A 72,089-nucleotide genomic window follows, 5' to 3' on the forward strand; every position below is an offset into this window, starting at 1 on the left:
CCAATTGGGCTGAGTTAAGTACTGCTGAGGCGGTCTTGCCAGTGAAAGGCAACAATGTATCTGACCGAAAACGGGCTAGTCTATAGGTAGGGGAGTTGATCGTGGATACGATGGGTCGAAGTGGGGTGCCTTCTTTATGAATCTTGGGAAGACCATAGAATCTAGGGGGTCTTGCAGCAGAAGGTTTTAGGGAGGGACGTTTAGTTGGGTCGATTAGGGAGGTCGAACTTGTGATGCCCTTGTTGGTTTTTATCGCTAGGCTATTAGTAGGGTCATTTTTTATTTTTGAGTAACTTCCATCGTTGAGCAGATTCTGGATTTTGTTGTTGTATGAATCTTTATCCATAATAACAGTAGCGTCTTTATCGGCTGAGAGGATGACTATATCACTTCTGTTTTTTAAATTCGCGAGTTAAGAGCGTTCATTTTTGCTGATGTTACTAATGGGTTTCTTAGCATTCTTAAGAATAGTGGCTATTTCAGCTCTCGCAATGTCTGCTTGGATGTGTCCTACGCCTTTGAGGGCTACATCGACGTGAGAGATGATATCATCTATTGGTATGTGTTTTGGGGTGACATCAAAATTTAGTCCCCTAGCCAGTACTGTTTTCAGATTGTCCGAAATCGGGGTGCTACTCTGATTAATGACGATTTTGTTAACATCTAGTTTTGTTATATGTGGAACTGGGTTCTTCTTTGATAGGTGGTTGAATTTAGAAATCAGGTTAGCTTTACATTTGACTGACAGTGACTCAGCAGAAGAAGCAGTCATGTTGTCTACGTGATTCCAATCAGAAGGTGACATTTTTTGTGTTAACATTAAATGAGCTTGTAGGAGAGTCCTGTCTAAAGTATCGAGTTCAAATCGGAGTAGCCTTATCCTCTCTGAGATTAAAGATAGGCTAGCCTTAAGCAGAATCTGTTTAGAATTCGGAGAAGATACAGCAGCAGAAGTGAGTGTGAAAGCGATGGGTATTACCTTGTGATCGCGGCATCTTTTGAGGAAGGTCAGCGTCTCGATGAGCTGTGACTTCTTGTCCCGTTGTCTGTTAAAAGCTCTAACAGATAGGTGAAAGCCCTCCCCATAGAGGTTATCAATTCTAGATTTAAAGCTTTCGTGACTGCTAGGATCCATACTCTTTGGTTCTATTGGGTAAAGTCACGTAGGTGAAAATTTTCATTTATGCATTTCTGCATAACACAAATAGTATTGTTTTCAACACTCTTTGCTATGTCAGCTGAATTTAGCTTTCATAAATATTCCTTTTGTAGCCAGACAGCTGAAATTGTGTACTCGGAGTTTTGGATTAACATTCATTTTGAAGATACGAGGGCTTCCAGGCATGTTTATAACCATATGCCCTCTCATTGTGTGCCATAACAGCCCTGTGATGAATTTGGGAAACGTTTTTACTACATCATAAATATATTAATATAGACGTGTAAGTCACATGTGACTATATATGCATTCCTCTGTGCCTCGATACTGACGTGTAGATGGTGTGGATATTATTTTTTTCTGTCTGCAGCTGACGCTTCCTCTGACGCTTCCTCCGCAGAATTGATCTGATGGAGCAAATGCACTCAGCGCAGCTCGGTACTACAAGTCAACAATGCGACCAGCGTGCATACAGCACGGATCGGACTGGAAATTTGACACAGCACCAGAGAACTCACACAGGAGAGAAACCCTTCAAGTGCACTGTGTGTGGGAAGGCATTTTCACAGTCATCAAATCTGCAAAGACACTGGAGAACACACACGGGAGAGAAACCCTTCAAGTGCAGTGTGTGTGGGAAGGCATTTTCACAGTCATCTGTTGTTAAAAAGCACCAGAGAACACACACGGGAGAGAAACCCTTCAAGTGCAGTGTGTGTGGGATGGCGTTTGCACAGTCCCCACATCTTAAAGAGCACCAGAGAACACACACGGGAGAGAAACCCTTCAAGTGCAGTGTGTGTGGGAAGGCGTTTGCACATTCATTAAGTCTGCAAAGACACCAGAGAACACACACGGGAGAGAAACCCTTCAGGTGCACTGTGTGTGGGAAGGCGTTTGCACATTCATTAAGTCTGCAAAGACACCAGAGTACACACACGGGAGAGAAACCCTTCAGGTGCACTGTGTGTGGGAAGGCATTTTCACAGTCAACTGTTCTTAAAAAACATCAGAGAACACACACAGGAGAGAAACCATTCAAGTGCACTGTGTGTGGGAAGGCATTTTCACTGTCATCTGTTCTTAAAAAACACAAGAGAACACACACAGGAGAGAAACCCTTCAGGTGCTTTTTGTGCGGGATGATGTTTGCACAGTCATCACATCTTCAAGCACACGAGAGAACACACACGGGAGAGAAACCCTTCAAGTGCACTCTGTGCGGGAAGGCGTTTTCACAGTCACCACATCTTAAAGTCCACCAGAGAACACACACGGGAGAGAAACCCTTCAAGTGCAGTGTGTGTGGGAAGGCGTTTGCACAGTCATCTCCTCTTGTAACACACCAGAGAATACATACAGGAGAGAAACCCTTGAGGTCCACTCTGCAGGAAGGCGTTTGCACATTCATAAAATCTTCAAGTACACCAGAGAACACAGAAGCATCAGAAGATCTGCAAGGAGTGGAGTCTGAAATCAGCTTGTGAAAGTCAAAGTGCCGCAATAAGCCCATACCTCATGAAACACGAACCGGAAGAAAATCCCAGCTTGGACACTTTTAAAGGTATCAAGGTGAAATATGAAGAGGTGATGGTGAAATATGAAGAGGTGATGGTGAAGAGGGAAGAGGTGATGGTGAAATGTGAAGATGAAGATTCAACTCCAAAATCGGACCTTCACATTGATGGAGGCAATGTGAAGCCAGAGGTGAATTCTGACTGAGGCAGAGCGAGGCAACTCCCAGCAATTCATGGAAGTGAAGGTGTGAGTGGACTTGCTCCTAGACAATACAAAGTCAAATGGAGACCCGGTGGATGTGTAAGCTTGAGACGGTCACAGGCCTTTAATGAAAAGAATGTGAAGTTGAACACTCAATTCCTAGGTTCAACCTGCAGAGTAAGAGCGAGCGGCCAGTCTTTGTGGACCCGTGGATTGTGGAGATCTCTGACCAGGAGTGAGAGCCAAGAAGCCCCCAAGCATTCACTATGTTATAATAATTGCATTTACACGGTGCTTGCTTAATCGCCTCGGCAACTTGGAGTTTTGTATCTCGTCTGAAACACTCGAAGAGCATCCCCAAGTAGCAGCTGCCCCTGTGTGGCACAAGGTGGTGGCCCTGCACCGGCCTGCATTTATTTTTTCCGCCTGAGGACGACCGCTTGTGTTACGATCGAAACGTCGTGATCTATTATTATTTTTTTCTACCTACGTGACTTTACTGAAAGAACCAAAGAGTATGTGAACAAGAGGCTGTCAGTAGAGGGCGATGATTGATGTTTCATCTCAGTTTTGTAATTTGTCGCTAATGTTTAGAATTCGCCAGCATACAAGGGCCTACTCGTTTTGAATGACACAATAGTATGTTTTACATCCACTGTTAAGCAGACGGTGCATATTTTTTAAAATAGCTTTTTAATCAGATGTTATCTGATGCAGTAGATTTCACTGCAGTAATTAAATTTTGTTAAAATTCCAGTCAATAATTTAGAATGAACATCTTCTTTGGTTCTTTCGGTAAAGTCACGTAGAATGAGAATAAAATAATAAATTAATAAAATAACACGATTAAATTCTCACGACGTTTCGGCCACAACACAAGTGGCCTTCAGGTGAAAGGAACAAATCCGTCGGGACGACAGAGCTTCAATGAACGCTGTTAAGATTCGTAGCGTCTTTTAAGCTGGTTTAGAGAGGTGAGGCACCTTGACAAAGGGGTTTACATATAAAACAGGAGAATTTAGCATTGAAATAGCTGAGTGATTAGCTTGTGACTGGTCATAGAAATAGACTGGTCATAGAAATAGCTTTATTGTGTTATTTTATTATTATTTTATTTTGTTCTCATTCTACATGACTTAAGATGAATCTTTGCAGTCACGAAAGCTTTAAATCGAAATTTAGAATGAACACTTGTCTGATTTTGTGTGTACATGCATCACTTTTTTTTTATAAGGGTCAAACATTGAATAAGTGATGTTAGGACAAAGTGCGTGTGTTTTTGGAAGTAACCTGTACAGATAACTCAGGTGAGCCCCGTTGTTCTTGTGATACAGGTCAAAGGGTACTTTTGTGTTTCAGGAAGCATCTGGAGCAACTCATTGGCTTTGAAATAGGAAGCACACTCGGATCATTCATCAGTTACAAGACATACCACCTTAAAGTTACACGCAGAGGAGATACATTCTCTGCAACACGAATTATAATTTTGTCTTACGTGTTGACATAGATTTTGTCGAACTTGGACTAGAAATGCTCCTTGCTGATTCACGTCTGGATGTTCACAACCATGGGTTGAACCAAGCCCCACTGCTGTTGAGACATTGTCCACCAAAACCGGTCCAGAGTTGGCTTGCACACACAGTGTACACACACTGTATACACACACAGTGTACACACACACATAGTGTACACACACAAATTGTGTATACACACACACATAGTGTACACACACAGTGTCCACCAAAACCGGTCCACAGTTGGCTTGCACTGAATCAATGCTGCAGTAATTATGGACTCGCACGAAGGCCGTGGGATTTATATTTCGTGTTCAACATTCCTTTGTTTAGTGGAGAGACCGATTAAATTAAAGACGTCTTGTCTGCTGATCTTGTTCATATCTGTGTACATCGATATCCCACATTGCTTGCACGTACACTCTGCAATTAAATAAATAAAAAATAAGAACGACTTCCGGGGATTGCGAAGATCGAGGAATCTCTTTCAATGGAGCGAGTTCAGTGTGTTCGATTCAACATCTCTCTGTCTCTGTCCGTCTGTGTCATCTGTTTGCCTCTGTGTTTCTCTCTGCCTGTCTCTCTGTCGTCTCTGTGTTCCTCTTGTCTGTGTCTGTCCGCCTGTCTTGTCTGTGTGTGTCTCTCTATCAGCGTCTATCCAACCGTATTCAACGACTGTCAGTAGCAACACGCGCCCGGTCAACTTGCACGGCCCGTGACTCAAACTTGCTCAAAGGAGTGTTTATTTGTAATTTATTTCGCACCGTACGTAGCCAACCGTGATAATCTATGGGTCTCTGTGTGAGTCTCTGTGTGTGTATCTGGAACTTATTTCGCACCTTACGTAACCGAACCTGCCCAGGAGGAGCGGCTGGTATCTGTGGAGCTGTGGGCTGGGTAAATCTGTGAGCAGGAGCGAGAGACAAGATCCCAAGCATTCACTACGTTATAAACAACATATTTGCACTTATAAGTCGCTTGCCTAATTGCCTCAGCAACTCGGTGTTTCGTATCGAACCTCATCTCAAACAATCGAAGGGCGCCCCCTAGTGGCAGCTGCCCCTGTGTGGCACAAGGTGGCCCTGCACCGGCCTGCACGTGGACATGAGTCTGTCGGTAGGGGGCGATCATTGACGCGTCATCTCCTTTGTGGAGTTTCTGGATAGTGTTACTGGAATTGCCACAATTTTGACCGTGACACCAACATGCAATGTGCGTTGTGAGTGACACAGTGTTTTGTTTGACACCCGCTGTTAAGCAGACAGCGCATATTGTGGTGAATGTTACTGGGGTAGCCAGATATGCCTGTCGGATTTGAACCTTGAACCTCAGCAATAAATAGAGAATGCGCTACCATATTCCTGGTTCTTTCGGTAAAGTCACGTAGATATAAAACAAAAAATAAACAATAAAAGATTTAAAAATGAAAAAGTTAATACAAATAACAAATAAAAATAATAAATTTCGATTTAAATCTTTCGTGACTGCAAGGATTCATCTTCTTTGGTTCTTTCGGTAAAGTCACCACGTAGAATGAGAATAAAATAATAAATTGATAAAATAAAATAACACAATAAAATTCTCACGACGTTTTGGCCATAACACAAAGCCGCTTGTGTTGTGTACGTACACACACACAGTGTATACACAATAATGTCCACGTTGTTGTTGCTGAGTTCATGCACCCAAGGGAGGGGGCAATGGAAAATGAATCTAAATCAACTTAAACTCCATCCCCGCTCTGTGACGTCACCACTCAGCATGACCTCAACGGCATGAAGTGCCAGCGGGAGGTGTAACTCGCTAGTGACGTCATGTCACCAAGGTATTCACGCTCCCCCAACCCCGTCCACAGCGCTCTTGAGCGTGACGTCACCTCCGCTTGGGTCACTGCCGATATCAATCCAGTGGCAATCCTTATTTGGGCAAAGCTACGCCCAGTGACTGCGGTTCATTAACATAATGTATCCGTTGAAGCCGTCGGGTTCAGCAGCCACGCCCCATCCCTCGACATATGGCCAGTTAACATTAAACATAATTTATTCAGTTACAGAGCCGCTCTTTACGGGAGGGGCGTGTCTCTTACCCCGGAAGTGACGTCATGTTACCTGCTTACCCGCGTGACGTCACGAGGTAACAGGAGGCTGCCAATCCACGCTTGCACTGAAATCCGAGGTGAGAAATTCTCATGGTAGTCGTGGTGGTTGTTGTTGTGGTGGTGGTGGTTGTGGTGGTTGTTGTTGTTGTTTACCAAGGTAGAGCCTCTCTCTCGTAGGGATGTCAGTTGAGTAGCAGCGAGCATGGGAATCGATGTCCAGGTTGGAACTTTACAACGCGGGGCCTTGCCTCCTGCCCTCGCCTGATTGCATTCACTTTAATTATCTCGCTTAAGTTTGATTTGTCTTCACCCGGCTCGCCACTTTGTAACTTTGTTTTAGTGTCAATATTCACGCAGTTTTTATTTTTTTCACCAGGCCAAGCCCGCTTGAGCTGCTATACCGCTCTTGTTATCAGAAGCGACCTGCCCACAACAACACAAGGTGAGGCTTTGTCAACGTGTGTGAATGTTTTGACTTAAAACTTTGGTGACTGCAGGAATTAATATTCTTGGTTCTTTCGGTAAAGTCACATAGATAGAAAATTAAATGAAAATAACAATACAAATAAGCAAATAATTGTAAATAAAGCAAAAAAACTCACGTCGTTTTGATCGCAACACAAGTAGTCTTTATTTAATGTAATTGTATTATCTGTTATTGTTATTTTCTATCTACGTAACTTTACCGAAATCAACAAGAATACGTGTGTCAATGTCTATCGGTCAAAGACGCTATACGGAGAGACGCGCAAACTCCAAATATACAGCAGGCGTCAGGGTCGGGATCGAACCCACGACTTCCTGTATACCAGGTGAGGTAGTTAACATCTCACCACGGAGAGAGACACGCAAACTCCAGTTAGCCTCGGCTATGTTCGTTGATCCTCAATTAATTACTTGGTGGAGTGAGAAAGCAATCATGCCGAGCAGATGAAGGTGGCCAGGCGTGATTCTAGACACGCCACCGCCTGTTTTCCCAGTGACAGTGTACAGTTTGTGTTTGCAGTAAAGTCTATTAACTCTGTTGAACACGGAGGTTATATCAAAACAATAGTTTATTTTTGTTTTCCTCTGGAACTCTTTATGAGAATGGAAACAGGAAGTTAACACAGCACGCACGTGCAGCTGAAGTCGGAACTGTTCATCCCAGCATTCAAGGACATCTGAGCCTGGATTCATTAATTTATGAATTTCTGCATAACACAAATAGTATTATTTTCAACACCCTTTGCTAGGTCAGCTGAATTTAGCTCTCATAAATATTCCTTTTGTAGCCAGACCGCCGAAATTGTGTGCTTGGAGTTTTGGGTGAACATTCATTTTGAAGATAAGAGGACTTCCCGGCATATTTATAACCATTTGCCCTCTCATTGTGTGCCATAACAGCCCTGTGATGAATTTGGGAAACGTTTTTACTACATCCTGAATATATGAATAAGTATAGACTTGTAAGTCACATGTGACTATATATGCATTCCTCTGTGCCTCGATACTGACGTGTAGATGGTGTGGATATTATTTTTTTCTGTCTGCAGCTGACGCTTCCTCTGACGCTTCCTCTGCAGAATTGGTCTGATGGAGCAAATGCACTCAGCGCAGCTCGGTAGGACAAGGCTCCAATGCGACCGGTGTGCATACAGCACGGATCGGACTGGAGATTTCACACGGCACGAGAGAACTCACACAGGAGAGAAACCCTTCAAGTGCAGTGTGTGTGAGAAGGCGTTTGCACGTCCATCTGCTCTTGTAGAACACCAGAGAACACACACGGGAGAGAAACCCTTCAAGTGCAGTGTGTGTGGGAAGGCATTTGCACATTCATCTACTCTTGTAATACACCAGAGAACACACACGGGAGATAAACCCTTCAAGTGCAGAGTGTGTGGGAAGGCGTTTGCACATTCATCTGCTCTTGTAATACACCAGAGAACACACACGGGAGAGAAACCCTTCAAGTGCAGTGTGTGTGGGAAGGCGTTTGCACAGTCATCTAATCTTGTAGAACACAAGAGAACACACACGGGAGAGAAACCCTTCAGGTGCAGTGTGTGTGGAAAGGTGTTTGCATATTCATCTGCTCTTGTAATACACCAGAGAACACACACGGGAGAGAAACCCTTCAAGTGCAGTGTGTGCGTGAAGGGGTTTACACGTTCAGCTCTTCTTGTAGAACACCAGAGAACTCATACAGGAGAGAAACCCTTCAAGTGCAGTGTGTGTGGGAAGGCGTTTGCAGATTCATCAAATCTTCAAGTACACCAGAGAACACACAGGAGAGAAACCCTTCAGGTGCACTCCGTGCAGGATAACGTTTGTACAGCAACCACATCTTCAAGTACACCAGAAAACACAAAAGCATCAGAAGATCCACAAGGAGCGGAGTCTGAAATCAGCTTGTGAAAGTCAAAGTGCCACCATGAGCCCATCCCTCATGAAACACGAACCGGAAGAAAATCCCAGCTTGGACACTTTTAAAGGTATCGAGGTGAAATATGAAGAGGTGAAGGTGAAATGTGAAGAAGTGATGGTGAAGAGCGAAGAAGTGAAGGTGAACTGTGAAGATGAAGATTCAACTCCAAAATGGGACCTTCACATCGTTGGAGGCAACGTGAAGCAGGAGGAGAATTCTGACTGTGAGGCAGAGCGAGGCAACTCCCAGCAGTTTGTGGAAGTGGAGGTGTGGGTGGACTTCCTCCTAGACAATACAAAGTCAAGTGGTGACCCGGTAGATGTGTAAGCCAGAGACGATGTTGCTCCAATAGATGCACCTTTGTCACAGGCCTTTAATGACAAGAACGTGAAGTTGGACACTCAGTTCCTAGGTGCAACCTGCAGAGTAAGGGCGGCCAATCTTTGTGAACCTGTGGGTTGGGTAGATCTCTAGCCAGGAGCGAGAGACAATAAGCTCCCAAGCATTCACTATGTTATAATATTTGCATTTACACGGTGCTTGCTTTATCGCCTCGGCAACTCGGAGTTTTGTGTCGTACCTCGTCTGAAGCACTCGAAGAGCATCCCCAAGTAGCAGCTGCCCCTGTGTGGCACAAGGTGGTGGCCCTGCACCGGCCTGCATGTGGACAAGAGCCTGTCAGTAGGGGGCGATGATTGATGCGTCATCTCAGTTGTGTAGTTTGTAGGTAATCTTGATTCGAAGCTTTCGTGACTGCTGGAATCCACACTCTTGAGTTCTTTCGGTAAAGTCACCACGTGGGTAGAAACATAACAGATCACGGCGTTTAAATCACAACACAAGCAATCGTCATTAGGTGGGACAACCACAGCAAGAGAAACTGCTGAAGTAGTAGGCGCCTACTCCAGCAGTTTCTTCTTCTTGCTGCTGTGCTTGTCCCACCTGATGACGATTGCTTGTGTTGCCATCGAAACTCCGTGATTTATTATTTGTAGCGTAATGGTTTGAATTTGCTACATTTTGACCCAGACGCCAGCATGCAACGGCCTACTCGTTTTGAATGACGCAACAATAGTACGTTGTACATACACTGTTAAGCAGACGGTGCGTATTTGTAAATAACTTCTTGTTAATACGATGTAACGTGATGCAGTCAATTTCGCTGCAGTAATTCAATGTTGCTAATATGCCCGTCAATGATTTAGAATGAATACTTGTCTGATTGTGCACGTACATGTAATATTTTGTCTGAGGGTCACACATTGAATAAGTGATGTTAGGACAGTGGTTCTTAACCTTGTTGGAGGTACCGAACCCCACCAGTTTCATATGCGCATTCACCGAACCCCTCTTTAGTGAAAAATAAAATGTGATTTTTTTCAAATTCAAGACATAGATATGTTTTTTACTGGTACACAAAATGAGCCGTGCATGAACATTACCTTGTTCAAAGAATAAAACCAACACAATGCATAAACTCACAACAAATTACATACCTGGAAATCAATGTGACTTCTGCTGTTGCCTTTGAGAGATCAGTTCAGATATGCGTGGCTTCATCTTGGCAAGTGCCACTCTCATGTCATTTTCACAGCAAAGTCTGTTCCTTTTCTTCGTTTTTATGTCCAGCATCCTCGAAAAGGATTGCTCACAAAGATATGTTGTAACAAATGGTATAAAAAAATCCAGGGCTTTCTTAGCAATAACTGGATACTTGTTCATTTGTCTACACCAAAACGTTGAGAGCGTTGTTCTGAAGAGTTGCTGTTGAACCTGGCTCTGCTGAATTTCAATGATTTCGTCGAGGAATTCATCATTGACATCTGCTGTTTCAACAGCAAACGTGAATGGCTGTCTCACCCATGCTGGATATGACTCTCTTGTAGGGAAATATCCGTCGAGAGACTTTGCAAGCTCATCTAAGTGCGTGGCAATTGTTTGCTTCAGTTCCGTGGATACAGAAATATCTCCGATTCCAGACACATCTTCGATCTTACTTGCACAGTCGTCCAGAAGCGGGAAGTTTGCGAAGTTATTGTTCTCTGTTCGTCGTTTCCATAACGGTAGCTTTTTTTAAAAAGCCTTCAGGTGTTCTTCCGCTTCCATGATATTGACTCCACCACCCTGCATCTGCTGATTGAGATGATTGAGAGCTGCGAATATATCAGCCATGTACGCTAAAATGAGAATGAACTCAGGATTTTTGAAGCAATCTGCATGGCAGTGTTGGTGCTCTTGCAAAAACAGGGCTAATTCCACACGCATGGCAAAAACACGATTCAGCACCTGTCCCCGGGATAACCACCGAATATTAGAATGGAGCAGAAGTACCTCACATTCAGAGCCCATTTCTTTACACAGCTCACTGAAGATGCGGTGCCTCAGAGCACTTTTTCGCACATAGTTCACACATTCCACCACAGTTTTTAATACTTCTGCCATTTTTGGAGGTAAGTTTTTTGTTGCCAACGCATGCCTGTGCAGAATACAATGCGTCACAATGATGTGTGGTGCATCGGCCTTTACTAGCGCACCAAAACCAGACTTTCTTCCCAGCATGACTGGAGCTCCGTCCGTACAAACTGCAGAAACCATATCCCATGAAAGATTGTTGTCTCTGAAGAAGTCATCCACAAGCTTCTTCACATCGGCTGCCTTCGTTGTTGTTGTAAGAGGCTTACAAAATAAAAACTCTTCTTTTATCATGTCGTCTTTCACATAGCGTACAAAAACAGCAAGCTGGCTTAGATCAGAAACGTCTGTGGTTTCGTCGAGTTGAAGGCTGAATTTTGCCGGGCTTGAAATCAGATCCGCGACTACTTGAGCCAAGATGTCTTTACTCATGTCTTCTATTCTGTCACTGACGGTGTCATTTGAAAGGGGAATTTGGGATAATTTACCTTCGGCCGCTGTTCCGAGTATCAGATTCGCCATCTTTAATGCAGCTGGTTTCACAAGTGTTTCACCAATGGTGTGTGGCTTGCCCTGCTTTGCGATCAGGTAAGCAACTTCGTACGATGCTGTCAGGATCGGTTTGTTAACAGGTACAAATCCAAGAGCAGGCAGAGTGGCCCTTTCATCGAATCTGGCTCTCTTCACCCTGAATTCAGCAAGTGTTGTGTTCTTGTATTCCCCGTCTCCATGCAGCTTCAAGAAGTGTTCCTTTAGTTTTGCCGGTGCAAGACTAGAGTTGCTCAACTTGGCGTTGCAAATCATGCAGATAGGACGCTCACTCCCATCACGTTCCGTGATACATGAGAATCCATGTTGTACATATTCGTCCGACCACTTTCTTCTTTTGCCCGACATAGTTAGTATGGATAAAATATTAAAGAAATCACACGACGTATGACAACAACAGTCACACGTTGACTACTGAGTACGCACTAAATTCCCCGCAGCGCTGATTGGCCAAGCAGTGTAGCATGATCATCTGCAGCCAGTGATGGCCAAGCGGGCCGTGTGTGTCATCACAAATTTACACAATAATTCAAGTGTGTCCGGACCTCCGTGGCGGGGGCTCTGCCGAACCCCTGAGATCGACTCACCGAACCCCTGGGGTTCGATCGAACCCAGGTTAAGAACCACTGCTCTAGACGCTTGGTGGTGTTCACTCTAGACACTTGGTGGTGTTCACTCTAGACGTTTGGTGGTGTTCACTCTAGACGCGTGGCGGTGTTCACTCTAGACGCGTGGCGGTGTTCACTCTAGACGCTTGGCGGTGTTCATTCTCTACATGTAGAGGGGAAACCGGGGGATCGGGAAGGAAATCCACACGACCACGGGGAGAGAGACACGCAGCCTCGGCTGTGTTGATTGATCCTCAATTAACTACTTGGTGGAGTGAGGAAGCATTACTACTGAGCAGGTGAAGGTGGCCAGGCGTGGGTCTGGACACACCACCACCTGTGAACCATGCCAGTGTGTGACAGTGGTGGAGCCAGTGGGGGGTGGGGTGGCACGTGCTTCCCCAACGATCCGATAGAAATCCCTCATTTTGATAGGATCATTGAGGTTTATTAGTAACGAGCTTCACTACCCAGCTTCGCCCGGGACTTAGATTCTTGTCTTGGATTAACTTCACATTCCCTTCTATTTCACTGAAAAACCCTGGAAAAAATTGATGCTTGCAAGAAAGAAAAAAGCCGAAACAAATAAATTTACCTAAATCGGATGTTTTCACTCAAGGAAATTCAACCTTAACGCACTTCTACGTAAGGTCGATTTTGGCCACTCGGGGAAGGGAATAATGACGTGGCGAGCTGAAAATAGTCACGTTCACTTAGAAATTACAGACAGCGTCAGCCGTGCAAATTTTCACGACGCCAGAGCTCAGCGTTGGAGAGGTTTTTGCTGCTTCGCACAAACAAACAGATGGAATGTTCTGCTTCATATTTTAGATAGCAGTTCTACCCGTTCTTCGCACGGAGGATGTGTGTTGAACTCCGAGAAGCCAATGGCTTCATCGGCCAGGAGCGAAGCGCCAACTAAAATCTCCCGGCACGCTGTTAACAGCTCTAAGCATTGCAGAGCGCTTGACTCAGAGGTGTTGCGGGTTGACGCCAGACACTTCATGGTCATTTCCCCCCCCCCCCCCCCCCAAAAAAAAATACAAAATACTTTTTACATTTTTTACATTGTGTACAGTATGGAACATACCCACATGCCAAATTTCAAGTGTGTGGCACGTTGGGAAGTATGCTAAACATTTCGAACAGACACATGTATCCACACATTTCCCTTTCATATATATAGATAAATCAGCATTTTGCGACCCCCACTGCCACCGTGTGGCATATTATTACGTGCCAGGGACTCTATGAGAGTACAACAGTCCGAGTCCATAATTGGCAATAAGTAACGGCAAAGCAGTTATAAGTGGCTCACAGAATTTTGTGCAGTTGCGTATACAGTGCACGACTTCCCTGAAGGCAAACACCTTCAGCGAGCGCAATGCCGATCACACGCGTCGAATAAAAAGTAAGGGACAAGTCATTACTTACTAACAACTCCTTACTAACAACTCCTTACTTACTAACAACTCCTTACTAACTCCTTACTTACTAACAACTCCTTACTAACAACTCCTCACTAACAACTCCTTACTAACAACTCCTTACTTACTAACAACTCCTTACCAACAACTCCTTACTTACTAACAACTCCTATCATTTTTCATTGCTGGAGGGGTTTCCCCCCTTACCTGAAAATCCTGGCTCCGCCTCTGAGTGTGTGACAGTGTCAAGTTTGTGTTTGCAGTAAAGTCTATTAACTCTATTGAGCACGGAGGTTATATCAAAACAATAGTTTCTTTTTGTTTTCCTCTGCAACTCTTTATAAGAATGGAGTCAGGAAGTTAACACAGCACACACGTGCAGCTGAAGTCGGATCTGTTCATCCCAGCATTCAAGGACATCTGTGCCTGGCTTCACACCTCTAAGTTGCGATTGAACATTAATTTATGCATTTCTTCATAACACAAACAGTATTATTTAAACACCCTTTGCTATGTCAGCTGAATTTAGCTTTCATAAATATTCCTTTTGTTGCCAGACAGCTGAAATTGTGTGCTCGGAGTTTTTGGTGAACATTCATTTTGAAGATACGAGGGCTTCCAGGCATGTTTATAACCATTTGCCCTCTCATTGTGTGCCATAACAGCCCGTGTGATGAATTTGGGACACTTTTCCACTATATCATGATTATATGAATAAGTATAGACGTGTAAGTCACGTGTTACTGTGTATATATGCTTTCCTCTGTGCCTCGATACTGACGTGTAGATGGTGTGGATATTTTTTTTCTGTCTGCAGCTGACGCTTCTTCTGACGCTTCCTCTGCAGAATTGGTCTGATGGAGCAAATGTACTCAGCGCAGCTCGGTAGGACAAGGCAACAATGCGACCGGTGTGCATACAGCACGGATCGTACTGGAAATTTCACACGGCACAAGAGAACTCACACAGGAGAGAAACCCTTCAAGTGCAGTGTGTGTGGGATGGCGTTTGCACATTCATCTACTCTAGTAGAACACCAGAGAACACACACGGGAGAGAAACCCTTCAGGTGCAGTCTGTGTGGGAAGGCGTTTCCACGTTCATCTGCTCTTGTAATACACCAGAGAACACACACGGGAGAGAAACCCTTCAAGTGCAGTGTGTGTGGGAAGGCGTTTGCACAGTCATCTAATCTTGTAGAACACCAGAGAACACACACGGGAGAGAAACCCTTCAAGTGCAGTGTGTGTGGGTATCCGTTTGCACATTCATCTACTCTTGTAATACACCAGAGAACACACACGGGAGAGAAACCCTTCAAGTGCAGTGTGTGTGGGAAGGCGTTTGCACATTCATCTGCTCTTGTAATACACCAGAGAACACACACGGGAGACAAACCCTTCAAGTGCACTGTGTGTGGGAAGGCGTTTGCACAGTCTAATCTTGTAGAACACCAGAGAACTCACACAGGAGAGAAACCCTTCAAGTGCAGTGTGTGTGGGAAGGCATTTGCAGATTCATCAAATCTTCAAGTACACCAGAGAACACACGGGAGAGAAACCCTTCAGGTGCACTCCGTGCGGGATAACGTTTGCACAGCAACCACATCTTCAAGTACACCAGAGAACACAGAAGCATCAGAAGATCCACAAGGAGTGGAGTCTGAAATCGGCTTGTGAAAGTCAAAGTGCCACCATGAGCCCATCCCTCATGAAACATGAACCGGAAGAAAATCCCAGCTTGGACACTTTTAAAGTTATCGAGGTGAAATATGAAGAGGTAATGGTGAAGAGGGAAGAAGTGATGGTGAAGAGGGAAGAAGTGATGGTGAAATGTGAAGATGAAGATTCAACTCCAAAATGGGACCTTCACATTGATGGAGGTAACGTGAAGCAAGAGGAGAATTCTGACTGTGAGGCAGAGCGAGGCAACTCCCAGCAGTTTGTGGAAGTGGAGGTGTGGGTGGACTTCCTCCGAGACAATACAAAGTCAAGTGGAGACCCGGTAGATGTGTAAGCCAGAGACGATGTCGCTACAATAGATGCACCTTTGTCACAGGCCTTTAATGACAAGAATATGAAGTTGAACACTCATTTCCTAGGTTCAACCTGCAGAGTAAGAGCGGCCAATCTTTGTGGACCTGTGAGTTGGGTCAATCTCTCACCAGGAGCGAGAGCCAATAAGCTCCCAAGTATTCACGATGTTCTCATGATAATTGCTTTTACGCTTTGCTCGCTTAATCGCCTCGGCAACTCGGAGTTTTGTGTCGTACCTCGTCTGAAACGCTCGAAGAGCATCCCCAAGTAGCAGCTGCCCCTGTGTGGCACAAGGTGGTGGCCCTGCACCGGCCTGCATGTGGACAAGAGCTTGTCAGCAGGGGACGATGATTGATGTGTCATCTCAGTTGTGTAGTTTGTAGGTAATCTTGATTCGAAGCTTTCGTGACTGCAGGAATCCACACTCTTGAGTTCTTTCGGTAAAGTCACCACGTGGGTAGAAACATAACAGACCACGGCGTTTAGATCGCAACACGAACAATCGTCATCAGGTGGGACAACCACAGCAAGAGAAACTGCTGAAGTAGTAGACGCCTACTCCAGCAGTTTCCTCTTATTGCTGCTGTGCTTGTCCCACCTGATGACGATTGCTTGTGTTGCCATCGAAGTGACGTGATCTATTATTTGTAGCGTAATGTTTTAAATTTGCTACATTTTGATCCAGACGCCAGCATGCAACGCCTACTCGTTTTGAATGACGCAACAATAGTACGTTGTACATATACTGTTAAGCAGACGGTGCGTATTTGTAAAATAACTTCTTGTTAATACGATGTAACGTGATGCAGTCAATTTCGCTGCAGTAATTCAATGTTCATATTCTTAGTTTTTTCGGTAAAGTCACGTTGAAGGGAAACAACAAAATAATAAAATATATATAAAACAATAAAAAATCTCACGACGTTTCGACCATAACTCAAACGGTCGTCCTCAGGACGACCGTTTGAGTTATGTTTGAGTTATGGTCGAAACGTCGTGAGAATTTTTTATTGTTTTATATATATTTTATTATTTTGTTGTTTCCCTTCAACGTGACTTTACCGAAAAAACTAAGATTATGAATTACTGCAGTCACGAAAGCTTTAAATCAAAATTTAATTCAATGTTGTTAATATGCCCGTCAATGATTTAGAATGAATACTTGTCTGATTGTGCGCGTGCATGTAACATTTTGTCTGAGGGTCAAACATTGAATAAGTGATGTTAGGACAAAGTGTGTGTGTGTGTGTTTTGGAAGTAACCTGTACAGAGAACTCAGGTGAGACCCGTTGTTCTTGTGATGCAGGTCAAAGGGTACTTTTGTGTTTCACGAAGCGTCTGCCTCTGGAGCAACTCATTGTCTTTGAAATAGGTAGCACAAGGCATACCACTTGAAAGTTACACGTATAGGAGGAGGTACATTCTCTACAACACGAATTGTAGTTTTGTCTTACGTGTTGACGTAGATTTTGTCTAACTGGGACTAGAAATGCACCTTGCTGATTCACGTCTGGATGTTCGTTACCTATCGGTTGAAGCAAACCCCACTGCTGTTGTTGAGACGCTGTGCACCAATGAGGGTCCAACACATTGACGGCCTTCAGGCCAGGAAAGTCACAACATTTGCACACGAAGGACGAATTCACGCAAGTACCCCATGCTCCGTTTTGAAGTTTTAAAATGAAACATCTTTGAATTGTGTTGTGTTTTGAATTAGATTATTTTATTTCTTCATTAAAAGCTTGTATCAATTTACATCTGGAAGACTTCATTGAAAAGGACATTTCGTGTGAATTTTCTCACGTCATTAAGTAGATGACCTTTCCGGGGGTTTGGTTCTATGCGGACACACCATAGTGTACACACACATAGTGTACATACACAGTGTACACACACACGGTGTACACACACATAGTGTACACACACAGTGTATACACAGTGTACACACACACAGTGTACACACTGTGTACACACAAAGTGTACACACACAGTGTACACACACAGTGTACACACACTGTATACACACAGTGTACACACACTGTATACACACAGTGTACACACACAGTGTACACACACAGTGTACACACAGTTTATACACTGTACACACAATGTACACACAGTGTACACAGACAGTGTACACACACAATGTACACAGAGTGTACACACAGAGTACACACTGTATACACATAGTGTACACACACAGTGTACACACCCAGTGTATACACAGTGTACAAACATAGTGTACACAAACACAGTGTACACACACACACAGTGTACACACATACAGTGTACATACAGTGCACACACAGTGTACACATAGGGTGTGTATACACACAGTGTACACACACACACAGTGTATACACAATAATGTCCACGTTGTTGCTGAGCTCACACACCCAAGGGAGGGAGCAATGGAAAATGAATCTAAATAAACTTCAACTCTGTGACGTCACCACTTTGCATTACCTCATCGGCGTGAAACGCCAGGGGGAGGTCTACCTCGCTAGTGACGTCATGTCACCCAGGTATTCACCCCTCCCCCGTCCACCGCGCTCTTGAGCGTGACGTCACCTCCGCTTGGGTCAGTGCCGATATCGTTCCAGTGGCAATCCTTATTTGGGCAAAGCTACGCCCAGTGACTGGTGGTTCATTAACATAATGTGTCCGTTAAAGTCGTCGCGAGTTTATTGCGACGGGTTCAGCGCCCACGCCCCCATCCCTCCACATATGGGCCGGCCTCATTAACATAATTTATTCAGTTACAGAGCCGCTCGGGGGAGGGAAGTGACGTTATACTACTTCCTGCTGTCGCTAGGTAACAGGAAGCTGCCGTGTGCGCGCTTGCACTGAAATCCGAGGTGAGAAATTCTCATCGTTGTGGTGGTTGTTGTTGTTTACCAAGGTAGAGCCTCGCTCTCTCTCGTAGGGATGTCAGTTGAGTAGCAGCGAGCATGGGAATCGATGTCCAGGTTGGAACTTTACAGCGCGGGGCCTAGCCACGCGGGGCCTTGCCTCCTGCCCTCGCCTGATTGCGTTTACTTTAATTATCTCTCTTAAGTTTAATTTGTCTTCACCCGGCTCGCCACTTTGTAACTTTGTTTTATTGTCAATATTCACGCAGTTTTTATTTTCTTTTGTTAGCAGGCCAAGCCCGCTTGAGCTGCTATACCGCTCTTGTTATCAGAAGCGACCAAGCCCGCTTGAGCTGCTATACCGCTCTTGTTATCAGAAGCGACCTGCCCACAACAACACAAGGTGAGGCTTTGTCAACGTGTGTGAATGTTTTGACTTAAAACTTTGGTGACTGTAGGTATTAATATTCTTGGTTCTTTCGGTAAAGTCACGTAGATAGAAAATTAAATGAAAATAACAATAAAAATGAATGTAAATAAAGCAAAAAAAGTCACGTCGTTTTGATCGCAACACAAGTGCTCTTTATTTAATGTAATTGTATTATCTGTTATTGTTATCTTCTATCTACGTAACTTTACCGAAAGAAACAAGAATACGTGTGTCAATGTCTATCGGTCAAAGACGCTATACGGAGAGACGCGCAAACTCCAAATATACAGCAGGCGTCAGGGTCGGAATCGAACCCACGACTTCCTGTATACCAGGTGAGGTAGTTAACATCTCACCACGGAGAGAGACACGCAAACTCCAGTTAGCCTCAGCTATGTTCATTGATCCTCAATTAATTACTTGGTGGAGTGAGGAAGCATTCATGCCAAGCAGATGAAGGTGGCCAGGCGTGATTCTAGACACGCCACCGCCTGTTTACCCAGTGACAGTGTACAGTTTGTGTTTGCAGTAACGTCTATTAACTCTGTTGAACACGGAGGTTATAGCGTAACAATAGTTTACTTTTGTTTTCCTCTGGAACTCTTTATAAGAATGGAAACAGGAAGTTAACACAGTACGCACATGCAGCTGAAGTCGGAACTGTTCATCCCAGCATTCAAGGACATCTGAGCCTGGATTCACACCTCTAAGTTGCGATTGAACATTAATTTATGAAGTATTGTTTTCAACACCCTCTGCTATGTCAGCTGAATTTAGCTCTCATAAATATTCCTTTTGTAGCCAGACAGCTGAAATTGTTTGCTCGGAGTTTTGTGTTAACATTAATTTTGAAGATACGAGGGCTTGCAGGCATGTTTATAACCATTTGCCCTCTCATTGTGTGCCATAACAGCCCGTGTGATTAATTTGGGAAACGTTTTTATTACATAATGAATATATGAATAAGTATAGACATGTAAGTCACGTGTGACTATATGCATTCCTCTGTGCCTCGATACTGACGTGTAGATGGTGTGGATATTATTTTTTTCTGTCTGCCGCTGACGCTTCCTCTGACGCTTCCTCTGCAGAATTGGTCTGATGGAGCAAAGGCACTCAGCGCAGCTCGGTATGACAAGTCAACAATGCGACCAGTGTGCATACAGCACGGATCGTACAGGAGATTTGACACGGCACCAGAGAACTCACACAGGAGAGAAACCCTTCAAGTGCAGTGTGTGTGGGAAGGCGTTTGCACATTCATATAATCTTGTAGAACACCAGAGAACACACACAGGAGAGAAACCCTTCAAGTGCCGTGTGTGTGGGAAAGCGTTTGCACATTCATCTGCTCTTCTAGCACACCAGAGAACACACACGGGAGAGAAACCCTTCAAGTGCATTGTGTGTGGGAAGGCGTTTGCACAGTCATCTAATCTTGTAGAACACCAGAGAACACACACAGGAGAGAAACCCTTCAGGTGCAGTGTGTGTGGGAAGGCGTTTGCACAATCATCTACTCTTGTAGAACACCAGAAAACACACACGGGAGAGAAACCCTTCAGGTGCAGTGTGTGTGGGAAAGCATTTTCACGGTCACCTGCTCTTGTAATACACCAGAGAACACACGGGATAGAAACCCTTCAAGTGCAGTGTGTGTGGGAAGGCGTTTGCACAGTCATCTCCTCTTGTAATTCACCAGAGAACACACACGGGAGAGAAACCCTTCAGGTGCACTCCGTGCGGGAAGGCGTTTGCACAGCAACCACATCTTCAAGTACACCAGAGAACACAGAAGCATCAGAAGATCCACAAGGAGTGGAGTCTGAAATCAGCTTGTGAAAGTCAAAGTGCCACAATAAGCCCATCCCTCATGAAACAAGAACCGGAAGAAAATCCCAGCTTGGACACTTTTAAAGTTATCGAGGTGAAATATGAAGAGGTGATGGTGAAGAGGGAAGAAGTGATGGTGAAGAGGGAAGAGGTGATTGTGAAGAGGGAAGAAGTGAAGGTGAAATGTGAAGATGAAGATTCAACTCCAAAATGGGACCTTCACATCGATGGAGGCAACGTGAAGCAGGAGGAGAATTCTGACTGTGAGGCAGAGCGAGGCAACTCCCAGCAGTTTGTGGAAGTCGAGGTGTGGGTGGACTTCCTCCGAGACAATACAAAGTCAAATGGAGACCCGGTAGATGTGTAAGCTTGAGACGGTCGCTACAATAGATGCACCTTTGTCACAGGCCTTTAATGACAAGAATGTGAAGTTGGACACTCAGTTTCTAGGTTCATCCTGCAGAGTAAGAGTGGCAAGTCTTTGTGGACCTGTGGGTTGGGTAGATATTTAACCAGGAGCGAGAGACAATAAGCCCCCAATGATTCACTATGTTATAATAATTGAATTTACACCGTGCTTGCTTAATCGTCTCAGCAACTCGGAGTTTTGTGTCGTACCTCGTCTGAAACACTTGAAGAGCATCCCCAAGTAGCAGCTGCCCCTGTGTGGCACAAGGTGGTGGCCCTGCACCAGCCTGCATGTGGACAAGAGCCTGTCAGTAGGGGGCGATGATTGATGCGTCATCTCAGTTGTGTAGTTTGTAGGCAATCTTGATTCGAAGCTTTCGTGACAGCAGGAATCCACACTCTTGAGTTATTTCGGTAAAGTCACCACGTGGGTAGAAACATAACAGATTACGGCGTTTCGATGGCAACACAAGCAATCGTCATCAGGTGGGACAACCACAGCAAGAGAAACTGCTGAAGTAGTAGGCGCCTACTGCAGCAGTTTCTTCTTCTTGCTGCTGTGCTTGTCCCACCTAATGACGATTGCTTGTTTTGCCATCGAAACGCCGTGATCTATTATTTGTAGCGTAATGTTTTAAATTTGCTACATTTTGACCCAGACGCCAGCATGCAACGGCCTACTCGTTTTGAATAACGCAACAATAGTACGTTGTACATACACTGTTAAGCAGACGGTGCGCATTTGTAAAATAGCTTCTTGTTAATACGATGTAACGTGATGCATTCAATTTCGCTGCAGTAATTCGATGTTAATATGCCCGTCAATGGTTTAGAATGAATACTTGTCTGATTGTGCGCGTGCATGTAACATTTTGTATGAGGGTCACACATTGAATAAGTGATGTTAGGACAAAGTGTGTGTGTGTGTGTGTTTGGAAGTAACCTGTACAGAGAACTCAGGTGAGACCCGTTGTTCTTGTGATACAGGTCAAAGGGTACTTTTGTGTTTCACGAAGCATCTGGAGCAACTCATTGTCTTTGACATAGGTAGCACGCTCGGATCATTAATCAGTTACAAGGCATACCCCTTAAAAGTTACACGTATAGGAGGAGGTACATTCTCTACAACACGAATTGTAGTTTTGTCTTACGTGTTGTCGTAGATTTTGTCTAACTAGGACTAGAAATGCTCCTTGCTGATTGACGTCTGGATGTTCGTACCTATCGGTTGAAGCAAACCCCACTGCTGTTGTTGAGACGCTGTGCACCAATAATGGTCCAACACGTTGACGGCCTTCAGGCCAGGAAAGTCACAACATTTGCACATGAAGGACGCATTCACGCAAGTACCCCATGCTCCGTTTTGAAGTTTTAAAATGAAGCATCTTTGAATTGTGTTGTGTTTTGAATTGGATGATTTTACTTCTTCATTAAAAGGTTGTATCAATTTACATCTGGAAGACTTCATTGAAAAGGACATTTCGTGTGAATTTTCTCTCGTCATTAAGTAGATGGCCTTGCCGGGGGTTCGGTTCGATGCGGACTTTCACCTGTTTGGGATTGCGGGATCGAGATAAGACGACATCGATCTGCTGGCCGTGCGAGAAGACCGCCGTCTGCAGATCGATTCCAACGTAATCGAACGTCTGTCCCTGTGCCTCCGTCGTCCATGCAGGGGGTGTGTAAGTTTGCAGCGCCCCCTGCATGAAAACAACGGAAAGTGCAGCGCTCATCACAGATAGATAAAGTTGTGCGCTTATATTTAAAATGTTATTTTATAAAGTGATGTTGAAATCGAAAAGTGTTTGGCCAGTTCATGATTGCAATCAGATTGATTCATTTATTATGAACCACATATTTGAGCTTTTGTGGTCCTGTTGAGCTAAAGTTGGAAAAAGTCCGTGACTATAACTTCGCTCAATATTGTAAACGTGTTTCTATTATTTAGTTATTTAATACAAACTACTTCAGATAATGGGTTTCAAGATGCACTTGAATGGCACGTTCGTTGTTCCGGTGTTTAATGGCTTGGACGTCATGGCAAATGGTGTATGACGTCACAGAGCAGTCCTTATAAGGGCCTCAATGCACGTTGGTGTATGACGTCACAAAGCAGTCCTTACAAGGGCCTCAATGCACGTTGGTGTATGATGTCGCAAAGCAGTCCTTATATGGGCCTCAATGCACGTTAGTGTATGACGTCACAAAGCAGTCCTTATAAGGGCCTCAATGCACGTTGGTGTAGGACGTCACAAAGCAGTCCTTACAAGGGCCTCAATGCACGTTGGTGTATGACGTCACAAAGCAGTCCTTATAAGGGCCTCAATGCACGTTGGTGTATGACGTCACAAAGCAGTCCTTATAAGGGCCTCAATGCACGTTGGTGTATGACGTCACAAAGCAGTCACGAGGCCGTCCCACAGCGCGACAAAGCTGCAAACGTCACCCACCGACGTGGGGGTTGGCCATGTTGCGCACGCACGCAGTTTTGTTGGGGTCCGTGGCTATCCCGGACTCGCTGATGATGTGCCCCAAGTAGCGAACCGATGTCTGCAAGAGATGACACTCCTGTGGTTTAAACGTAAGATTGGCCGCCCGAACGTTTAACAAACACCGATCGCGACCGCTGCAGCTGCTCCTGGAACATGCATCCGAAGACGATCACGTGGTCCAAATAAATAAGGCACGAGTCCCATTGGAGGCCTGCTAGGACCAGCTGCGTGAGTCGCTGGAACGTGACCGGAGCCGAGTGGAGTCCCATCGGGAGACAATTAAACTGGAATAGAGCCCGAGGTGTTCAGAACGCAGGATTTGGTTTAGAGCTCTCATCAAGAGGCAACTGCCAACACCCCGACGACAAGTCAAGTGTGGTAGAAAACCCACACGGCCGACAGGGCATCCAATGAATCGTCCATCCGTGGGAGCGGGTGTGCATCTGCCACGGAGACCCTGTTCAATTGGTGGAAATCCACGCGAAGCCGCAGACTCCCATCGTGTTTCTTAACGGGAACAACGAGAGCTCCCCTCGTCGACCGCAGTGGCGAACGTGGTCCTCCTCCTGACGACTGAGCCCGTGTGAATTCTGGCGTACGGAAGCGGCGTTGCCCGTGTCAATGCGGTGCTGCCATTAGGGACGTGCGCCCAAAGTGTCATATTTACCCTGACTGAAAATGTTTTGAAAATTCGCCCCGCCGCTCGCCGGATAAAATCGGAATTCTTGCAGCGCAGCGCGTCCATCCATGATTCGTCCGGCTCGCTCCTCCACTTCACCATGGCCACGAGACATCTGTGGTCGCCTTGCCGGCCTCCCCACGACACGCGGCCACTGCGTGGGCCAGAACGGTGCCCGCCTGGACGACCGCAGCACCCAGGCCGACGTTGAACACTCTGAACGGCTACGTATGCATAGTCACACCGTTAGTGTCAGTAGCATAACTCTCAACCACTTATCAGTGCCCTACCTTATTACAGACCAACTCAGACCTTACTGATCACCCCGTGGCCCTTATAAATCTCAACGTTCATCCTATACATTATACTACACTATACACTACACAGCTGTCAACCCCTTATCGGCGCTCTGCCTTATTACAGACCAATTCAGACCTTGTCGATCACCCCGTGCCCCTTATAAATCTCAACGTTCATCCTATACATTATACTACACTATACACTACACAGCTGTCAACCCCTTATCAGTGCCCTACCTTATTACAGACCAATTTCAGACCTTACTGATCACCCCGTGCCCCTTATAAATCTCAACGTGCATCCTATACATTATACTACACTATACACTACACAGCTGTCAACCCCTTATCAGTGCCCTACCTTATTACAGACCAATTCAGACCTTACTGATCACCCCGTGCCCCTTATAAATCTCAATGTTCATCCTATACATTATACTACACTATACACTACACAGCTGTCAACCCCTTATCAGTGCCCTACCTTATTACAGACCAATTCAGACCTTACTGATCACCCCGTGCCCCTTATAAATCTCAACGTTCATCCTATACATTATACTACACTATACACTACACAGCTGTCAACCCCTTATCAGTGCCCTACCTTATTACAGACCAATTCAGACCTTACTGATCACCCCGTGCCCCTTATAAATCTCAACGTTAATCCTACAAAGTCCCATCACAAGGAAGAAACACAAACAAATCGACACAGATTTTTATTGTTGTTTGCCCGTATTGAAACGGCTGTACGCCCGTACGGGCCTGAGAACTCACTTTGCCTGCGCAAAGACCACGACGGGGTAAAAGCGTGATGGGCTTCTACAGCTCCGCAATAGTCGAGTGTGAATAGTCGCCTAATAGTCGCTATTGGCTATCAGAGGTTCTCCCCAACAACCAGTCAAACAACGTGTGGGCGGTCATCTTAGGTAGGGGGGGGTGTGTGGTGGATTCTCCCTTACCAAGATGGCAACCCCCCTCCCACCACGAGTCACGTGGTGTTGATATTTTGTGGGTGTTTTTTAATTGGTCAGCTCCATTGCACGTGACATTGAACTTTATTTCATAGCCCGGAGTAAGGCCCATGGTAAATAGCATAGACTAGATAAGGCGCTGCTGCGTTTCAGATTATACCAAGCATAGCCCGGAAGAGGGGGATGAAAAGCATCAAAACTCAAGACGCGCTGAATAAATGTAGCGAATTTGTTTGATGTTTAATTATTTCATCCATAGCGACAAGAAGCAAGAGGGGCTCACTGGCGTTAGTGAAAGGTGGAGTTTGCTGTGTACCCCCCTAAATTAAAACAATTTAAGTTCGCCGGTGGCATTCACCCCTCCATCGCCCGCTGCTCGCGTTGGTTTCGCCCACGACCCTCTCCCTCCACCACCGAAGAGTCGCGTTTTGGCGGGAGAAGGCGGCTGTGTGTTCTGAGGAGACTAACAACCAGCACCACCATCACCACAACATCTATAATCGTAAGTATAACTACTACTATAATAACAACATCTACAATCATAACTATAACACTAATAATAACATCAACAACTTACAACAGCAATAATATAAACAATTACAATAGTAAAAACATGAACTGCTATAATAACTAATACTGTAATATCAACAACTACTACGACTATAATAAAACAAAAACGTGAACGAGAGCGGGCGACACAACAACGAGGGCGGTGAGTGAGAGAGTGGAGCCGACCTCTCGCCCTCACAGCCTGAGGCCCACAAAGACGCGCGGGCTCTGTCAGCCTCACGCAGCCCGTCAGGGAGACTACACGGGGAGACATTTGTGTTGTGTCTGTGTCTCTGTGTGTGTCTCTGTGTGTGTCTCTCTGTGTGTGTGTCTCTGTGTGTGTCTCTGTGTGTGTGTCTCTGTGTGTGTCTCTGTGTGTGTGTCTCTGTGTGTGGGTGTGTGTGTCTCTGTGTTGTGTCTCTGTGTGTGTGTCTGTGTGTGTGTCTCTGTGTGTGTGTCTCTGTGTGTGTGTCTGTGTGTCTCTGTGTGTGTCTCTGTGTGTGTCTCTGTGTGTGTCTCTGTGTGTGTGTGTGTCTCTGTGTGTGTCTCTGTGTGTGTCTCTGTGTGTGTGTCTCTGTGTGTGTCTCTGTGTGTGTGTGTCTCTGTGTGTGTGTCTGTGTGTGTGTGTCTCTGTGTGTGTGTCTCTGTGTGTGTCTCTCTGTGTGTCTCTGTAAGCCTCACGCAGCCCGTCAGGGAGACTACACGGGGAGACATTTGTGTTGTGTCTGTCTGTGTGTGTTGTGTCTGTGTGTGTGTCTGTGTGTATCTGTGTGAGTCTCTGTGTGTGTGTGTCTCTGTGTGTGTGTGTCTCTGTGTGTGTGTCTCTGTGTGTGTGTCTCTGTGTGTGTCTCTGTGTGTGTGTCTCTGTGTGTGTAAGCCTCACGCAGCCCGTCAGGGAGACTACACGGGGAGACATTTGTGTTGTGTCTGTCTGTGTGTGTCTCTGTGTGTGTGTCTCTGTGTGTGTGTGTCTCTGTGTGTGTGTCTCTGTGTCTGTGTGTGTATCTGTGTGAGTCTCTGTGTGTGTCTCTGTGTGTGTGTCTGTGTGTGTGTGTTGTGTCTGTGTGTGTGTCTCTGTGTGTGTGTCTGTGTGTGTGTGTCTGTAAGCCTCGCGCAGCCCGTCAGGGAGACTACACGGGGAGACATTTGTGTTATGTCTGTCTCTCTGTGCGTGTCTCAGTGTGTGTGTGTCTGTGTGTGTTGTGTGTCTCTGTGTGTGTGTCTCTGTGTGTGTTGTGTCTGTTGTGTCTGTGACTTTAATGCCCGAGTTGGTCATGATACTGGCACCTGGTCTGGAGTGAGTGGAGGGCATGGGCCAGATCAGCTCAATAGCAACGGTAGGAGGCTGCTAGATTTTTGTGCAGCCCATGGGCTTGTAATTACCAACACGCTGTTCCGGCATCGGCGCATCCACACAACATCATGGATGCATGCCGGGTCCAAGCAAGAACAGCTGCTGGACTACATAGTGACGGACGAGCGGATGCGAGCCCATGTCCTTGACACCAGGACCTACCGTGGAGCTGATCTGCCCTCTGACCATCGACTAGTCATCTGTAAGATGCGCCTGCCATTCTACCACTCCGGAGGTGGGTGTACACCCAGGACCCAATTCCGACCTAAAGTGGCCTGGTCTCAGTTATCTGATGAAAGTTGCAAGCGAGAATTTCATCATCGCTTGCGGCTGGGATTGGCATCGTTCCCGACTCCTCCTGATATCGAGGGTAAATGGGCGAGGTTTAGGACTGTGACTCATGCAGCTGCAATGGCTGCTTTGGGTACGCGGTCCAGACCTCCCCAGAGATCCTGGCTGACAGAGGAGGTGTTCAGGATGGTTGAGAAAAAGCGACAGGCCCACTGTCATCGGCTACAGAATCCCACGTCAGAGAATGAGGCTTACCGCAGCCTTCGCTCGGAGGTTCGGAGAGCCGTGAGGCGCTGCAAGGATGGGTGGTGGTCGCGGGTTGCTGAGGAGATGGAGTCTGCCTCAGTGGCCCGTGATCACAAATCTCTATTTAACTCCATCAAAAAAGTAACCTGCAGCACCACACCTATTACCATCATTAGGGGAAAAAACGGTGATCCAATCTCCGACCCCCAGGAACAGGTTTGCAGATTTGCTGAGCATTTCTGTGAGGTCCTGGGGGAGGGAAAATACCTCAGCCAGGAAAACATCGTGGCACAAAGTGAGGATGACCCTGCTAAGGCTGCGGTGCCTCAAATATTGGAAGAAGTCACCCCCTGTGAGTGGCTGGCTGAGGTGCCATCTGTTGAGGAAGTACTGAGGGCGATCCGGAGTCTGAGACCAGTAAAGGCAGCAGGCAGAGATGATCTCCCAAGTGAAATGCTGAGGGAGGGTGGCGTTTGTGCACAGACTGCCCTATATGACATCATAACAACAGTCTGGACCACTGGACGGGTTCCGCAGGATTGGAAGGATTCCCTGGTGGTCCCCCTCTTTAAGAAGGGGGACCGCACAGACTGTAACAACTACAGGGGCATCTCAATCCTCAGTGTGCCGGGAAAGGTCCTGGCAAGGATTATTCAGCATCGCCTTGCCAGGCACGCTGAGGAGAGGCTTGCGGAGCCCCAATGCGGCTTCAGGAAAGGGCGGTCCTGCACAGATGCCATATTTTCTGTCCGTCTGCTACAGCAGAGATGTAGGGAATTCCAACAAGACCTACATTTCTGCTTTATTGACCTGGTCAAGGCCTATGATACCATCAGTAGGCCTGGGCTCTGGGTCGTTCTTCGTGCTTTTGGAGTACCTGACCCTCTGCTCACGATCATTAAGGACCTTCATGATGGTGAGCGGGCCCGGGTAAACTACGTGGCCGGGAGTCAGAGCCATTCCCTGTACACCTTGAGGTGCGACAGGGGCAAGTGCTGTTAAGTGCTGTTAGCGAGTAGCAGCACCTATGAAGGCTACCGGCACTGTGGCACACGAGGGGGCGGGTGGCCAGCACCAGGCCCGGCCGCCTTTGTCTCCCCCAGTGCTAGCGATGTGCACCGCTCTACTACACCGCTACACCGGCTACTTATTTGCGGCTGAGTCGAACTGGGGGAGGCCCAGGACCGGTTCAGATAACGGCCGTCACTGGGTGTGGGTTGAGTCGCGAGCGGGAGACAAACTCCCCAAACACCACCACCACCGAGAGAGAGGGGGGGGGCACAGGGGGGTGAATGAGAGGGGGGCCCCAGGGGGTGAATGAGAGGGGGAACCCAGGGGGTGAATGAGAGGGGGTGGGGACCCCAGGGGGGTGAATGAGAGGGGACCCCAGGGGGGTGAATGAGAGGGGACTCCAGGGGGTGAATGAGAGGGGGTGGGGACCCCAGGGGGGTGAATGAGAGGGGACCCCAGGGGGTGAATGAGAGGGGACCCCAGGGGGGTGAATGAGAGGGGACCCCAGGGGGTGAATGAGAGGGGACCCCAGGGGGTGAATGAGAGGGGACCCCAGGGGGGTGAATGAGAGGGGACCCCAGGGGGTGAATGAGAGGGGACCCCAGGGGGGTGAGTGAGAGGGGACCCCAGGGGGTGAATGAGAGGGGACCCCAGGGGGTGAATGAGAGGGGACCCCAGGGGGGTGAATGAGAGGGGGTGGGGACCCAGGGGGGTGAATGAGAGGGGACCCCAGGGGGGTGAATGAGAGGGGACCCTGGGGGGTGAATGAGAGGGGACGCCAGGGGGTGAATGAGACGGGACCCCAGGGGGGTGAATGAGAGGGGCCCCAGAGCGGTGAATGAGAGGGGGGGGGACCCCCGTTACCTGAGACTGTTGCTCTGTGATCAGCGCCACCGCCGCCACCGCCAGCAGCAGCAGCAGCATCACGCGGCGCTCCATCAGCCTCACCCACGGGGTTCTCTCTTCAGTGCCACACTCACTGATGCTGCTGCTCATGGCGACATTAAGCAGGAAGTGACATTATCAGGTGACATTAAGAAGGAAGTGACATCGTCAGGCGACATTAAGAGTAAAGTGACATCATCAGGCGACATTAAAAGGGAAGTGACATTTTCAGGCGACATTAAAAGGGAAGTTACATCATCAGGCGATATTAACAGGGAAGTGACATCAGGCGACATTAAAAGGGAAGTGACATCATCAAGCGACATTAAAAGGGAAGTGACATCATCAGGCGACATTAAGAAGGAAGTGACATCATCAGGCGACATTAACAGGGAAGTGACATCATCAGGCGACATTAAAAGGGAAGTGACATCATCAGGCGACGTTAACAGGGAAGTGACATCAGGTGACATTAAAAGAGAAGTGACATCATCAGGCGACATTAAAAGGGAAGTGACATCATCAGGCGATATTAACAGGGAAGTGACATCTTCAACAGGTGACATTAAGAAGGAAGTGACATCATCAGGCGACATTAAGAGTGAAGTGACATCATCAAGCGACATTAAAAGGGAAGTGACATCATCAGGCGACATTAAAAGGGAAGTGACATCATCAGGCGACATTAAGAGGGAAGTGACATCATCAGGTGACATTAAGAAGGAAGTGACATCATCAGGCGACATTAAAAGGGAAGTGACATCATCAGGCGATATTAAGAGGGAAGTGACATCATCAGGTGACATTAAGAGGGAAGTGACATCGTCAGGCGACATTAAGAGGGAAGTGACATCATCAGGCGATATTAACATGTAAGTGACATCATCAGGCGATATTAACATGTAAGTGACTACGAGATTACGAGTTAAATGTTCTTGCTGTGGTTTTCACACCTGACGGTGATTGCTTGTGTTGCGGTCGAAACGTCTTAAGAATTTTATTGTTTTATGTTTTTATTATTTTATTGTTTCCCTTCTACGTGGTGACTTTACCGAAAGAACAAATAATATGAATCGCTGCAGTCACGAAATATTTAAATAATTAAATAGAATCACAAGAGATTGTGTTGCGTGCAAAAGAGAGTCGCGTAACCGATCACTCAGAAGTGGGACCTGCGCCTTTAGTGGCACCCCGACGTGAAACGAGCACACGGCACCAACTGTCCCCACCTGAAACGGAACGGGGTTTTACAATCGATGCACGTGCAACTAGTCTAAATGATTGTTGCGCACAGGAGTGCTTCAGGAGAGCATCAGCGAGGTTTTACTGTTCCTCCTCCACTGGAGGGGCGCAGGCTACAGCACAGCGGTTTACCACCAGGCACTCCGTAGTTTGGGTTGTGTGGACACAACATCGCAGGGCTGTGAGACTTCTTGAAGGAGGAGATGTGGCACATCAGCCTGTTGATGTTTTGATTTAAAGCTTTCCTTACTGCAGTAATTCATATTCTTAGCTCTTTCGGTAAAGTCACATTGAAGGGAAACAATAAAATATATATTGTGTTTTATATATATTTTATTGTTTCCCTTCAACGTTACTTTACCGAAAGAGCTAAGAATATGAATTACTGCAGTCACGAAAGCTTTAAATCAAGAGTCCATCTATGTTCTGAAAAGAGGAGGGGGGAGACGAAAAATTAATTTATGCTGTCTGAAAGCCACCGTAAGCGTGAATAATCAATTAAGACTTGAAATGGTTTATCAAATCCTTCCAATGATTGCTAAGCCAGAGTCCATCTTCTCGGTTTAAATTGTCTCTGTGTTTGTATATGTGGATAGCCTCATGAACAAATCTCTCATGGTAGCCAGATGGATTGCAAAGAACCTCTGTCTTGGAGAATTCAATGTCATGTGAGCCTACTGAATTATAACAGTGATCTGCCATGGCCGAGGTGTTGGTCCTACTGTGTTTAAGGTCTGCTTTGTGTTCACGAATGCGGTCCGAGACATGGCGTTTGGTTTCTCCAATGTAACTACTACCACAGAGGCAACTTAGTTTGTAGACACCAGGGTACTGTATGTCGTGATAGCGAACTAATGCGTATAACGCTCCCACATTTATAATGAACTTAGGTGGGTGACCACTTGATTCCCATGTCACAGGGCTATACCTAATACATGAAAACTTGAAATGAAACTTGAAATAACAGACTGTTGAGGCAATTGCTGTTGGCGAGTAGCAGCGTCTATGAAGGCTGGCACAGCACACGAGCAGTGCGTGGCCAACAGCAGGCCCGGCCACCAGAGACCCACAGGGACACACAGAGACCGACAGAGACACACAGAGACCCACAGAGACTCACAGAGACCGACAGAGACACACAGAGACCCAGAGACACCCACAGAGACATACAGAGACCAACAGACACACAGACACTCACAGAGACCCACAGGGACACACAGAGACCCGTAGAGACCCGTAGAGACTCATAGAGACCCATATAGACCCAGAGTGACTGAGACTCGTAGACACCCATAGAGGCTCAGGGACTCACAGAGACCAATAGAGACACCATCACCACAACCATCATCACAACCATGATCATCACCACCATCACAACCACCACCACGATCACACTGCACCAGGTACTCATTTAAAGCTATGCCGACCCATGGAAAGCGGTTTAAATATTCGGCACCGTTATTGGTTGTGAGTGGAGAGGAATTGAACTCTGTTCACTGGGTTCGCAACACAGCGTTGCAAGCCACCACACTGCCGCTCCCCATTAGGACGACGCGCACGGCATTGACAACCTTGATGCTTCCGGTTGCTTGCGATGAAGTGACCGGTTGGCTCAGCCTGCCAAGAGCACCGAGCTGTACCGCTGAGACCATGGGTTTGAAATTCAGGCAACTTGCTTGTGATTTTAAACCAGGTTTCTCAAGCGTATTGCATTTGGCTAAATTCCAGCTGAGAATGAAAATATCAGTTTCACTCTCTTACGTGAAACATTTTTCTCGGTGGCAGGGCGTGTGGGGAGGTGCTGCTCATGACTGTTTGGGGGGGGGGGTAGTGGTGGCACGTGGCCCCCCAATGATCCGATCAAGATCCCTCATTTCGATCGGATCATTGGGGTTTACAGTGAGGGAAAAAAAGTATTTGATCCCCTGCTGATTTTGTACGTTTGCCCACTGACAAAGAAATATAATTTTAAGAAATATAATTTTAATGGTAGGTTTATTTGAACAGTAAGAGATAGAATAACAACAACAAAATCCAGAAAAATGCATGTCAAAAATGCTATAAGTTGATTTGCATTTTAATGAGGGAAATACGTATTTGACCCCCTCTCAATCAGAAAGATTTCTGGCTCCCAGGTGTCTTTTATACAGGTAACGAGCTGAGATTAGGAGCACACTCTTAAAGGGAGTGCTCCTAATCTCAGCTCGTTACCTGTGTAGTGGGTTCCAGGACACGGAGACGGCAGAATAGAAGCAGCACTATTTATTTAAACCTTAACAAGGGTTACACTATAAGGGGTAGCGGCCCCTCCACCCGTATAACTCAGGAACACACCCCAGGCTCTCTAGCCTAAGCTCTAGGCTCCCAGTTCCTCCTGGTAGGGCTCTAAGGGAGGCTATCAGATCCGGCCCTGGTTAGGCACAGATCTCGGCACCCCGCCGACCAGACCGGCCCTTAGAAGGACTCTGACTCTGGGGCTGCACCACTGGCTTGCTGTGCCGGCCCTGAAAAGGGCAGCGGTCACAGAAGTTCCAGGGTCTCACCTAGCTGGCCTTCTTTCTTCACTGGTTGCTTCAGCCTCGGGCCCCACACTCTGCCCCGAGCTCCCTGGCTCCCCGCACATTATACCCACTGGAGCCTTAGCGGACGTTGTTGTAGCCACCAAGGTGTGGGTGAACCACACCTTCCCGTGCCATGTGTTTATTCCCCATAGCACCCCTACATCACCCCCTCCCGTGTAACCCGCAGCCGTCCCGGCTGCAACAATACTCGAACAATAAACACAACAAACCCCCACCCGTGCGTGCCTCATAAGAACGAACACCCCAATAAATAACCCAACCCACCTATACAAAATTACACTATATACACATATACATTGTACCCCCCCATCAACGCAGCAAGAAAACTTAACAGTGAACAACAAGAGTAACAAGAACCATTATTACAACAAGCGGCGCATTTTGGCACGAGTCCGTTTTGCGGGTCCATCGTAGGGGGAGGGTCGGGTCGGCCCGGCAGTGGGCACCGGCTGTGCAGGTGCACCGTCTTCCGTCACCCAGGAAGGGCAAACTCCGTCCCCACCGGGTGGCGCAGGCGCGCTGGAAGCCGTCATTCTTGAGGCGCCTGAAGGTGGAACAGTTAGCGAAGCATCAAGGGCAGGTGACGAAGACGCCGTCCGGGAGTCAGCGGACACATCACATGCTCGGCCCGTGTAATGTGGTGGAGGGACGCGCGGCACCACAAACGGCTTCAGACGCGAGGGGTGTACGTACCAGCGGCGTTTCCCCCACTGGATACGAACGCACTGCGGCCGCATAACCTTCACAATAACCACAGGGCCCCTCCAAGGCCGCAACAATTTCGCCGAGGTCGCCAACGGCACCTGAGGGCAGTGCAGCCAGGCTTGATCGCCTGGTTTCCACGCATGTGTGCGTGATTGGCGCGATCGCAACCTCTCGTTGGCCTTCTGCCGAGAGGAAGAGTTTTGGGCCACTGCCTCCCGCGCCTCGGTCAACCTCAGGATATTAAATTTAACGTGGTCGGCCAATTTAGATTTTCTGCTGGTTTCTGAGACGCGGAGCTGAGTTGCAATTGGTGGGTCAACGTCGCGACCGTACATCAAAAAGAACGGCGAGAAGCCGGTTGCCGCGTGAGGAGCCATTCTATAGGCGGCCAAAACCCCCGGAATGTGAAGGTCCCAATCGGTTTGGGAGTCACACACCTGGTGACACAACATAGATGTAAGCATCCTATGCAGCCGCTCCACCATGCCATCGGTTTGTGGGTGATAGGGGGAAGTGCGAATCTTTTTCGTACCAAGAAACGCACACACCTCGTGCAGAAGGACGCCAGAGAAGTTCTTCCCTTGGTCAGTCAGCAGCCGTTCGGGAGCACCCTTGTCGAGGACATAGCCCTGGACAAAGGCCTCGGCAACGGCTGCTGCTGACTGGTTAGCGAGAGGCCATGCCATAGGCCATCGGGTGAAATATTCCACGCCAACCTGCAGGTACTTGTTACCCCTAGGGGTCGCAGGGATGGGCCCCAATATATCGAGTGTGACGAGTTCGTTAACCCGAGAGACCGTGATAGATTGTAGCGGTGGGCAGGCGCCTTTCGCTGGTGGTTTTCGTTGGGCGCACTGAGTGCATGCACCCAGGAGGTCATCCACATCCCTTGCCATACCCGGCCAGAAGAAATCCAGCTGGAGCACGGCAAGGGTCTTGTGGGTCTCCAGGTGCAAAAGCCGCTCGTGTGCGGTCCAAACGGCCTTACCCCGCAAAGCGGATGGCACCACAAGCCTGTGACGGCAGGCCCTCCCATCCCAATGCATTAGGAGCCCCTGGAGCAGCCCGTACGAATCAATCCCCGCGACCCCCCGCACGGAACCCCCTGCGCGACGACGCAACGCGAGGAGGGATGCGTCCTCCATCTGGAGGCGCCCCCATTCCGCAATGGACAACCCCAGCAAGGAGTCCGCACCTCCCTCCCCGACAGGACCCTCAGGCAAGGGGTCCTCAGTGGCAGCAGCGAGAACCGGGATATCTAAGGGGGAGCTATCCTCTTGCGGCTTACAACGCCCCGATCCCCTGAGACAAGCGCAATCTGAGGCGGGCGGCAGGCGAGACAGCGCATCCGCATTAGTGTGCCGAGCACCCTTCCGATATGTGGTCGTGAAATCATAATCCTAAAGGATTTCGAGCCATCGGGACAATTGCCCCGAAGGCTGCGTCACCCGCAAGGCATATTGTAATGCCGCATGGTCCGTACGGACAGTGAAATGCCGACCGTACAGGTATGGGCGATACTGTTGCATAAAAAATACAATAGCCAAGAGTTCCCGACGCGTGACGCAGTATCTCTGTTCCACCGGAGACAAAACCCTACTGCCATAAGCCACGACGCGTTCCACACTACAGATCACCTGTGAGAGCACACCCCCAATGCCCGTATTGCTGGCGTCTGTATCGAGCAGGAAGGGTTCCGAAAAATCGGGGTAGCTCAATGGAGGGGCCCGCACGAGAGCGTCGCGAAGGGAACAAAAAGCGACCTCCTCCTCCTGGCCCCAGTGAAATTTCACTCCCTTCGCCGTCAGAGCGTGTAAGGGCTTAGCAATGGTCGCAAAATCCGCGACGAACCGCCGGTAATAAGACGCAAATTCAATGAAACTCCTGACCTCAGCCACCGAGGTGGGGGTTGGCCAGGAGCTGACACACTGCGTCTTTGCGGGATCGGTGGATATGCCCGAGCGGCTGACGATGTGCCCCAAATAGCGTACGGATTCCCGTAGCAGGTGGCACTTTTGTGGCTTAAATTTCAAATTCGCAGCACGCATTTTGAGGAACACGGCGCGCAAGCGCAAAAGGTGTTCGTCAAATGTCTTGTTGAACACGATGACGTCATCCAGATAGATCAAACAGACGTTCCACTGTAAGCCAGCCAAAACCAGTTCCATAAGGCGCTGAAATGTCCCCGGAGCGGAGTGTAATCCCATAGGTAACCAGTTAAATTGGAATAGGCCATGTGGTGTGCGAAACGCAGTCTTTGGCTTGGACTCATCATCCAATGGGAGTTGCCAGAATCCGGATAACAAGTCCAACGTAGAAAAAAAACGTGCGCCAGCCAGAGCATCCAGAGATTCGTCCATCCGGGGAAGTGGATACGCGTCGGCCACGGAGATCTTATTAAGGCGGCGAAAATCCACACAGAATCACAAGGACCCATCGCGCTTTTTGACAAGCACTATGGGTGCTCCCCATGGACTGGTGGAAGGGGCTATAATGTCTGCAGCCAGCATGTCATCCACTGCCGATTTGACATGATCTTTTTCGGCCGGACTTAACCGAAAAGGATTCTGGCGTACCGGGGCATTGTCACCCGTGTCAATGTGGTGATGCAACAATTTCGTGCACCCAATGTCATATTTGTGTTTACTAAAGACATCGGAAAATTCCGTCAGAAGGGTGCGTAGGCCGGCACGCTGGGAGTCGGACAGATCACTTGTGCCCGAACATAGTGCGTCCATCCAACTATCGTCCCCCTCAGAATGCGGTTGAGCCAGAGGATCGGTCCCCACATTACCCATAACCGTGTCTACCACGGGGACCGGCGTCGCGTGCGTGAGCACAGTTCCCTGAGGAACGACGGCCGTCTGTACGCCAACGTTAAGGACGAGGATAAACGGGTCATCGCTCCCCTTAACGAGCGTTTAAGCGGCCACCAGATCCAGCCCGTTTTCCCCAGCCCTCGAGGGCCCTAATAGAATTCCCTGGTCCAGAACACCAGGCACGAAAGGCCGACGCAAGCGAAGGGGCACGAGCATTTGCGCCCCGGGAGGTACACGCACCGTCCGAGTGACGAACGCTTGTATCGACGCGCACGCTGCCCTTGAGGTGACAGGGGAAGGCAGGAATGTTACCCGTTGGCCCGAGGGAAGCTCGATGCAACCCTGATCAATTAGAATTTTAATCGGCATTTTGCCCAAAAAGTCCGTCCCCAACAAGCACGGAACCGCCAGCGAGGACGAGACTAATATCGGCCCGGAGAGTTTGATATCGCCAATGCAAATTTGTGCTCGAATTTGGCCTATGATACCCAGCGAACCCCCGTTCGCTGCGTAACACGGAACGGTGACTGGGAGCAAGGGGCGGCTTTGAACGGGAAGAATATTATAAATCAAGTCTGACACAATGGTCGCCGAAGCTCCCGTATCGACGAGGATACGCACCTCGACCCCGTCAATGCGACCCGCGACCACGGACGAGCCTGCCAACGCAGCAACAATGCGGTGGGCCAATTCCGTCCACTGCCCTGGCCCGAGCACCCTCTCGACCCCGCCGCCACCCAACTAACCAATGGGCGTACCCCGAGGCCCGTACACCGAAACGCGCGAGGTGGGGACAGGTGTGTGCACAGGCTGAGCATGTGGGGTGCCGCGACTTGCCGGGTTGCGATGCGGAGGCCTGTAGGCTGGAGCGCCGTCCGACCGTCCCGGCTGTCGTTGACGAGGCGCCTGGCATTCCGCAGCCACGTGGCCCTTGCGGCCACAGTTGTAGCACGTGATGAGCACCTTGGGGTGCTCCTGGCGATCCAGTGTTGTCCCAGCCGGCCTCCCTCCGGATCTCCACTCCACCGGGCGACCCGCCGCGAAGACCTCCTCGGAGGGGGGGATGGTCGGCGTCCCAGCGCACACCGCAGCTGCGCCCTTGGGGACGAGAGGTGATCGACGCTGCGCTATCAGGTGCGCGTGGATGTGTCTTGCTGCCCGCAAGTAGCACATGTCCGCGTCGTCCTCTGCGACGATGACGATCTGTAGCTCCTGGGCCAACGCCAGGAGCGTCTCCGTCACCATCGCGTCCACCCCTTCGCCGTCCATCCGCGGGAAAGCCGCTTTTGCGAGGGCCAGGAGAGCCGTGCGATACGCCAGCGGTGGCTCCTTTTGGCCCCTGCACCGCTCGTGGAAGAGTTTGCGGCAGTCCGACGATGGCCCGTAGGCTATGGTGAGGACCTGGAGCGCCGACTGTAGCGTAGATCGCGTTGATCTGGGAGCTGTGATGAGCGTAGCAAGGGCGTCATCGTCCAGCATGGCCGGTAGCGCACTCAACGTCTCGTTGTCCATCCAGCCGGCCATCTCTTGATGAGCGAGAAAGCGGCGTTGAAAGGCCCCCCCAGTCGCCGCCGTCTGAAACGAACTCCTTCAACACCGGCAGGCGTTGTTGAAATGATGGCTTCGTCTCTGAGAGGTGCCGCGCGCCATCTCCGGCCTCCCCGCCGGTGTTGGAGGGGCTGGGGACACCCATCGGCGGTCGCGCAGGTGATGACGATGCGCCCGCCTTTTGGTCCTGACAGCGGGCGTCCGTTGGTGATGACGTCACCACCGCTGATTGGCCCACAGCGTCCACGTCGAGCTGCGACCCTCCAATCGCCGTGGCGGACACTGTCATGGCGGCAAATCCGAAATCTGGTGGCTGTGTTTCGGCGGGAATGGCCGTTGAACGGCGTTCGTCTCTCTGCCGCCTTTGCGCCCGCAGCTCCGCGCGGTTGATTTCCTCCAGCGTGGAAGCCGCGGCATACAGCAGCTCAGCCAGTCGAGAGTGAGCTGCCTGCAACCCGTCCTCCATCGGCGGCCACTCCTCCAGCGGCGGCTGCTGTTGGGGCGTCTGGGGCATCCCAGGATCGTCGGCCGCGGCCTCTGGCGCAATCCCAGGCGAGCCGTCCTCCTCCTGGGGTGCCTGTGATCGGTTTGTACTCCTTGTGTTCATTTTAAGACTACTTCTGACACCAGTTGTAGTGGGTTCCAGGACACGGCAGAATAGAAGCAGCACTATTTATTTAAACCTTAACAAGGGTTACACTAGAAGGGGTAGCGGCCCCTCCACCCGTATAACTCAGGAACACACCCCAGGCTCTCTAGCCTAAGCTCTAGGCTCCCAGTTCCTTCTGGTAGGGCTCTAAGGGAGGCTATCAGATCCGGCCCTGGTTAGGCACAGATCTCGGCACCCCGCCGACCAGACCGGCCCTTAGAAGGACTCTGACTCTGGGGCTCTGGGGCCGCACCACTGGCTTGCTGTGCCGGCCCTGAAAAGGGCAGCGGTCACAGGAGTTCCAGGGTCTCACCTAGCTGGCCTTCTTTCTTCACTGGTTGCTTCAGCCTCGGGCCCCACACTCTGCCCCGAGCTCCCTGGCTCCCCGCACTTTATACCCACTGGAGCCTTAGCGGACGTTGTTGTAGCCACCAAGGTGTGGGTGAACCACACCTTCCCGTGCCATGTGTTTATTCCCCATAGCACCCCTACACCTGTATAAAAGACACCTGTCCACAGAAGCAATCAATCAATCAGATCCCAAACTCCCCACCAGTCAACGCCCTACCTGGTTGATTGACGTTGAGAGACCACGCCCACACACGTGATCGTCTAACGTGGTCGATTCCCACGTCTACACAGTCGGAATCGATTAATGAAGGTTCATTTTAGACCACTGTTGATTCCCATGTTATCCCAATACAAATCGATTTTTTTTAGCCTAAGCCACAATTAATCGATTCCAATGTTATCCCAAAGGAAATCGACTCATACATCCGTAACTCTACTATAATCGATTCCTAATGTTATCCCATTAGGAATCGGCACGAGTATAGTTAATCGAAATTTAAATCGATTTTCTCTGCAGGTGACTTGGCGTGGAGTGAATGGGGATGCGGAACTCTTCGTCCTGCACCTCGTCACGTGGTGAAGCAGCCTCGTCACGTGGTGCAGCAGCCTCGTCACGTGGTGCAGCAGCCACGGTGAGCCGAGCCGATCGACATCGGGTGCCAGGTTGTGGTGGACGTGGGGAGCGGTGGTGCAGTGGTTAGCGCACTGTGTGTGTGTGGGGAGCGGTGGTGCAGTGGTTAGCGCACTGTGTGTGTGTGGAGCGGTGGTGCAGTGGTTAACGCACTGTGTGTGTAGTGGAGAGCGGTGGTGCAGTGGTTAGCGCACTGTGTGTGTAGTGGGGAGCGGTGGTGCAGTGGTTAGCGCACTGTGTGTGTGTGGGGAGCGGTGGTGCAGTGGTTGGCGCACTGTGTGTGTGTGGGGAGCGGTGGTGCAGTGGTTAGCGCACCGTGTGTGTGTGGGGAGCGGTGGTGCAGTGGTTAGCGCACTGTGTGTGTAGTGGGGAGCGGTGGTGCAGTGGTTAGCGCACTGTGTGTGTGTGGGGAGCGGTGGTGCAGTGGTTAGCGCACTGTGTGTGTGTGGGGAGCGGTGGTGCAGTGGTTAACGCACTGTGTGTGTGTGGGGAGCGGTGGTGCAGTGGTTAGCACACTGTGTGTATGTGGGGAGCGGTGGTGCAGTGTTTAGCGCACCGTGTGTGTGGGGAGCGGTGGTACAGTGGTTAGCGCACTTTGTGAGTGAGTGTGGGGAGCGGTGGTGCAGTGGTTAGCACACTGCGTGTGTGTGGGGAGCGGTGGTGCAGTGGTTAGCACACTGTGTGTGTGTGGAGCGGTGGTGCAGTGGTTAGCGCACTGCGTGTGTGTGGGGTGCGGTGGTGCAGTGGTTAGTGCACTGTGTGAGTGAGTGTGGGGAGCGGTGGTGCAGTGGTTAGCACACTGTGTGTGTGTGGGGAGCGGTGGTGCAGTGGTTAGCTCACTGTGTGAGTGTGTGTTGAGTTTGTGTGCGTTGGGGTGGTAGCTGTGAACACAGTGGGGACTGTGGTTAGTAGTGAGTAGTACATTATTATACAGCAGTGCCTTAAACTTGTTATTAGATTCAAGTATAACGTTGCAATGACTATTGTTTGCTAAACATAACTTAACATTTTTAATGACTGAGTTGAGTTTATGCGTGCGCTGGGGTGGTAGCTGTGAACACAGTGGGGACTGTCTGTGTACTCAGTAGTGAGTAGTTCATTATTATACAGCAGTGCATCTCATACACACACACACATCTCATACACACACACATCTCATACACACACACATCTCATACACACACACGCATCTCATACACACACACACATCTCATACACACACACACACATCTCATACACACATGCATCTCATACACACACACACATCTCATACACACACACGCATCTCATACACACACACACTCGCATGCATCTCATACACACACACAAAGACAAAGACCCCCGTATAGCCTCAACAGACTCGGGGCAATGGCTGGGAGCCAACACCTATGAAGGCCGGCCCAGCACACGATGGGGTGGGTGGCCAAACACCACGCCCGGCCGCATTTGTCTCCCAAGTGGCGATGTTCACACCCTGCACCAAGTACTCATTTAAGGCTGAGTTGACTTCAAAGACGGAAACAGGAATACTTCTTCACAATTATGGCAAATCGCCTGATGAAGCTGGTTGTAATAATCAGTGAAACGTCATACTCTAATGGTAAATGTTCTGGGTTTACTATCCAATACACCAGTGTGCTGAAGCAGTAACTAATTGGCACGTTTTGTTTACGTGAAATATGCTCTGACTTTAACATAGCTATTTCTGTGACCAGTTACAAGCTAATCACTCAGCTATTTCAATGCTAAATTCTATGCTAATTCCTTTGTCAAGGGGTACCTCTGCAGATGTGTATACTTTAACTTAGCTATTTCAATGAGCCATTTCAATGCTAAATTATATGCGAATTCCTTTGTCAAGGCGCTTTGTGTTTTTCTTCTCACACAGCTTAAAGGTCGTGATCTAAGCGTGGCTTCTCTCACTCCAGCGCTGTCCTCCAGACAGTCTCGTCCCTTCACCTGATGAAGGCCGCTTGTGTTGTGGCCGAAACGTCGTGATTTTTTGTTATTTTATTTTCACCTACGTGACTTTACCCAATAGAACCAAAGAGTATATTTTATACTTTTTGCATTGTTTACAGTCTGGAAGCTACCCACATGGGAAATTTAAAGTTGTTGCATGTCGGGAAGTATGCTAAACATTTCGAACAGACACACATAATCACAAATTTCCCTTTTATATATACAGACGAAGGGGTGGGTGACAGCACCACGCCCGGCCGCCTTTGTGTCCCCAGTGGCGATGTTCACACACCACAGCAATTACTCGTTTTAGGCTGAGTCGATCTAGGGGAGGCCCAGGAGCGGTTGAAATAATCGTCACCGGTGGTGGCAGTGAGCGGGAATTGAACTCGGGTTGCCGGGTTCGTAGCGCAGTGCGCTAACCACTACACTAATTCGTTACGCTTCCACATGCGTGGATCACGTGACAGATTTGACGTCACAGCTCACTTGCCGTGCAAAAAAATGCATTATTGAGCTCCCCCCCCCCCTCCTCCCCCCAGAAAAAACACAAAAGTGTATTTTAATATTTTTTGCGTGGTGTACAGTCTGGAAAGTACCCACATGGCAAATTTCAAGTTTGTTGCATGTCGGGAAGTACGCTAAACATTTTTAACAGACACACATAATCACAACTTTGCCTTTTACATATGTATGGAGATAATTTCGGCCAGGGCTGCCCTGTGTCAGCGACTCTGAAAAACCTGCTGACACCCGGCACACCACGTCCCGTGTGTACCTTTCGCTATCGCCGTGGCTACCGGGGCTGTGCTGCCCACTCCACTTTGCACCAGCGACCCGGAAAATATTCAGTGACAGATTAAGCCCTGATTATTATTCACACAATTACACATCCAGTGGAATTTGAACACGTGATTTTGTGCTTACGGGACAAGGTGTTTACTCGGTGGGCCATAGCTGCAGCTCCCCAATGCTGCATAAACCCATGGTTCTTGTTATAATTCCAGTTACAGTAATGCTACTTTATCAGGCACTGGCTGTATTTCCACTGAAATACACAAGGAGAATTCTCTGTTATTACGAATCTTATATCTGACATGTTTAAGTGGTGCTTTTCTGTTCGGTGAAATGTGTTGCTATTAAATGTGATGCGAGCAAAGAGACGTGTTTATTGATCGCTGATCGATCGATTGACTTCATGGCCAAGCGGTAGCGCGTTGCAGATGTTTGTGGTACGAGTCCCACGACCGCCCCGGTTAACGCTGTGGGTGTATGAACTGTAAATATTGCGCACTGTCTGCTTCACAGTCGGATGCTAAAGATCTCGGAGATGTAATTTAAATAAGTAGTATGCCACGTGTGTCGGCACAACTCTGTAAATGCGACAACTACTGTGGGCTGTCCGTGAAGCGTAGCGCCTCCAGGGTGTAGCCTCGTGTGTACTCTGAGCTTGTTTCGCACCGTACGTAGCCAACCGTGCTCATCGGAGGCGCCTTGCGCTGCACGAATGGAGCGAACGCCAACGTGCACTCGCAAAACCCAAAAGCTTTTTGATTGCCCTCGTTTTGTCCGTTGAAGACGATGCAAGCCGCGCCGCAGGACGATGGCCGCGAGCACGAGAAGCCGTGCCTCAGCGAGTCCCGCGCGGCGGAGCTGGTGGAGCGCCTCTACGGGGTGAGCGTGGCGGGGGTGAGCCCGCTGGCGAGCTACGTCGACCAGAACTACCGCGTGCTGGCGCGCGACGGTCGCCAGTTCGTGCTCAAGGTCACCAACACGTGGGACAGCCAGCGGCCGCAGATGCTCGAGGTGCAGATGGCTATGATGAGGTTCCTGCGGGAGAGGGGCTTCCCATGCAGGAGGTGGTGGACAACATCAGCGGGAAGATCATGTCGCTCGAGAGCATCGGTGAGCTGCGCCTGCGTGGGTCCCGGGAGCAGAGACATTGGAGAAGAGATGTACATAATACTAAATCTTGTTCTACTTGATGTGCGTCTCCATCTCCCTTTGTCTCCCCCTACATGCTAAGGCCTCGGCACAGAGACCCTATCTCTCTGTGCTCCGTACGTTGTGTCTCTCTTTGTGTCTCTGTGTGAACTCCCTTCTACTTAGGTGTCTGTATATATATCTGCGGTTCTATGTTTCCTCTCTCTCTCTTAAATTTAGCTCTTCTATGCCTGATGATGATTGCTTGCGTTGCAATCGAAACGTCGTATGCTATTATGTAATTTTATTATTATTTCTTATTTCTACGTGACTTTACTGAAAAAAACCAGAGTCATTCCTGCAGTCACGAAAGTGACAAATCAAGTTTAATAGATGTACAGTGCAGTACAATTGATTTTGCTGCAACTGAACTCTGGCCCCCACAACATAGCACCACGCAGCAGCCTGTGATGCCTGTTTAATGCACGATTGTCACCCATAGAAGCCCTAATCCAGGCTCAACCTGCTTAGCTTTCAGATCTTATGATAGGGCACATTCCAGGTGATTTAGTCATAGGCTGATAGTAATCATACGAACACAGCATTGGTTTATACTTGCAAAGACAACGATCAATATCCGAGCATGAGGCGGTGGTATAATACTGGGTCGCACTCCACTGACGATAAGTGATGTAAAAGGATCATACTTTTTAGTTTTTGTGAGGTTGGTGGATGTAACGCACTGCTTGTTGGTACTGGCCCAAGGTCCACATTGTGATATTTTGTAAATTCTTCATATATATTAAAAAAACAATGTTTGGTGTGTGGGATGAAACTGGAATGACTGCTCACAGCAAAGCCACACGGACGAGACGATAACATCTGTGGTGAGAGATCAGAAGCACACTTGCTGTTTTCTCATCTACTGACCTGCAGGTTGGTAGATATAATGTTTGTACAGTTCACCGACGCCGCCATTCGCCAACTGCACAGTGTGTTCCACCTCCCCACACCTCCGATGAGCACGGTTGGCTACGTACGTATGGTGCGAAAGAATTTCAACATACTTACAAAACCTAAATCGTAATTTTTGTTTCTGCTTATCTTCCCACGAGACCCTGAGAAGCAAACGTCAAACTCTTTGCATCGAGTTCCGGATTGGCTGACAAGGGGAACACGTCAAACCAAAACCATGTATTACATGAACAAGCATAGACGGGAAAGATATGTCACAAGCGATATATTGTAGAGATATGAGAGAGATTTATTCATGATAAAGGTTTTTGGGTGAGATCGCGTTATTTATAAATGTGTCATAACCCTCCACCACCCGACATAGCCAAACAGTAAAAAAATGTGTCACGTTGACAACAGACAAAATAGTTCACTACTTTAGCCCACCGGTGTGATGAAGAGTGAATCCACAACATTTACAATATTTGAATACGACGTTTCGCTGGTAATTACATCCAGCATCATCAGGCAATTCGCCAGAATGGTGAAGCCCTCACTTGCTCCTGGTCTTAAATAGAGCAGCAGGGTCATGTCATCATTTAACTCATTCAGAGAGAGATTTAATCAGAAATATGATATTTATATGGAAGAGATAGGAGAAAGATCTATCCGCAAGAGGAGAGATTTAGAGAAATGCAAACATGTCGATACAGAGCTTATCTCTCCCCCACACCCACTTCGACCTGCATCGCATCACTTCTATTAATATTATTATTATTGTAATCATCATCGTTACACTTGTTTTCACAGCAGAGCCTCACTGAATATCGGGAGGGTCTTGTCAAACTTTTCAGTTGGGGGGCGGGCGTGGGGGCGACGGTTGTCGTGTGTAATTTCAAGTGAGTATTGCTGACTGAGACATGTACTTAATTAGTTCCTGTAAGGCGTGGCGGGATAGTTGTCCTGTAGACCAGAATGAATTAATTTTGGTGGTTCGGGCTTGGCCCACGGGCTGTAGTTGGGACAACACTGGGCTGCTAAACATTTGTAAAGCAAAGTGCTTCATAGCTCATCAGATTCCTCCAGTAAAAGTACATATTCTGATTATAATGCCTGGGCTAGCAGCGCTCCTTTAAACCCAGGCTCGGGGTTCATCGCGTGAGCTGACATCACCGCCCAACGCCGTGTTTGGAATGCGAAGATCACGGAAAGCCGCTGACCCTTATATTTACGTGATGGAACGAGCGATAAAAGTCGCCTCCTGATGCAGATGGGCCCCCATTCACCCTGCTCCTAAGTAATTTGCTCAAGCTGAACCCAGGGAATTCAGCTAGACTCGTGTGCTGACGTATCCATTCTGGCCCGAACCTGGGCGAATTGCCCGCGGTTCCGGTCAGCGTGCGCTAAGGCACGAGGGTTGCATGCCACGTTGCAACTTTGGCCGATGCCTTACGCATGGGTGTGGCGAGGTATTATTCCTCTCAAATGCTTTATTTAGCTATAGCGGTTTAGACAACAAGGCCATATAGGAATGCGAATTTCGGAATGCGTTCGTGTTATTAATTTCTGCGTTAATAGTACCGTGAAAGAAAGTCATGAGAAAAAAATCACTCCAATTTACTATTTTTTTTGGGGGGGGGGGGGGGAACAGAAATACTCGTTTCAAGTTGCTTGAGAGATTGGCGTTTTAAAGACTACACGAATTTTATGTGCGTTATATATCGGACTTGGCACGTTCATTATTGTTATTAACCATTTAATGCTGAGCAGCAAATTGTCGCTTAATTTCCTAAAAAAAGAATAGTAGCCTTGGCTATCAGTTGAGCAATTCATTAGAGACCCTGTGTAGTATAGCACGTGGGTAATGAACACAGGGCGCAAAGTGGTGAGTTGACACTTTGGCCAGACCTTGGAGGTTCCGATATCAGCTTCCGAACAGCTTTTTATGTTCCAGCAAAAGGAAGCGACGGTGAGATTTCACTAACCGTGGTGACCTCTTGACCTCGGTGGCGACTCCTGCTGTGAATTCTCAGACTGCGGCGAAGGAGAGAAGGAGTTCAACGTGCGGCTGCTCACGAACCTGCCCGGCGTGCTGCTGTCCAGGGTGCTGGTGGATGGCAGCCTGTACTACCAGGTGGGCAAGCTGGCAGCGAGCATCCACCAAGCCCTGCAGCAGGTACGAGCGCACGAGCGCCTCTTGACAGGTGACGTGAGACTGCAGGGATTCATATTCTTGTTGCTTTCGGTAAAGTCACCACGTAGAGGGGGAAACAATAAAATAATAAAAAATATAAAACAATAAAATTCTCACGACGTTTCGACTGCAACACAAGCAATCGTCATCAGGTGTGAAAACCACAACAAGGAAATTTGAAAAAAAAAATTATTGCTGTGGTTTTCACGCCTGATGATGATTGCTTGTGTTGCAGTCGAAACGTGAAAATTCTATTGTTTATATTTGTTTTATTTTATTGTTTCCCTTCTACGTGACTTTACCGAAAGAAACAAGAATATGAGAATATTCGCCAAAGTAAAAAGCCAAAAAAGAAATAACTCGCAAATTACTTCATTGGGAAATGCGGAGCGATAGTTTCCCCAACCCCTTACTGCGACAATCTTCAAAAAAAACTCTTGAGTTTCGGCGAGCCTTTTCTCTCGGTAAGCAAGTGTAATGTGACGTAACGAGCCCACTTGCTCGGAACGTACGCAGCTGTTCATAATTAGCAACGTGAGAGTCCTTCCAAGTGATCGAATGACTGGTTTTCAAGCGGCGTATTTTTGGTTTAACATGTAGGCTTTCGAGACCAATATTATTCATAATAAAGGTTTTTGGGTTAGATCGCGTTTATTTATAAATGTGTCGTAACCCTCCACTACCCGACACGGCCAATCAGCAAAAAAAGTGTCACGTTGACAAAAAGACAAATAATTCACTACTTTAGCCCACCGGTGTGTTGAAGAGTGAATCCACATTTACAGTTTGAGTACGACGTTTCACTGGTAATTACATCCAGCATCATCGGGCAATTCTCCAGAATGGTAAAGCCCTCGCTTGCTCCCGGTTTTATATAGAGCAGCAGGGTGACGTCATCACTTAACTCATATCAGCTTCAGTGATTAGAGGCGGAGGGGGGGGTATTGTAATTATATAATCGATTAGTAATCAGTCATTGGTTATGATTAGTAATGAGTTGTAGATTAGTAATTCTTTCCATCAAAATGTAATGTGTATTATTTAATAATATGCTTCCAGGCCGCACTAAGCCTGTAGCTGTCAGAGCGATTAAAGTTATTCTTGTTCCTCTCAATTTCAATGGATTCTCAAATTAGTCTTTGCCAGTAATAATTAGTTTTACACACCACTGCAACGTTGTCAAAGTCAATTCAGTGTCCTTGTTGACAAGCATGTTCTGCCACTGCCGACAGTTGTGTTTGAGATAATTTAATATTTCTCTGATGTTCTTTTAGTCTTACGCTGATGTTACGTCCCGTCTGTCCAATGTAGCAGCTGCCACATAAACAATGAATCCGATATACACCTTCTGTTGATAATTTAGGTAATGCGTCTTTAGTCCCAGATGCTAGTTTTTTTTATTTTGTGTACTGTACCAAATCTTGCTTTTGCAAAACACGGGCTAATTTGTCAGTTACTCCCGAGATATATGGATTTTTTATTGTTTTAACAATCTGGTCGCTTTCAGCAGTATTGCTTTGCAATCGTGATTTGGCATTCAGTGCTCTGTTAATTTGAGCATTATTGTAGCCATTCTGTCATAGTGCGTCTTTAACGTGGTTAACCTCTCTCACTAGACTCTCACCATCTGACACTGTTTTAGCCCGATGTATGAGCGTCTTGATAAGAGAGGATTTCTGAGCTGGATGATGATGTGATTCTGCATTCAGATAGGTATCAGTGTGCGTTTGCTTTCTGTAAACGCTGTGTGTTATTTTACCGTTTAGGCCATGTCCAAGCAAAATATCTAGGAATGGGAGTGTGTTATTCACCTCCATTTCCATGGTGAATTGGATGGCCGGGTTTTGTGCATTGAGATGATTTAGAAAATCATTCAGTGTATCTTTAGCATGTGGCCAGACAACCAAAGTGTCACCCACATATCTAAACCAAAAGGATGGTTTTAATGTGCTCGAGGCAAGTGCTCTTATTTCAAAGTTTTCCATGTACAAATTTGCTGTAGCAGGGGATAAAGAAGAACCCATTGCTGCTCATTCCTTTTGTTTAAAGAAATTCCCTCTCCATAAGAAGTAAGTGTTATTTAAACAATGGCCAGCAAGTTTCGGAATATCTTTTGGTAAACCGGTATTCTTTACTAGTGTATCAAGTAATTTAAGCGATTCGTCCACTGGAACCTTAGTGAATAGAGAAATCACATCAAAACTTACCAGAATATCATCAGGAGTAAGTTTAATATCTTTAAGCACATTCACAAGATGTTCTGAATTTATTTTTTTATGAATGAAGATGTCCTACCGATGTAGGGCTGTATTTGTTGGGTTATATATTTTGCTAATTGATATGTGGCAGAGCCAATTGTACTGACTATGGGTCGTAATGGGATGCCGATTTTATGAATCTTTGGTAGCCCATAGATTCTAGGTGGTTTTGAGGCCCTTGGCTTAATTTGGTATTGCTCATTTTTAGGGATTAATGAATTTGCAATTATTGCAGTGGTCTTACGTTCTAAAGTATTAGTTGGATCTCGTTTAATTTTAATGTAGGTACTTTCCTCTAGTAAATTTCTAATTTTATTATCATAATCGGCTCGTGACATCACTACAGTAGTGCGGCCTTTATCAGCTGCTAGGATTTGGATATCCTTGTTTACACGCAGCTCTCTTAAGGCTTTTGCCTCGTTAGAGCTAATATTTACTTTTGGAACTTTGCTATTCTCAATTATTTTAGCAATCTCATGTCTAGTCATCTCTGCCTCATTATGTGGAAGGAGTCTAACTGCTGATTCTACCTCAGCAATTATCTCATCCACTGGAATTGTGTGTGGGGTAACGGCAAAGTTAAGGCCTTTAGAAAGGATAGAGACCATGTCACCGGTTAATACAGTGTTAGTCAAGTTCAGTACGGTTTTGTTTTTAAATTTTTGGTTTTCAGTAGGGATTTGTTTATTATGTAGTCTAGAAAATGTATTAATTTGGTTAGTTTTTGTTAGTTTAAACACATTATGAGCCGATTGTTGTGTTATGTTATCGATTATATTCCAATAATGCATAGATACACTATTGCTTATATCTAAGTGTAACTGCTTTAGCGATTCCGAAATGTAAGATAATTCACTCCTATTGTGCTGTATTCTCTCTATTAATAATAATTCGCTAGCTTTGTGTAGTATTTGGTTAGCTTTAGAAGACTTTATGTGATGTGTTATTTTAACTGCGTTTGGTATTACCTTTGAATCTCTGCACCTTTTGAGGAACGCCAGTGAAGATATCAATTTCATCCGCTTAATGCGGAGCTTCTCCAATTTTCTGGTTTTAAGAAAAGTATCCTCCCCATAGAAGTTAGTCAGTTTAACATGTAGGCTTTCGCGACCAATATTATTCATAATAAAGGTTTTTGGGTTAGATCGCGTTTATTTATAAATGTGTCGTAACCCTCCACCACCGGACACGGCCAATCAGCAAAAAAAGTGTCACGTTGACAAAAAGACAAATAATTCACTACTTTAGCCCACCGGTGTGTTGAAGAGTGAATCCACATTTACAGTTTGAGTACGACGTTTCGCTGGTAAATACATCCAGCATCATCGGGCAATTCGCCAGAATGGTAAAGCCCTCGCTTGCTCCCGGTTTTATATAGAGCAGCAGGGTGACGTCATCACTTAACTCATATCAGCTTCAGTGATTAGAGGCGGAGGGGGGGGTATTGTAATTATATAATCGATTAGTAATCAGTCATTGGTTATGATTAGTAATGAGTTGTAGATTAGTAATTCTTTCCATCAAAATGTAATGTGTATTATTTAATAATATGCTTCCAGGCCGCACTAAGCCTGTAGCTGTCAGAGCGATTAAAGTTATTCTTGTTCCTCTCAATTTCAATGGATTCTCAAATTAGTCTTTGCCAGTAATAATTAGTTTTACACACCACTGCAACGTTGTCAAAGTCAATTCAGTGTCCTTGTTGACAAGCATGTTCTGCCACTGCCGACAGTTGTGTTTGAGATAATTTAATATTTCTCTGATGTTCTTTTAGTCTTACGCTGATGTTACGTCCCGTCTGTCCAATGTAGCAGCTGCCACATAAACAATGAATCCGATATACACCTTCTGTTGATAATTTAGGTAATGCGTCTTTAGTCCCAGATGCTAGTTTTTTTTATTTTGTGTACTGTACCAAATCTTGCTTTTGCAAAACACGGGCTAATTTGTCAGTTACTCCCGAGATATATGGATTTTTTATTGTTTTAACAATCTGGTCGCTTTCAGCAGTATTGCTTTGCAATCGTGATTTGGCATTCAGTGCTCTGTTAATTTGAGCATTATTGTAGCCATTCTGTCATAGTGCGTCTTTAACGTGGTTAACCTCTCTCACTAGACTCTCACCATCTGACACTGTTTTAGCCCGATGTATGAGCGTCTTGATAAGAGAGGATTTCTGAGCTGGATGATGATGTGATTCTGCATTCAGATAGGTATCAGTGTGCGTTTGCTTTCTGTAAACGCTGTGTGTTATTTTACCGTTTAGGCCATGTCCAAGCAAAATATCTAGGAATGGGAGTGTGTTATTCACCTCCATTTCCATGGTGAATTGGATGGCCGGGTTTTGTGCATTGAGATGATTTAGAAAATCATTCAGTGTATCTTTAGCATGTGGCCAGACAACCAAAGTGTCACCCACATATCTAAACCAAAAGGATGGTTTTAATGTGCTCGAGGCAAGTGCTCTTATTTCAAAGTTTTCCATGTACAAATTTGCTGTAGCAGGGGATAAAGAAGAACCCATTGCTGCTCATTCCTTTTGTTTAAAGAAATTCCCTCTCCATAAGAAGTAAGTGTTATTTAAACAATGGCCAGCAAGTTTCGGAATATCTTTTGGTAAACCGGTATTCTTTACTAGTGTATCAAGTAATTTAAGCGATTCGTCCACTGGAACCTTAGTGAATAGAGAAATCACATCAAAACTTACCAGAATATCATCAGGAGTAAGTTTAATATCTTTAAGCACATTCACAAGATGTTCTGAATTTATTTTTTTATGAATGAAGATGTCCTACCGATGTAGGGCTGTATTTGTTGGGTTATATATTTTGCTAATTGATATGTGGCAGAGCCAATTGTACTGACTATGGGTCGTAATGGGATGCCGATTTTATGAATCTTTGGTAGCCCATAGATTCTAGGTGGTTTTGAGGCCCTTGGCTTAATTTGGTATTGCTCATTTTTAGGGATTAATGAATTTGCAATTATTGCAGTGGTCTTACGTTCTAAAGTATTAGTTGGATCTCGTTTAATTTTAATGTAGGTACTTTCCTCTAGTAAATTTCTAATTTTATTATCATAATCGGCTCGTGACATCACTACAGTAGTGCGGCCTTTATCAGCTGCTAGGATTTGGATATCCTTGTTTACACGCAGCTCTCTTAAGGCTTTTGCCTCGTTAGAGCTAATATTTACTTTTGGAACTTTGCTATTCTCAATTATTTTAGCAATCTCATGTCTAGTCATCTCTGCCTCATTATGTGGAAGGAGTCTAACTGCTGATTCTACCTCAGCAATTATCTCATCCACTGGAATTGTGTGTGGGGTAACGGCAAAGTTAAGGCCTTTAGAAAGGATAGAGACCATGTCACCGGTTAATACAGTGTTAGTCAAGTTCAGTACGGTTTTGTTTTTAAATTTTTGGTTTTCAGTAGGGATTTGTTTATTATGTAGTCTAGAAAATGTATTAATTTGGTTAGTTTTTGTTAGTTTAAACACATTATGAGCCGATTGTTGTGTTATGTTATCGATTATATTCCAATAATGCATAGATACACTATTGCTTATATCTAAGTGTAACTGCTTTAGCGATTCCGAAATGTAAGATAATTCACTCCTATTGTGCTGTATTCTCTCTATTAATAATAATTCGCTAGCTTTGTGTAGTATTTGGTTAGCTTTAGAAGACTTTATGTGATGTGTTATTTTAACTGCGTTTGGTATTACCTTTGAATCTCTGCACCTTTTGAGGAACGCCAGTGAAGATATCAATTTCATCCGCTTAATGCGGAGCTTCTCCAATTTTCTGGTTTTAAGAAAAGTATCCTCCCCATAGAAGTTAGTCAGTTTAACATGTAGGCTTTCGCGACCAATATTATTCATAATAAAGGTTTTTGGGTTAGATCGCGTTTATTTATAAATGTGTCGTAACCCTCCACCACCGGACACGGCCAATCAGCAAAAAAAGTGTCACGTTGACAAAAAGACAAATAATTCACTACTTTAGCCCACCGGTGTGTTGAAGAGTGAATCCACATTTACAGTTTGAGTACGACGTTTCGCTGGTAAATACATCCAGCATCATCGGGCAATTCGCCAGAATGGTAAAGCCCTCGCTTGCTCCCGGTTTTATATAGAGCAGCAGGGTGACGTCATCACTTAACTCATATCAGGTGCAGTGATTAGAGGCGGAGGGGGGGGTATTGTAATTATATAATCGATTAGTAATCAGTCATTGGTTATGATTAGTAATGAGTTGTAGATTAGTAATTCTTTAAATCAAAATGTAATGTGTATTATTTAATAATACGCTTCCAGGCCGCACTAAGCCTGTAGCTGTCAGAGCGATTAAAGTTATTCTTGTTCCTCTCAATTTCAATGGATTCTCTAATTAGTCTTTGCCAGTAATAATTAGTTTTACACACCACTGCAACATTGTCAAAATCATTTGACTGTCCTTGTTGACAAGCATGTTCTGCCACTGCCGACAGTTGTGTTTGAGATAATTTAATATTTCTCTGATGTTCTTTTAGTCTTACGCTGATGTTACGTCCCGTCTGCCCAATGTAGCAGCTGCCACATAAACAATTAATCCGATATACACCTTCTGTTGATAGTTAGGTAATGCGTCTTTAGTGCAAGATACTAGTTTTTGAATTTTGTGTACTGTACCAAATCTTACTGTAATGTTTTGCTTTTGCAAAACACAAAATAACACAGCGTTTACAGAAATCAAATGCACACTGATGCCTATCTGAATGCAGAATCACATCATCATCCAGCTCAGAAATCCTCTCTTATCAAGATGCTCATACATCGGGCTAAAACAGTGTCAGATGGTGAGAGTCTAGTGAGAGAGATTAAACACGTTAAAGACGCACTACGACAGAATGGCTACAATAATGCTCAAATTAACAGAGCACTAAATGCCAAATCACGATTGCAAAGCAATACTGCTGAAAGCGACCAGATTGTTAAAACAATAAAAATTCCATATATCTCAGGAGTAACTGACAAATTAGCCCGTGTTTTGCAAAAGCAAAACATTACAGTAAGATTTGGTACAATACACAAAATTCAAAAACTAGTATCTTGCACTAAAGACGCATTACCTAACTATCAACAGAAGGTGTATATCGGATTAATTGTTTATGTGGCAGCTGCTACATTGGGCAGACGGGACGTAACATCAGCGTAAGACTAAAAGAACATCAGAGAAATATTAAATTATCTCAAACACAACTGTCGGCAGTGGCAGAACATGCTTGTCAACAAGGACACTCAATTGATTTTGACAATGTTGCAGTGGTGTGTAAAACTAATTATTACTGGCAAAGACTAATTAGAGAATCCATTGAAATTGAGAGGAACAAGAATAACTTTAATCGCTCTGACAGCTACAGGCTTAGTGCGGCCTGGAAGCGTATTATTAAATAATACACATTACATTTTGATTTAAAGAATTACTAATCTACAACTCATTACTAATCATAACCAATGACTGATTACTAATCGATTATATAATTACAATACCCCCCCCCTCCGCCTCTAATCACTGCACCTGATATGAGTTAAGTGATGACGTCACCCTGCTGCTCTATATAAAACCGGGAGCAAGCGAGGGCTTTACCATTCTGGCTAATTGCCCGATGATGCTGGATGTATTTACCAGCGAAACGTCGTACTCAAACTGTAAATGTGGATTCACTCTTCAACACACCGGTGGGCTAAAGTAGTGAATTATTTGTCTTTTTGTCAACGTGACACTTTTTTTTGCTGATTGGCCGTGTCGGGTGGTGGAGGGTTACGACACATTTATAAATAAACGCGATCTAACCCATAAACCTTTATTATGAACAACGTATTTTTGTTGTTTCCCCCCCAAATTTTATTCCAAGCGTCGGGGTGGAGCGGTGGCGCAGTTGTGCGCACACTGCGCTACGAACCCGGCCACCTGAGTTTTATTTCCGGCCACGGCTAACATTCGTGGCAAGTGATATCTGAACCAGTCCTGCCCCCCCCCCACCCCCCCTTGTCCTCTATCCTTCACCAACCTACACTGACCAGTTTGGCGAAGTATGGTCAAACACCCTACATGACCAACACTGAATACGGCAGTGCCTTGATAAGGGCTGTATGAGTTGTGCTAATTGGTGCCATGTCATGAGATGGAAAAAAACATCTCATTCTGTGCATCACCTCTGGTTAGAGAATGGCCCACAGAAGGTGATCTCACAAAACTACTTCTCAGATCCATTCAAGTGTCCTGTTATTCACAAATACCAATCAAACATTTGCCAGCCGCACGCAGGACTTGGGCAGCCCCACCCTCAGCTGCATAATAAGTCTAGATTTTTAGCTTTCGTGACTGCAAGGATTCATACTCTTTGGTTTTTTCGGTAAAGTCACGTAGGTAAAACTATAAAATGATAGAATGAAAAAAAATGTAGTTTTTTCATTTATTCTTTTATTTTATAGTTTTACCTACGTGACTTTACCGAAAAAAACCGAAGAGAAAATAATAAGTCAAGGAGAACATCTTTTCTGAAACGAAGACTATCCTTTGCTAGCTTGACGTTTTGCTGCCTTTAACTTACATGTGTACTCAACTGGCCAATGCTATGTTAATCTCGTATTGCATTTTTTGTCATCTTACCGCCTTCGTTTTTAAACATCTGCATAGTTTGAGCACCCGTTCCTGCACTCCCTGCAACGAGACGATTTCATCTGGAACCTATCAAACACCCACCTGCTCGAGTCCTACCTCTTCACTCTGGACGGCGACCCCAACCAGGGTCTGGTCAGGGAGGTCATCGCCAAGTTCCGCGAGGAGATCCAACCCAACCTGCACAAGTTTACCAGATGTACGCTCGCCTCGCAGCTTCACCCGGGACGTAGCTCCATGCCTCAGGGGGCGAGGGGCGCTTCAGGCCACCGACGAGGCCTTGAAGCCACGACGGGTGCCGCGTACGTGTGTACGTTAAACTTCTTTTGCACCGTACGTAGCCAACCGTGCTAATCGGAGGTGCGGGGGAAGGACAACAAACTAAACACAAAAAATCAGTTCAAAAATAAATTAGTGTTCAATCTAGGTTTAAAAGTGCATAGCTCCAGTGCCTTCCTAATATCGGAAAGAAGAGCTTTTCAGACGGCCGCAGAAGTGCATCTGAAAGCGCGCGATGCGGTGACCGTCTTTGTTTGTTCGATGGTTAGCCAAAAGCCGCTGCGAGGATCACCCGAGTTCGCATGATGGTTTATGCTGCTTGACGAGATCAGCAAGGTATTGTGATTCATTTGTGGCAAGCATTTTCTTTGCAATGTGCTTTACGTGATTACTTTTACCCAGCATACACAGATGCATTACAAGGCATGCATGTAATGGGGAACACTCGCACAGACACTGATCACAGGTGAAATCAAATGACAGGGTTATTACATTCAGACTACCAAATCATTTTTCAATGCATGCTAAATTGTGTTCAACAGTTTTTGTTACACATATACTCTTAATAATAATGTACAGCCCTTTGTCAATGCACTATCTGGACGAAGGCTTTCCCAGGCTGTGTAGGGTCATGGGGGTTGTTTTGCCACCTTCACCATGCTGGTCGGTGAGGATGTAGGTAGGATCCCAGGACTGGTTCAGATATCAGTGATGTTCTCCATGGCCGGGAATCAAGGGCTCGTGATGCGGTGTGCATACCACTACACACCGCTCCATATCTCGCCCCCGTGCAGGGTTGTACGACGCTGGTGGGTTATTGTAATTCTGTGCCTTTGAAGGCAGGAGAAGAAGTTGGTGATTCACTGAGACTCTGCGGGGGCCATTCTTAGACTCGCACACGCGGCTTGCGCAACCCCAATCGTGCAGCCGGAATAAAAACGTCACGGGCACGAACGATGACGACGGCGACGAGGGGAGGACGGTCAACAATAAAAGACAACGGACGAAATCAAATTCGACGTTTTCCCCCCTCGCCGCAGGCATAATCCATGGTGACTTCAATGACGACAACATCCTGGTGCAGGAGGTGGCCGCAGGAAGCGAGCAGCAGCAGCAGCAGCAGGGGCCCAAGTCGGCGGAGGGAGCGCCGCGGCACCGCGTCTCTGGCATTGTGGACCTCAACTCGATGATGTTCGGCTACCACGTGTACGACCTGGCCATAGCCATCATGTACATGATGGTGGAGAGCGGCGAGGCGATGGAGGCCGGGGGTCACGTCCTGGCCGGCTACGAGAGCGTGCAGGCCCTCACCGAGGACGAGAGGAGGGCCGTTTACTTCCTGGTGGCGTGCAGGTAAGAGCGGAGGGGGGCCGGGGCAGTTCGGGTCGGGTCTGCCCGGATCGCCGTTGGCCGCATCGGGAAACGTTGGCTTCAAAAACCTGTGGCGGTTGCGTAACGAGAATTAATCCAGGTCTGGCGAGAATCCGATAAACTCGATGATTGTGCGGCAAAAAAAAAGTGCTTTATTTTCTTTGGTTCTTTCGGTAAAGTCACGTAGAATGAGAATAAAATAATAAATTGATAAAATAACAATAATATTCTCACGACGTTTCGGCCACAACACAAGCGGCCTTCATCAGGTGAAGGGACGAGACTGTCTGGTAGGACAGTCCAAAGAAGATGAATCATTGCAGTCACGAAAGCTTTAAATCGAAACGTGCTTTATTATTTATTTAAAGCTCTTCATCAGACCAATGATGAATGAAGGTCTTGCCAATGCCATGTCGATCGTCACGGTAGTTGACCATACTTCACCATGCTGGTTAATGTGTGTTGGTGAACGGGGGGGATCAGTAACAGTTAAGACATAATAATGCTGATTACCATGATGTTGCTAACAGCACTTTTACGGATGCTGCTGATGACGGTGATGATGATTATAGAAAAGACACTCATAGCGATGTTGTTTACGATCATGTTGCTGATCACACTGCTGCTGCTGCTGGAGACGAGGAAGATGAAGACAGCGACTTTCCTTCTGCTGGCACTTCTGCTGCTGACCACGAGACTTGATCCAACTATGGCTGCAATTCCTGGACGCTAAAATCCCAGCCGATCAACAAGTCGGCAGCAAAAACCCTCTTGAATAACAAACGATATTAACCGTCACGACAGCAACGGCGACAACAACAACATGGTCTACTTTTCCCCGCAGGTTCTGCCAGTCGCTGGTCATGGCCCGCTACACGATCCTGCGATACCCGCAGAACGCCGACTACCTGCTGATAACGGCGCGCACCGGCTGGGTGAAGCTACGCGAGCTCTGGACCAGGGGCCTGGAGGACATGCAGAGGCTGTGGTCCGATATTGCGGCACGGTACAGAAACTAGAACCGCGGTGGAAATCGAGACGGACGGCGAGGAGAGAGAAGGGGGAGTTTGGGGTCGGGGGGGGCCCACCGTGAGACACGTCCTCCCACTCGCCCCACCGGTACCTCCCGAGGCTTCGCAAGGAACCGGTTTCAACTTGAACGTGGCGCCGTTGGTTTTGGACACGTGCGATCTTTGAATACGGAATCTGAAAAATGTGAATTGCTCATGCCAGGCACTTAATGCATAGGGGAGGTTTTTCGTAGCTTCAGGTTAGGAACGTATTGTTGCTGCATCCAGCGCTGTTGACAAAACGGCATTCACATGCGCATCCGTGGGTGATAATAATAATAATACTGTCAGAATATTTTTTTCCCGTTCATTTACTCAGGAAATCCTGACTGTTTCTGAGATTTTGTATTCATGAAGTTCCAGCGTTCAGATGTTCGACCAATTCCTTTGTAGCTTGTTTGGCTCGTGAGAGGAAACCGGAGTAACTCGGAGATTACCTGTGCATACGAAAGGTGGTGGGGGGGGTAACACTCGACAACTGCATAGATGTTTTATATTTTTATTATTTTATTGTTTCCCTGCTACGTGACTTTACAGAAAGAACCAAGAATATAAAAAGCGTCACCGTACACCGACATCTGTTGGCCAACTTGCAGCGCAAGGCATAAAACGTCTGCTTTTCCCAGACAGTCTTCAAATTAAGCACTAAACCCAGGCTCTTCCCCGGTTGAGCTTCAAAGATCTGACGAGATTTGGTGCATTCTGGGTTAATTTTGTTATTTTGTGAGTTGCAGTTGCATTCAGATATTTTTGTTAATCTAAACTACAGTTGACCTTAGAACCCTCAGACACGGGCGTGGGGAGTCCTGGCCTCGTGAAAGATCAGTCGACTTTCTTGCGTTGCCATGACCTTCCACTCGGCGGACTTTGGGAACGGTAGTGTGGTGGGGGTGGTGGGTGTTTGATGATTTTGCTGTAAAGGTTTCCTCTACAAAAGTGGGACACTCCTGGGTTTTGCCACCAAGTACTAAGTCATGTTTTGCAGAGGGGTCAAATACTTATTTCCCTCATTAAAATGCAAATCAATTTATAACATTTTTGACATGCGTTTTTCTGGATTTTTGTTGTTGTTATTCTGTCTCTCACTGTTCAAATAAACCTACCATGAAAATTTTAGACTGATCATTTCTTTGTCAGTGGGCAAACGTACAAAATCAGCAGGGGATCAAATACTTTTTTCCCTCACTGTAAGTTCGATTACAGGGAATGACTATAACATGAATTGGAAGTGATATCTGGACCCCTTCAAACAAACCGCATTGACCAGTGTGGTGCAGTATGGTGAAGCAACCCATATAATATGGGGAAAGGCATCATCCAGCAGTGGATTGATCTGAGGCTGTGAAAATTGGCTAAGCCTCGAATGCAGATGCACCACGTATACACTGCCGCCTCCTGTCTTATGCCATTGCCGACGAGAATGTTGCGTTCTCATACTAAATTAAAACTATTTTTTATTTTACCGGGGCCCACTGAGCTATAAAGCTCTTTTTTTTTAGAAGCGACCTGGCCACAAATTATAGCTCAACGAAGTGGCTTATCGTGTGAAAATTTCTAGCAGCCAAATACTCCAAACGCATGCTTCTGAATTGGGAGGGAAAAACCGGAGGACTCGGAGAAAAAGCCACACGATCAAGGGGAGAACATCCAAATATACAGCAGCAGGCATCAGTCGAGATCGAACCAACGACCTCCTGTATACCAGGCGAGATAGTTAACATCTGGCCACTGTGCTTGCAGCCCATCTTACCCGAGTGAATGTGAGCTTGCATTCTGTGCTCTGGTAACCCGAAAGTACACCGCCAGTTTTTCAGGTCGCCCTATCCGATGAGAGCGATCAAACACGAAGCGCGATTCTCAGAGACAGCAATAATATAATCCCATTCCTCTAGAATTACTGTCAGCTGTGCCCCTATGATAGGAAAGGTTATGCCACTCTTCAGAGGTATGGGGTGCTCTCCTTTCCTTCTCACCTCATCTATGCCAACCGTGTCACGATGTATTTATTTCAATTGTGCCTCTCGTTCGCCAGTCTGATTCTTCAGCTTGTGTACGTCTTGTATCGAGTAGGTGGTGTGGCCAACACCACGCCAAAGGGGCCGTCCATAAATGACGTCACGCACCTGGGGGGGGGGGTGTCAGACATTTGTGACGATGCGTGACGAGGGGGGGGGGGTGATAAATGTGACGTCACATCAAAATGCGCAACTTTAAATAAATATAGACAACACGTTCCACTTAATTAAATAGACTTGTTAATAAATGTTTTCTCCTACAACATCAGAGTGCAGCGGCACAATAAATACGCACTACAATGACAATAGTTTAAAGCGATTTGAAGCATGTTTTATCTTTCGATTTAAAGCTTTCGTGACTGCAATGATTCATCTTCTTTGGTTCTTTCGGTAAAGTCACGTAGAATGAGAATAAAATAATAAATTGATAAAATAAAATAACACAATAATATTCTCACGACGTTTCGGCCGCAACACAAGCGGCCTTCATCAGGTGAAGGGACGAGACTGTCTGGTAGGACAGCGCTGGAGTGCTGTCCTACCAGACCAAAGAAGATGTTTTATCTTTTTTTTTGGGGGGGGGGGTCAGACATTTGTGACAATGACGAGGGGGGGGGGTCAAAAATCGTCCAAAATCGCGTGACGTCATTTATGGACGGCCCCAAAGCCGCTTTTGTCGCCCCAATGCTGACGTTGTATCCACAGCACACCAGGTACTCATTTAAGTCTGCGCCGACATAATTGAGGCCCAGGAAGTCACCGTTGTGACCACATACACACGCACGAACATTCGCCAATGCGTCATCATCGCCACTCCGATCACTTGGCGGCCGACGACAACGACGACGACGATGTCTGGGGCAGCTCTACCCGATGCAAGGATTCTGCCGACGGATAAAGGCTCCTCCTCCCGTGCGCCTCTGGCGATGCCCCCCGAACAGCGCTGTGCCGAGATGGCTGCGTCAACGGCGGGCGCTGCGCGGCTCCCTGGCGTGTGCACCTGCAGGGACGGCTACTCGGGGCTTCGCTGCCACAAGCGTACGGCCACCATCTGCTGCTGCTGCTGCCGCCTCTCAAATCCCCGCCGTCAACTCTTCGTAGAGAGAAATTGGGGGGGGGGGTATCCGATTGGGATTTCCTTGGCATTTTTCCCTCTAGTCCTCTGCATTCTCAAACTGAAGTTTGTGGGCCAGTCTTCCACGGTCCATTCGCATCTCCCATTAGTCGCCATTGAAGTGTTAATTGGACCGTATCGCTGCATTGTATTGCAGGCTGCTGATTTTGTGGGAGTTGAAAAGTGGGCCGCAGAAAGGTGTATCTACTGGCTTTACGAAACACCTGTTGTAGCCTATAGTTACCTGTGTACTAGAGGACATCGAAAGAACTGGTTAACTCCTTGGCAGGTCGGTAAGCTGTACAATGTGGTTATTTATATAAGCATCGTGTCTATCTGTTGATTTGAGAGCTGGAATCGAGACATTCTTCCATATAAGCTGGTATGCTTGATTTGTCACATCGTGTTCCCTGAGATATCACAAATAGTGGCATCAAATGACTGCATCTAACAGAGAAATCCATTTTGATTTAAAGCTTTCGTGACTGGAGTAATTCATATTCTTAGTTCTTTTGGTAAAGTCACGTTGAAGGGAAACAATAAAATAATAAAATATATATAAAACAATAAAAATTCTCACGACGTTTCGACCATAACACAAACGGTCGTCATCAGGTGTGTCGGTTTGCATACATTTTTTTTTTAAAACGGTGTATTTATTTATTTATAAAAACGTTAGCGCCGTGCGTAGCGATTTGGCAGTTTATTTAGAAGGACTAGTCCATCTATCTTCTTTGGTTCTTTCGGTAAAGTCACGTAGAATGAGAATAAAATAATAAATTGATAAAATAAAATAACACAATAATATTCTCACGACGTTTCGGCCACAACACAAGCGGCCTTCATCAGGTGAAGGGGGCGAGACTGTCTGGTAGGACAGCGCTGGAGTGAGAGAGCCACGTTCAGATCACGGCTTTTAAGCTGTGTGAGAGGAACAAAGAGCCTTGACGAAGGAATTAGCATAAAATTTAGCATTGAAATGGCTGAATGATTAGCTTGTGACTGGTCACAGAAATAGCTATGTTAAAAGTTAAAGCATACACATCCGCAGAGGCACCCATTGTTAAAAGGAATTAGCATAGAATTTAGCATTGAAATAGCTAAATTAAGGCATACACATCCGCAGAGGCACCCCTTGATAATGGGATTAGCATAGAATTTAGCATTAAAATGGCTGAGTGATTCGCTTGTAACTGCTACAGAAATAGTTACGTTGAAGTCAGAGCATACACATTCACCGAGGCACTTAGTACAAATCAAACAGGAGAATTTAGCATTGAAATAACTAGGCGAATTTAGCATTGAAATAACTGGGTGATTTGCTAGTGACTGGTCACAGAAATGACTACACATCTGAGCTATTCACAGTACTATATAGTGAACCAATAAAAACTAAAATATAAATTACCTTCATGTTATCAATAAACTCTATATTCTCCAATCAGCTAAGCTACCAACCATAAGTCGTTATATATCACAATGCTATATGGTGAAAAAATGGGTGGATTCTTACCCTCAAATTTCCGTACCACGGATAGCTACGGGCCCCGTTCAGACGGACGAGTTCGTCCATGGTCGGAACAGAGGAGGGGGAGAGAGACAGCTGCGAAGCCCTAGTATACTCCATGTTGTAAACCATACCATTAACCGTGGTGTGAGAGGTATTAAGAGGCAATGCTGGCGAAAGAGCTGCGGTCTGAAGGTCATCGTAAAATTACAATTAATTAAGAACAGAAATGATTTAACACATCTTTCCAGTGGTTACTAAGCCTGAATCCATCTTCTCGGTTAAAATTGTCTCTGTGCTTGTATATGTGAATGGCCTCATGAACGAATCTCTCATGGTAGCCAGTTGGTTTGCAAAGAACCTCAATGTCATGTGAGCCCACTGAATTGTAACAGTGATCTGCCACGGCAGAGGAGTTCGTCTTACCGTGTTTCAAGTCTGCTTTATGTTCACGGATGCGGTCCGAGATATGTCTTTTGGTTTCTCCAATGTAGCTACTACCACAGAGGCACTTTAGTTTGTAAACGCCCGGGTACTGTATGTCTGGAACAGCATCTTTTACAGATGGAACTAAATCACGGATTTTATGTACTGTGTTGAATCGGACCTGGATCTTGTGTTTATTCAGGATTTTGGAGATCTTTTTAGTGACCCCTGCAATGTAGGGTAAGGTGATGGTTTTGAGTGGCTCCACAAGAGGATCCTTCTTCATGACTGGAGTGATGGCTTTGCGGATTGTGTAGTCGGAGTAGCCATTAGCCCTGAGAGCCTGGTGTACGTGCTTGAGTTCACTGGTAATGTGTTCCTGGTCGGAAATGCATTGGGCTCTATGGTATGGAGTCTTGATGAGGCAGTTCTTCTGGGATGGATGGTGGTGGGAATCCGGTTTCAAGTAAGCATCTGTATGGGTAGCTTTCCTGTAGACAGAGTGGCTCATTGAACCATCATGTCTCCTTTTAATTAAGACATCCAGAAAGGGTAGTTTGCCATCTTTTTCGACCTCCATGGTAAATCTGATGGCTGGGTGTATGGAATTGATGTGGTCGCGGAATTGGTCTAGAGCAGGCTGGCCATGTGGCCAGATGACAAAGGTGTCATCAACGTACCTCTTCCATAAGGTCGGGCGTAGAGTGGCAGTCTGGATGGCGTCAGTTTCAAATTTTTCCATGAATACGTTGGCTACAACCGGAGATAGGGGGGAGCCCATTGGGGTGCCCTCAGTTTGTTTGTAGAAAGTTCCATTCCAGGTGAAGTATGTGTTGGTTAAGCAATGTCTCACCAGGGGGGGTACATCAGTATGCAGTCCTTGATGAACCAGGTCTTCAATGATAGCGATGGTGTCAGGTACCGGGACTTTAGTGAACAAGGACACCACATCAAAACTGACAAGCAGGTCGTTTGGGGACAGGGAAATGTCTTTGATTGTCGATACCAGGTGAGTAGAATTTAGTACCGCAGAGGTGGTTTTTCCAGTGAAAGGTCGCAGTATATCAGCCAGAAAACGTGCCAGTTTGTAGGTGGGGGAGCTGATAGTAGAGACGATGGGACGAAGGGGTGTATCTTCTTTGTGTATCTTTGGAAGGCCATATAATCTTAGTGGTCTGGCAGCAGAGGGTTTCAACGAGAACTGTTTGTTCTCATCAATTAATGCTGTTGAATCAGAGATAATTTTGTTCGTTTTGGTGACCAGGCTGTTGGTGGGATCTCTTTTTATTTTTGTATAGCTGCCATCGTTGAGTAGTTCTTGAATTTTGTTGTTATATTCTGTTTTGTCCATGATGACAGTGGCAATGCCTTTGTCGGCTGAGAGAACGTCGTTCTCTCAGCCGACAAAGGCAATGCCAAAAATATCTGAAATCGCTGCAACCTTCAAAAACGCTAAGATGCCAGCTAGCAACCTCAGCAAAGATGAGCGTTTTGAATTATATAAATTAAAAAAGAGGGATGATATTGTAGTCCTCTCAGCTGACAAGGGCAATGCTACTGTCATCATGGATAAAATAGAATACAACAACAAAATTAAAGAATTACTCGACGATGGTAGTTATACAAAAATAAAAAGAGATCCCACCAACAGCCTCGTCACACAAACCAACAAAATAATTTCTGATTCAACCGCATTAATTGATCAATCTAAACAGTTTTCGTCGAAACCTTCTGCTGCCAGGCCACTAAGATTATACGGCTTAACAAAAATACATAAAGTAGATACACCCCTTCGTCCCATCGTCTCTACTATCAACTCCCCCACCTACAAACTGGCTCGTTTTTTGTCTGAAATCCTGCATCCTTTCACTGGAAAAACCACCTCTGCGGTACAAAATTCTACTCACCTGGTATCGACAATCAAGGGTATTTCCCTGTCCCCAGACGACCTGCTTGTCAGTTTTGATGTAGTTTCCTTATTCACCAAGGTTTCTGTACCTGACACCATCGCAATCATTGAAGACTTGGTTCATCAAGGACTAAACACTGAGGTACCCCCCCTGGTGAGACACTGTTTAACCAATACATACTTCACTTGGAATGGAACTTTCTACAAACAAACTGAGGGCACCCCAATGGGCTCCCCCCTATCTCCGGTTATAGCTAACATTTTCATGGAGAAATTTGAGACTGACGCCATCCAGACTGCCACTCTGCGCCCAACCTTATGGAAGAGGTACGTGGATGACACTTTTGTCATCTGGCCACATGGCCGGCCTGCTCTAGACCAATTCTTCGACCACATCAATTCCATACACCCAGCCATCAGATTTACCATGGAAGTCGAAAAAGATGGCAAGCTACCTTTTTTGGATGTCCTAATTAAAAAGAGACCTGATGGTTCAATGAGCCACTCTGTCTACAGGAAAGCTACCCATACGGATGCTTATCTGAAGCCGGATTCCCACCACCATCCATCACCGAAGAATTCTCTCATCAAGACTCTGTATCAAAGAGTCCAATGCATATCCGACCAGGAACACATAGACAGTGAACTCAAGCACGTACACCAACCTCTTAAGGCTAATGGTTACTCCGACTATACAATCCGCATAGCTATCACTCAAACCATGAAGAAGGACCCACTTGAGGAGCCTTTCAAAACCATCACTTTACCCTACATTGCGGGGATCACAAAATAGATGTCCAAAATCTTGAATAAACACAAGATCCAGGTCCATTTCAACACATTACATAAAATCCGTGATCTGGTTCCGTCTGTAAAAGATGTGATTCCGGACATACAATACCCCGGTGTCTACAAACTAAGTTGCCTCTGTGGTAGTAGTTACATTGGAGAAACCAAACGCCATGTCTCGGACCGCATTCGTGAACACAAAGCAGACCTTAAACACGGTAGGACCAACACCTCGGCCGTGGCAGATCATTGTTATAATTCAGTAGGCTCACATGACATTGACTTTTTCAAGACAGAGGTTCTTTGTAAGCCATCTGGCTACCATGAGAGATTCGTTCATGAGGCTATCCACATATACAAGCACAGAGACAATTTCAACCGAGAAGATGGATTATGGCTTAGCAATCATTGGAAAGATTTGATAAACCATTTCAGGTCTTAATTGATTGTTCACGCTTACAGTGGCTTTCAGACAGCATACATTAAAATTTTTCGTCTCCCCCCTCCTCTTTTCAGAACATAGATGGACTAGTCCTTCTAAATATACTGCCAAATCACTGCGTGTGGCGCTAACGTTTTTATAAATAAATACACCGTTTAAAAATAAATATATGCAAACCGACACACCTGATGACGACCGTTTGTGTTATGGTCGAAACGTCGTAAGAATTTTTATTGTTTTATATATATATTTGATTATTTTATTGTTTCCCTTCAACGTGACTTTACCGAAAGAACTAAGAAAAAGAGAAATCCATGTTTAGGAGTCTGTCTCCTTCCTGTTTTATTTCCTCGTAATGATGAATATTTCATATTTTCAGATTCTGGTTAATGTATCAAGATGCGTTAAAATTGTGGGAAAGATATGTGACCGTTAGTCATTATACCCTGGTCAATGCAGGTTGGTGAGAAAACTCACCCGACGTGGATAACCACACACCACTTCCACTCAGATGACCCCAACCACTCGGGACTCAAGCAGATACACGGATAGCACCGGGAGGTCTTCATCCAGCTGTGGATTGATCGTGGTCAATGATGACATTCAATGTTTAAGGTGTAGTAGCGGTGCAATTGTTAGCGCAATGCACTATGAACCCAGCAGCGACTCAAGTTTGATTACTGATCATGGATGACATCACTAGCGAGTGATATCTGAACTAATTCTGGGCACCTACCTGTCCACCAATCCACACTGACCAATGTGGTGAATGATGGTCAAACAACCCCCATGGCAGAAACATCGTGGTGGAGGAATTTATCCAGCAGTGGATCGACAAAGGTCTTCACATTTAAATAAAATGTTTAGTGCCAAGTGATTGGACTACACATTTTAATTCTAGATTTAAAGCTTTCGTGACTGCTAGGATCCATACTCTTTGGTTCTATTGGGTAAAGTCAGCGCTGTCCTCCAGACAGTCTCGTCCCTTCACCTGATGAAGGCCGCTTTTGTTGTGGCCGAAACGTCGTGATTTTTTGTTATGTTATTTTCACCTACGTGACTTTACCCAATAGAACCAAAGAGTACTACACATTTTACCCAGCAGAATGGCGGTGAGTGTCGCACGCGCAAAACGAAATTGTCTCGCAAGTTCACAGTGTCATATTGTGCGTCTTCATTCTTTGTGCCGTCTGCCTTTTGCTCAGGCCAAGCGCGACATCCCGTGTAGTCACGGTGCTGTCACTGATCACCAATCGATTATATAATTACTGCACCTGAATGAGTTAAATGAAGACGTCACCCTACTGCTGCTCTATTTAAGACCGGGAGCAAGTGAGGGCTTTACCATTCTGGCGAATTGCCCGATGATGCTGGATGTAATTACCAGCGAAACGTCGTATTCAAACTGTAAATGTTGTGGATTCACCCTTCAACACAGCGGTGGGCTGATGTAGTGAACTCTTTTGTCTTTTGTCAACGTGACACTTTTTTGCTGATTGGCCGTGTCGGGTGGTGGAGGGTTACGACACATTTATACCTAACGCGATCTAACCCAAAAACCTTTATTATGAATCACGACACTAATTACACCATAACTAGCTACGTGTCCACCAGGCTAACTACACTAATTACAACGTAACTAGCTACATAACCACCAGGCTAACTACACTAATTACACCGTACCTAGCTACGTAACCACCAGGCTAACTACAATAATTACACCGTAACTAGCTACGTGACCACCAGGCTAACTACACTAATTACACCGTAACTAGCTACGTAACCACCAGGCTAACTACACTAATTACACCGTAACTAGCTACGTGACCACCAGGCTAATGACACTAATTACACCGTAACTAGCTACATAACCACCAGGCTAACTACACTAATTACACCGTAACTAGCTACGTGACCACCAGGCTAACTACACTAATTACACCGTAACTACACTGGGAGTAGCTACAACGGACAGGACCCCAGCTTGGGTCCAGGTCCACGTGTTGGTGACTCTTCACGGACGTCGAATGTAGATCTTCAGGATGACAACAGCAATTCTGGGGACCCAGCTTATATCCTCCGTGGTCGTGGCTGGCCGCACCCTTGGCCACGACCACCTTCTAGAATCCTCGAGCAGGATCTCGCCCCGACACGTGACCACCCCTAGCCCCCCACTTGGGGACCCTGTGTAGACTTTACCAGTCACGTGTTCTCCGGGGTCAACCAGAGTGCCATGGCCTAAAGTAACCCGATTCCATGGCTGACACTCTCACACCCCATCCTGTAGGGGTCGGCAATGCACACCTGAGCGTGGTGTCACTCAGCGCTATGACTCAGCGCTCACAGAGCCCCCTCTAGGGCCAGCACGACACCCGCATACAAGTGGTGTCCACGATGTGAGTACATCGCACGCCGTGCCTCTCTAGGGCCTGCATTACACAGTGACATCCACGATGTCACTATATACGTGGTGTCCACGATGTGAGTACATCGCACACCGTGCCCCTCTACCGCCGGCATTACACAGCGACGTCTGCGATGTCAGTACATCTGCATTCCTCTTTCCATCCCGGAGTAACTCTCAGCATGCACCGCTCCACGCTTTTTTCCTAAATACTTTTCAGCTTTTGTTCCATGTTCTTGTTTGATAATTCTTATTTATCACCGGTGCTATGGTATAAGCCATGGTCCTTGTGTATTCTGTGCAATGGCATGGACCATAAATAGCTCGGCACACACCCGGCTTGTTGATGTCCAATTGAACGATGCAATGCGGTGGCACTTGAACCTTAAAGCAGGATCCACAATCCTGGCTTCTCGAGTTGCCACGCATCACTTCCCCATCCATTTGCCTCAATACTGCAACTGTCCGGGAAGCACAGCAAATCGTGGAAAAACGAACGTCTCCCCATCCACTCGGATCTCAATACAGTCCCTCGCCAGCACTCGAGTCGCGCAAGCCTTTTTGGACCCACGCGCTTAACCTTCAACAATGTAACTTCAAACGTGATATTCTTGGGTCTTTCGGTAAAGTCACGTAGATAGGTTCAAAGAAAATAACAAAAAAACTACGACGTTTCGATCACAGCACAAGCAATCGTCATCAGGAGAGCAATCTCATTATCTCTGAGATCAGGGCTAGGCCAGCCCTGAACAAGATCCGTCGACTCGATCAAGTGACTCACATTTCTGAAGAGATGCCGCAACACTAAGGTAATACCGATTGCCTTCACACTGACATCTGCTGTTGTCACTTCTCCCAATGGTAAACGGATCTTGTTCAGGGCTGGCCTAGCCCTGATCTCAGGGATAATAAGATTGCTCTCCTGATGACGATTGCTTGTGCTGTGATCGAAACGTCGTAGTTTTTTTGTTATTTTCTTTGAACCTATCTACGTGACTTTACCGAAAGACCCAAGAATGTGAATTCCTGCAGTCACGAAAGCTTTAAGTCAACATTCAAACGTGATTCTTGGAAATCCGAATGAAGTCCATAAGACACAAACACCTCATGAAAGACCCGATGTAAAAGGTACCTGGCTTCGATCTTCCGTAAAGCTTACGGGCTACCTTAAACAACATCCGGTCGATGCACAAAAAAGGAAAATAGAAAAAACTCTCCAGTGTGCGACTGGGCTCACCCAGAACCATGGAACATATAACAATTCAATGCCCGATTCACAAACATAATGGAGGCATTACAGTGATACAATCTGCTACAGCTGACGCAGTCATCCGGCTCTACCACCTCAAAGAAACATTATTGTAGTTGCTACACGTCTGCACATACGAATAAGATGTTTGTGAAACTTGAATCGATGTGGTCATGCTATATAAAGCTGCTGCACTGGCTGAAATTGTCAGTTTGTATTTATGCATGTTGTTGTTGCAACGCGTTTTCTCAGTGGTCCGTGAACAGTACACGTCGTGTTGAGTGACCAGAACGACACGTACTGCCCCTTCGAGCTTAGTTGTTCCCCTAACTGATAAATGGAGGCTAATGAAAACACTGTTCGTACAGACGTGTCTAATGCCAGACAAGACATTGATGTATGGCACCAATTACCGCAAATGCGAGCTGTTACCTGAGCAAAATGTAACCAAGCAAAAAGTACATTTAAAATGAATAAATCCAACACTCAGTTCAGCAGAAAATACTGAACGTATGACCACCAAAAATAGAATGCGACTTCTAGATTTGAAGCTTTCGTGACTGCAAGGATGAAATTGTCAGTTTGTATTTATGCATGTTGTTGTTGCGTTGCAACAACAACATGCATAGTGGTATTCCAAACTCCCAGGGTGGTGTATTATCATCTTGTGCTAATTCCAAGCTTTGTCAGTGGTGCGTTTCATGCTAATTTCCTTTGTCAGAGCGTTTGCTGTTTGCCCCCTCACAGCTTAAAGGGAGGCGACCAGCGCTTGGCTTTCTTCACTCCAACGCTGC

General features: G+C 46.5%; 1 protein-coding gene and 1 long non-coding RNA gene across 4 annotated transcripts; both read left to right on the top strand.

The window, feature by feature from the left end:
• Positions 1-19,077: 19,077 nt before the first annotated feature.
• Positions 19,078-22,902, top strand: LOC142911202 (uncharacterized). Its single transcript, XR_012933336.1, has 2 exons — positions 19,078-19,187; positions 20,306-22,902. It is a non-coding gene; the product is annotated as an uncharacterized LOC142911202 (long non-coding RNA).
• Positions 22,903-26,076: 3,174 nt separating this feature from the next.
• LOC142911199 (hydroxylysine kinase-like) lies at positions 26,077-60,556 on the top strand. Of its 3 annotated transcripts, XM_076060300.1 has the most exons (8): positions 26,077-26,404; positions 30,242-30,380; positions 40,652-40,766; positions 44,306-44,632; positions 47,638-47,780; positions 56,739-56,919; positions 58,040-58,352; positions 59,215-60,556. In XM_076060300.1, the coding sequence occupies exons 4-8, from the start codon at positions 44,578-44,580 to the stop codon at positions 59,387-59,389; spliced, it is 867 nt and encodes a 288-aa protein (XP_075916415.1). In that variant the 5' UTR covers positions 26,077-26,404; positions 30,242-30,380; positions 40,652-40,766; positions 44,306-44,577; the 3' UTR covers positions 59,390-60,556. The 3 variants fall into 3 exon arrangements, with proteins under 3 accessions (XP_075916415.1, XP_075916414.1, XP_075916416.1); XM_076060299.1 differs by lacking the exon at positions 30,242-30,380; XM_076060301.1 differs by lacking the exons at positions 30,242-30,380; positions 40,652-40,766.
• Positions 60,557-72,089: the final 11,533 nt, after the last annotated feature.

Source organism: Petromyzon marinus, unplaced genomic scaffold (assembly GCF_048934315.1).
Source record: "Petromyzon marinus isolate PM22_M1 ecotype Great Lakes invasive population unplaced genomic scaffold, UKy_Petmar_22M1.pri1.0 PM_G_Scaffold_173, whole genome shotgun sequence".
NCBI lineage: Eukaryota > Metazoa > Chordata > Hyperoartia > Petromyzontiformes > Petromyzontidae > Petromyzon > Petromyzon marinus.

Excerpts from the sequence above, each read along its gene's own strand:
- LOC142911199 (XM_076060300.1), top strand. The coding sequence starts at position 44,578 with ATGCAGGAGGTGGTGGACAACATCAGCGGGAAGATCATGTCGCTCGAG. Across the intron at positions 44,633-47,637 it reads CATGTCGCTCGAGAGCATCG|ACTGCGGCGAAGGAGAGAAG; the intron begins GTGAGCTGCGCC and ends GTGAATTCTCAG. Across the intron at positions 56,920-58,039 it reads CCTGCACAAGTTTACCAGAT|GCATAATCCATGGTGACTTC; the intron begins GTACGCTCGCCT and ends CCCTCGCCGCAG.